Raw genomic sequence first — 72,089 nt, forward strand, 5'->3', positions numbered from 1 at the left:
TGACTCTCCAGCTTCTGGTGATCCAACTCTACTGTCACTAGGTGATACAAGAGCTTGTAACCCTTCAAGCTGACTTGGTGTGTACTCAGGAGGTTTCCCCTGAAGTCTTCGATATTGTCTCGGTAATTCAGCGACGATTAAATATTCAATTAATCACATGCAAACAAAGAAAATTTCAATAAAACCACCTAAAGTCTCCAAAGAAACAAACAACTGAATCACATGCCTAAAAATTCTAAGAGTTCAAACCACACACAAACAGTAACTTCCTGTACTAAAAAAACTAGTTGGTGATGAAATCCAACATCGTAGAATTTCAATACAGAAAGGGCGGTTGGAACAGTTACCCCGACAACCTGCTTAATGAATCAGACTGGCACAAGTTTCTTCACAAAACCATCTCGAGTGAAGAGAACCCCCTAGAGAGTCCAAGTGAGTCTAGTCGATGTCTGCTCCAAGTACAGTGAGACCCATCCTTCACCGTCACCTTAGGAAATAATCTTAAGTTTATGGACACTAAGGTTACCAACAACAACTAATACAACTGGGGGAATAGTCAACGATCCGATCTGCATGCAAGGGCAGAGTAACAAAGCTCAATCCCCTTGAAGGCTCCTCGACATGATCAATCTGAGGTTTACCAACAAGTGACCCCAGGCTCCTCAACAATGGTTAATCCAAGGTTTACCATTTATAATACGCGCAAATCTTCTATCTTTCCCAATGAAACAGACTTGATTGTCTCAAAGGTTCGGACATGATCTCGTGATTGACTCCTTTAAGAGAAGCTTCCCAGAATGTATCAATTACAATTGGATTTATTTCCTACCGCAAGATATAGCTACTTGTTTGTTTTAACTATCTTGGAGAGTTAATTACTCCCTACTCCAAGATACTAGCCTAAGCTATATTGGTGATAAGAGCCCTAGAAATAAAAAAGATTACTAGATCAATTTTAATTAATCATTTCTTTTATGGGTTTTTCTTTAAGTCAATAGGTATGGAAATGAAACTTTGATGGTGTGAAGACTTGACTCCAGAACACTAAAAAATGCACCTAAAATGATAAGCAATTCGTTTTACTTTTAATGAAATTCTAGCTAAAGAAAGAGTTCGAGAATGCAATTCTTTAAGAAACAATTCTTTCATTCAACATGGAAATGGAAAGAAAATAATTTTTTCTTTTTCAATAAGAACTCAAAATGAGACTACTAATTAATGCTCACAATAAATCCCTTTCCTTTTTCAAAACTCGAAACTACAAAAAACAATTTCTTCAAAAGAGATCTACAAGTTCTAGAAAACACTCAAAACTACAAAAACTAATCTTGAGATCTAAAAACTTCTAAAAACCTAATTGAATAAAAGCTTCAATTATTTTTGAGGACGTTTTACTTAGTTGTTCAGTAAACTAAGGATTCATTCATTCAGAATAAAAAATCAATCAAAAAACATCCAGATATGTTTTCTTTTATAAAAATGAAATTCAAAACTTATGACAAAGCTTGTTCAAAGATTTGCAAGGAGAAAAATGAATCTATTTCTCACAAAGGATAGATTTCACAAGCAAGTCAGACTCATCAAGAAGACGAAAAGACACCAGGGTAATCTAAGGTTTCTCAAGCTTCTGATCTTTGAGTCACTACAGAGACCAAGTGAAAACCACTCCAGGCATGCAAAACTTCTAGAAAATCATCTAAAACAAAAATACCATCGGAACTCACTCACAAGAGATTTTTGACAGGAAGAATGCAGATCTAGGTAGACACTAAAAACCTTAAATGAAACCTAAACTTAACTGGAAGAAAATATTTTAGGTTTTTCAAAAAAAATTATAGGGTCTGCAGGCTTCCAGAAGAACTAGGTGCGGTACTGCTCTATTTGCTAAAGGAAAAGTGTGGACATGCCTGCACTGTCTGTAAAGAGAAAGTGCGGTCCCCTGAAAAATTCGAAAAAAAAAAAAAAAAAAAAAAAAAAAAAAAAAAAAAAAATCCAGATTCTAAAAACTACCCAAGCTAACATACATCAATCAAAAACTAGAAACGAAAACAAGTTTCTCAAGTCAAAGACAAAGGAAAACCAAAACCCAAATGTAGATCCCTAGCGAAGTTACCAATTTGTTGGCTGGATAAATCGATCTTACAGACAAGACTGATCTCCCTAGTATTAGAAGATAGTCTAGCAACAAACAGACAAACAAATCTATCTTTCTCTAGACATATGCGATTTATAAATAAATACTATAGAGGTGTTAAGACCCTACCTTAGATCCAATGCTTGTTCGTAGTAGCCATCCTTCAATCCTTTGAAAAAGTTACCTTTGAGAACTTGCAATCACAAACAAGCAAACATTAAATAGCACCTGCATAGCAAATATCATAAATCATGTCTATTATGGTGATCAAGGAATCCATAAAATAAACCATAAATCAACAGCTTATTGAGAAAAACAAACTTATTTGTATTAACTTTGAAGTAGAAGAACCTTACAACCTTTTCAGCCTTGATGTTGAACAAGCTCTTCCTGGGGTCCGAAACAGGAATTTCCTTTACTTTGACAAGCCTTGCACTCTTCCAAATGAGATCATAGAGGTATGTAATCTCTCCTCATAAAAACTCAACTAAAGAAGACTAAGTTCCAGCAACATTTCACCTCAAAAATATTCAGCTTTCAACCTCCCCAGTAACCAGCCCAATGCTTCATTTTATAGTGCAGAAGAGGAGGATACAGGTCCACCTATGAAGGGATAGAATCCTCCTCCAAAGGGATAAGCTCCTCACATCAAGGGTTTAGCTCCTTTTAGTATGGGATGCATGAACCTTAAGAGAGTGAACTTGCCACCTAAAGATTCCTTCCAGAAGCTTCTAGAAATGACTAAAAGTGAGTTTTTTAGAATATATTCGTGCCTTTTTAAATTTTACAGGGGTCCACACACATAACACAGAGACGGAGTGGTCAGGTGCGCAGGAGACATGACCATTAGGTGCGGGACCACAGGGAATGTAAAGAGAAAGTGCAAAACTAGAGTTTTAGAGACTTTTGAGGGCTTTCTCTTATTTTCAAGGCTTGATATGAGGAACTGAGGCTTAAGACTTACAAAGGAGGAAAGTATGAGTGGTAATGGACTCACACAGGTTGCAGAATGTCAAGGTGACAATTTTTAGTGCAAAACTCACTCTGGTGGAAAGTTTCAATGAACTTAAAGGAAAAGGCATATGAAGAGAAAAGGTATTAGAATGGCACCTAATGAATCTTGGAGCAAATTTGTAAGCTTAGAATTCCTAAAATCACCAAAAAAAATTGTCATGTCATTATTAAATCTGATTTCAAAAAGAGACACCATATGCAAAAGGAAGTGACAAATGAATAATAGTGAAACTCTTTTGAACCCTTCAGATAGTTGCAATGCAACAAACCTATAGGGTATGTGGTTATTTTTGGTTTCTAACGTAGATATAACATCACCAAGAGCAAAAAGAGATTTGTTGATAGATTGAGCTTCCTTAAGGCACTCCCATTGAACATTTGTTTTTGCTATTCTCTCACTTTTTTCTAGATCAACAAGCCACAACTTGCTCCTGGTACATTCCCTACTGATTAATTTTTCTCCCTTTACCATCACACAAAGTACATTGTGCATGGTAACATTGAAATCACAAACTTTCAATAACTCGTTACTAGAGCAAACAACACAAACAAATCAAAACTGCCTCACTGGTTGATATTGTCATATAAATCAAGTAATTCTCACATGCAAAAATAAAATACTGTAATTTTCTTCGAGTGGGTCTTAAACTATTCAAATAAGTACTTTCTATGACATAAACTATAAGATAAATTTTGATAATTGCTTCAAGTGGGTTATCAACTATTTTACAAATTGGTACTGTTCGACTCAATTTAGTCAATATTTTTTATCCAACAAAACTGCCCAATAAGATGTAGCATAGGGGCAAGTTTATTATATGTTCTTCGCTGAATTTATCCTGATTTATCATTTTATGTAATAGTATGAAGTGAGCCTTGATGAAAGAATGCACACCAGTGAGAACGACTACTATGTTCATTAGAATTGGTAGAGCCAATGGCCCTTGCACTGCTTCCAGTTTGTAAAACTTCCCAAACCTCATTCATAGTGTGTACTTGTGCTTCAACAAGGCCTGGAACATGATGGACACCTTTTGCTACCTTGCTTTACTTCAAGCCTAATGACAGACCACAGAGTCATTCTCAATTCAATATACTAAAATTGTTTCATAGAATAGAACAATATATGTATCAAATGTATCTCATCTTTGTTCAGGAAACTAGAAATGAACTTAAACACCAAGAAAGGCAGAAGTTACTTTTTAACAGTATGCCCTGGTTGAGTTGGGGATGCAAGTAGATCATGAATATTCTCATTGTAAACTTCCAATACACTTACTGAGATATCGTATTTAAATAATCCATTTCTCTCATTAGCTACATGAAAAGATCTCCTCCAATGTTCGATAGTTTACTCCCATATCATCATGTGTTCCCTCCATGGTAAATGTCTTCCCAATTCCAAAACTGACATGAAAACTAGTGCAGTATCGACAAAAACAACCACTGCCCATGGAAATAGCTCTAATCAATGAATTTGTGTACTTATTAATAATAAATTTCAGATCCAAAAGATATTATTTTGTACATCTTACCTTGATTTTCTTGATTAGTAAATACTAAAAACATGATCAAATTTGAACACCTTCTTTGAAGAACCATTAACATGATGCTCAATTCATTGTCTCTATTTGTATCAAATTCTGCCACTGGAGAAGCTCCCACTGATATTTCTCCATCACTCAATGGACAACATCTACAAAATGCTTTGATGTTTCCTAAAAAAGACCAGAAAATCATGTTATCTAACCTGCTAATCCTTGTGTAATGCATAAAAAGAATGCAATCAACAAGTTTCCTATAAGCTCCAACACTTTATTGTAAATCTTTTTCCTTTACATTGTCTCTTTGTTGAACTTCTTCTTGAGATCTTCACACTGCAGAACTTAACAACTTCATAAAAATTAATAAAACGTTAGCAATGATTTTCTCAGAAACAAAATATTTATCACACTTACCTAGAGATTGCACAACAGATGTCATCCCAGCAATGTCAGGGATAGCATTGGCACATTTATGTGCCTCTTCCGAAAGGTTATCATAATCTCTCTTTAGTATTTTCTACCAAGTATTCGACAAGATTATTCATAGAATATCTGACGAGGTGCAGTATAGGAAGAAGACTCAACTTAAATTTGTATGCTAATATTATTCAATACCAAAGTTATTTGAATTTTAGCCTTCAAGTCTTGAACTGATGAAGCCCAAAAAAAATTATGCCTTTGGTATGTGTCTTGAAGCTCCCTTAATTGAGAAGTTTGGCCTTCTATAGCTTGATCTGTAACAAGGAAATTTTTGCATCAGATAATTCCAATTCGTTGGCTTATCAGTAATAAGAAAAAAAAGATCAATTTGTTCCACCTAGACATTCAACATGAAATGACATGTTATCGAGTTCAGTCCTCAGGTTTTCATTTTGACGATTAGAGTCATTAAGGGACATCAAGGCCTCGTGGCATTCATTTTTCTTCAATTCATACTCCCTAGTAAGCTCTTCAATCTTCCTTTCATACTCCGCTATACATTTGGGAGTTTTCCTTCTAATCTACAAACTAATCAATAGAACTAATGTTAATCCATCTCAAGAGTATTTAAAATAAGTACAAGGATGGTTCTGCCAACATCTCTCAATACGTTGTGTTCCCAGTTTTCGTCAATCCTAGCTATCTGGAATTGAGCATTCAATTGTGCATTGCTTGTAGCCACATGAAGACTACTTTTGAGATAGTCAAGACTTCCTACCATCTGCGATTTGATTTTTGGACCGCATCATCAAATTACAATAACTGAGCATATCAGATCAATTTACCCAAATGATAAAATCTATAATGGTAGTAAGGTTCAGTTGGATCTCCCCAAGAGAAGGAAATCATTGCAATGTTGTTTTAGTTTTTCAAGAACTAAGAAATCAAGTTCTTTTAAAAAATTCTAGCCAATTGGAGATATCTTATAAATAGATTCTGATTTCAATAGTGCAAATCCAAAATATAACGTGAACAGTTGCAATAAGGATATTTGGTTCTTGTTGTTATCACCAAAAAATTGAACATCTAGCCTAATTTACTAGATGGATTGAAGTATACAAGGTAAAGCCAATTTTACCATAGTAAAATTGCTTTCACTACGAGAAATTACCTAATAAACCACCTTTATTAAGTAATTTATAGTTAAACCCATGAAGAATAATTAAATAAATCACTATTTATTTGATTTTCTTCTAGGAATAATTAACTAAACCATTGTTTTATTATTATTCCTTGTCAGATTTGACGCAGTCATGAAAGATAAATTGATAAATCATTATTTATCTTATTTTTTTCTAAGAATAATTAATTAATCACTAATTAATTATTATTATTTGTTAAATTTGACTAAATCCCTTAGGAATAAGTAAATAAATATTTATTTGTTTATTATTCCTTAACTAATTCATTGAGATAGTAAATAAATTATTTATTTATTTATTATTTCTAAATAGAAGTTTAAATACTTTTTCCCTCCTCAACAAATATAATAAAATATTCCAAGTAATAATTCCAAGAATGGGATCAATAATATTTTATTATTGTTCATTATTCGAGGATAACTCAATATTTTATTATAAATAGGAGGGTTTTCCATTCATTATTCACTTTTGAATAATTTCATTGTTGCACTCACTGTTGTAACTCTGATTATTTTCATTGTCACACACCATATTTTTGTTGGGTTTATGTATTATAGAGGAGAGAGACTCTATAGAAGATGAAAGCGTTTGAGGATAGCCAAGAACCCATCCATAGAGGGGGACTGGTAATGTATATTTGTTCCCTTCATATGTGTTATAATAAAATCATTCTTTACATATTTGGTTTCCATTGGATGTTTTGGGGTTATTACTCTTTATTTCACTGTTTAACTATGATTGTAGCATAGATCAGAATTTTGGCAGGTTTGGTTTCTATAAATAGTTGCATATCTACAATGTTTAGCAGTCATTTCTATTGTTGAGATTGTTTATCATCCACAATCTTAAGTGGGTTCTTTTTGTACATCATTGAGAAGAAAACACTACAACAAATTGGCGACTCCACTGGGTTTTATACTTCAGATCCTGAAACCTGGGTGACCTTTGGTTTTCATCTTAGAGTTTCTTATTTTTTCAACTCTATTAATGTTTCCTAGTGTTTTAACCCTAGATTTGATAAATTTCCGACTTCCGTAAGCTTTCTGGTTGTTTCTGCAGGTCACAGGAACCAGTCGCGGCAAAGGTGACACTTTTTTTTCTAAATTTGCAGATCGGAAGTCTCGAAGCAGAAATAAGAGTTTTTAGCCCAAAAGGTGTGATCTAGGCTCCAGGATGCAACTTTTTACCCAAAAAGTGTGATTTCACCAAAAAACTGGTCAGAACCTGCGATTTCTGGGTTTTAGGGTTTTTCTCAGATCTGTTTCTCGGTTTTGCTGAAAGATGTCTACAGGGTATCTGACTTCTGTCTCATCCTGCTTAGGCCTTGATCCATTCTATTTTACTCGTCGAAGTCGAATTTAGCCTTCCTTAGGGCTTTTAGTACACTTCCGCCTTTCTAGGAGGAGTTTAGCTTAGTGATAAGTCTGAGTTTCTGCAACACTTTCAACGACATTTTTCATATATGTAATCTTTTGTTTCAGATCTGATAAGATAGGCTACTACCATCCATAGTTTTACGTTCAAACTTGTTTGGTCATTCCCTTAGGGTCCCATCGATTTCCCTAGGTGTTTCACCCATTTCCCTATCTTTTTGTAGCGATCTTCCCCTCTTGTTTTTTATTGTTGCTGCACCACTTTCCAATAGCTTAGAGTCATTTGATCCTAGTCACACCGACATTCAGATCTCTTGACCATTTTAGTGTATTTTCGATCGGTTTAGCCACATGGCAGTACAGTGTTTGCAAACCCAGTTTGGGTGGGGTGTAGTTAATCATTTCGTTGTTTATTTTCTGTTATTTATTTTAGTTTATTTGTAGCAAGTTTTTTTCTTTCTTTTACGAACACGATCCAGGCTTAATAGATTAATACACTTGCACACACAAGCACACCTTAAGCAAAGGGCGCTTGGTCTACACTACCAAGCCAAGACTTAACATAATAAATTTATCTCACCGCATCAAAGACAAAAGATATATTGTTGATCTCCCTTCACCATTTATGTGTTCTGTCTATCCTACCATCATTGCGTGACCAAGGTGTGTGTCACGGAGACTATTATGCCTTCACCCCTAGTTTCCACTTGAGCTTATTACTCCTCCTCGTCGGGTTTGAGTTCATAGCCCTCCGAGTCCCAATCCTGACTCTTCTCCTGGTCCTTCTAATTCCTCATCTGATTCCAAACCTCCTTCACCACATATTGTCACCATGTCTAGACGCATAGCTGGTGCAGGAACCCAACTTGGTGGTGGCTCCCATTCTACACCGGTGGTCACATTAGGCGGAATACTCTTAGGAACCATTTCAGTAGCCCCCATGCTCCCCTTTATGGTTGGGTTAAGTCTACTGGATCTTAACCGATTGATAAATGACCCCCTACACCATGATGTTGGTTGGCCCTCCATGCCAACTAAGCTTCCCTCAAACATCCCAAAGTTCGAGGGTATTTCTGGAGAGGATCCTACCAGCCATGTTTGATCCTTCCACATGTGGTGTTCATCTAACTCCATAACTGATGAATCCATTCATCTTTAGCTCTTCTAATGCACGCTCACTAGAGACGCTAAAAAATGGTATGTAGACCAGTCCGCCGCCTCTCATTCCATTTTTGAGACTCTTACTAAAGCGTTATTATCATATTTCCAGTTACCTCTCTGGTATGACACTCGTATTGAGATTTTGACCATATTCCGCTAATCCTCTGATCATGTTCAAGAGTGGCATCGAAGGAGGAGCATATGTCATGCCCCGCCTTTCGAAGACCGTGTTTATCTAGATTGGTTTCTCAAGAGCCTTTTATCCCCCATTGAGAAAGATTTCACATCCCATTTTCCTCAGATCAAGGAAGAATCTCTCTAGGCCACTTTGAGATATGATCTGATTTATGCTCAATCAGGTTATGTCTATATCGTTATTCTAGACCTCCTTCATCCTGGCAGTGCTAATGCATCGGGGGCATCTCACGACACCGATGGTATTGTTGGATCCATTTCACACTCTTCGCCATATTCTCAGCAGAGTTATGGCTACCCACAGGGGGGCACTAATTCCTCCAACATTTATGCCCCTCCTACTAACAACATGTTTCTAGGGCCCCAAACAGTCTACCAAACTATTTCTCCTTCTTATGCACAGCTTGGAGCTCCAACCCCTCAAGCATTAGCGCCACAACCTCCCATGCATCCTCAGCCCTAGTAGCCACCACCCCCTCAGGGTTAGATGTTTGCACATCAAAGTGATACCAATCCCCAGAATTCGAAGAAAAAGAACAAGGGGAAGGGTAACAAGGGTAACCAGGGTAACCAAGGTAACCAGCCTAGTGAAACCTAGGGTAACCATCATAACACCAACAACCAGCAATAGGGTGGCCAACCCAAGCAAAACAAGGTTATATATATGAATAAGCCTCGTGCATGTTGTGGTGTAGATGGCCACTACACACATGAGTGTCCCCTTTTACCCCAGATGCACCAACTACGGGAAGCTCAATCAGCCTCTTGAGGTCAACAATTGCCTCAGAATCCCACACCACCTCAACCGGTCATGCTCACAAATCCTTTCCACCAGCAAGGATTTGTTGCTTCTCAACCCCATCCAGGTCAAGTAGCCCACCTCCACCAACATTTTGGTCCTGATGACTACTAGATCTTGATGATGAAATCTCATGAGCTTAACCCCTCCAATATCAACCTACAAACTCGGTCGTGTCAATATGACAAGCCCTCCACTTCATCAGTTGTCGACTCCAAAACCAAAGTGTCTGCTGAGCCTCTTACGACACCAAATAGTCCTTTACAGATCCCTCAACCCAAATTTGAGGCCATTCCCAAGATCCCAAAGGGACCATTACACCGTAATGCGACTTCTAATAGAGCTACCCATACATACAATGTAGTAGACGACTTGTCACAATCACCTGCCACCATGTTGATACTGGAAGTCCTCTAGTCATGCCCTTCCCAAAAGAAGGCTCTACTAACTACCTTGGGTGCAGTGGATCTTTCTTATGGTCGTTTGATTGTCTTCCTAGTTGATACATCAGAGAAGCCCCCATTACCTTCATTTGTTGCTTTCCAGATACCAGTTAGAGTCCGTAACGCCATCATCTCTAGATGCATTATTGACGAAGTTGCATCCACTTGTGTGATGTCTGTTGTTATTTGGAAACAACTCAAGTCACCCGAGTTGTCCCCCTCCACCATCACCTTGCGTGCGTGGGATGGACACTCCTCCCAGCTCCTTGGCATGTACCACAACTATCCTGTGACCCTTTCGGGCAAGACTTTCCATGTTGATATCGAATTCATCGATGCCCCTTTATATTACAACATCCTCTTAGGTCGTAGTTACGCATATGCCATGTCAACTGTCACGTCTGCGGTGTTCTGCAAGATGTGCTTCCTCCATGAAGGGAAGATCATTAACATTGATCAGTTGACTTACCATGAGCTGGCATCTGTGACCTCCACCAAATCCATCATCTCGTCAGTGTCCGATAAACACTCATTAACTCATTGCACCAGTGTCTCACCCGGAATCTATAAAGACTCCTCATTGTTGGGTGCCTTCCCTAGTCCTCCTCCTCCCATTTCTGAACCTACTTCCATGAATGTTTGCATGTTACAAGCGTCACGGGCTGCCCTTAAGCAATTCGGTACACCTGATCAACAACCATCTCCTCAGCATCCCGTTGTTTCTCTTGTAGCTGAACCCTCTAGACCCACTCCCTTGGGACCTCCTCCATTTGTGGGTGCCTCCCCCATGTTACCCCCAGGAATTGTTCCTCCAAGAGCTATTCCGCCAGGGCATTAACCTGCTAGCTAAATACCTTTCTTATTCCCCCCTTTGGGAATTTTTTCTGTACCAGTCATGACTTTGATGGTCCTTCCTAACATGACTCTCGGGATCCCAGTATGGTACATCAACCCCCCTGTAAACGTTCCACTTGGTAAGCCAAGACTGTATCACGTTTTGACCCTGGTTCAACCGGTCCCCATGACCCCTTCCGCTGCTTTAGTACCATCACCACCTCAACAAGAACCAACTCCTGTTGTTAAAGCATCTAACTAGGGGAACAAAGCCAAAAAGAAAGATTCGGAAGACAAGGCTCCCCCAGCCCTTAAGGCTCCAATGTCATGCGCTTTGTGTCAAGCTATTTGGCATGCCACCAACGATTGTCCCAAACTTCATCAACTTAAACCTTTGGTTCATGAGGCGTTCCCTCAGTCAAATATTCTGGAAGTCCATGTTAACTTACTAGTCCCACCTAAGAAACTCAAAATGCTTTGCACAAACCATCTGTGTGCCCTGTGTGATCTTCATGGTCACTATTCCCATTGTTGCCCTCATCTCGATGAATTTCACGATTTACTTAGGGCGATTCATGAATATGAGGCCACTCGTAGTGGAGCCTCTACTCCTCTACCTGTGGATTGTGGTACCACCAGTCAATCAGAACAGGGAAGCCGTGGATCACATCATCTCACCCTTTGTATTTTACACCTTTTAGATGGATCCATCATCCACACCGTATATCGGCCATGCCGATGGTGCGAGTCGCTTCTCCCCAAATCTAGGCTTGGCAGCCTAGGCCACTTTTACCCCCTGGCATACATTAGTCCTGTCAAACGGCGTGTCCATTGGATCTTCCACCAATAATCAGGCCGAATATGATGCAGTGATAGGTTTGTTAGTCGATGCCCTCGCTCATCACACCGTACATCTTCATGTTCGTTTAGATTCCTTGCTACTTGTCATGCAATTGAATGGTGTGTATCATGTGCATAACCAAGTCCTATTTAGAAAATATCTATGAGTGAAGCTAATGGTAAGTGAATTTGAAACCATTACTTTCAGTCATGTGCCTAGAGCCAAAAATCACTATGTAGATACCATTACAAACAACATTCTAGATTGGCATTTATCACATGTATGGCACAGAAGACAACCATAAACAAAACAAATTGTGAACCATCATCATCATATAAAATGCATAATCATATTATGTATCATAAAATTGCTTGGAGCCCATAACTCTACACACATCCAGTATGCCTATAGCACACTGGGGGTCACATAGGCCCCTACATCTCCTTTGGAGGATCTCGTGCCAAGTTAGGCTGAGATACTTGAATCCCTTTTTCGAGCGCTCGGAACACAATGGCACTCCACAAACTCCTCCTACTAAGGGGGCATCATTCCCACCTTTGCATACCAGATCAGCATCCCATGCTTGGGGGTATGATGGTTTTTCCCTGACCATCTTCTCAATTAAGTCTCAGCCTAGATCCCAGTATATCTATGTATGGTCAATTATCCTCCCATTCCTTGGATAGTTTGTCCTACCGGACTCTTCGGCGAGACATATGCACATCGCATATTGTAGATATTTGATACCATAACTTCAAATATTCTACTCTATGTCCACATAGTCCCCATGTTTGACTTCGTGGGTGAGGGTGATTATAGACGTCCTCTAGTATTTCGTTCTCACTTTCCTCTTCCATTAATTATTCATCAAGAACCATTGTTCAAAGAAGCATTAAAGCCATATTTAGACAAGCAAGGCCACTTGCCTGAAAGTCATAGATCCTGATTCTAATGGTGGGTTTATCTGCTATGATCTTCGTAGCTCAGTTTGACGATGAGTCAGTATCATTGGAAAGCTCTCACCAAGCTCTATAATGGGTCTTCCTCAATTTTTGATGATTTGACACTTCACCAGGAAACCATTTTTCCATGAAAGGTCACTTCGTCGCCTCTCAAAATCGAATTTTGTCATAAAGTGACACTTGTACTTTGAGGTCCACCTCCTCTTAATACTTGCGTGCCATATGTCAATTTTTTTCATGAGTGACCATCATCTACTCATGTTTTCCTGGTCCCCACCGGGCCTTGTCTGTGTGGCAGTGTCATCGAGTCACCCTTGTTCAGAGCATACGATGAGTCACCCTTGCATTCTTGGAGTCTATTTCTTGTCCCCTCATCTCATGTCACAATATTCCATCCATCTTTTCGTATCGTTCATCCTGTGTTTCCCATTTTTGCCTCCAGTCATATTGTCCCTATCCCCTCCGGAGTTGAGTTAGTTGCTGCCAGGTCAACCATGCACTTTATGCTCTGACAAGGGTAGTTGTCTGTTTGTCCCTCAGTCCCATTTCCCCATTATCCCCGGTGTCATTCCATCAGTCACATTACTATTTTCCCTCTTGCTTTAGTTGAGGATCCTCATTGCCTCACCTACCGCGGGCCCTATTCTTTCGACATCAACTCATTTATTCCAGAAGAACAGCCTAGAGGGCGATGTATCTTGGTTCCAGATTCCATTATTTTTCAGCACCTTGGATTGAGCAGAGGGTCTTATTATTGCCCTTTGACTTGGTTGTTTCATGTTTGTGATCCATACACTTGATGGTCCAGTGATGCAAAAAATTGTACCAGTGATTCTCGGGTATGTGTGAGATGTTTCAGACCTCATGAGGGGGTGGCCCTTTAGGTAGCCCCCCACATGGCTAGATGCATACCTACTATGCTACAGCCTCAAATGAAGTTCCGCAGAGTTGATGGGTTCGATCCTACCGATCGCAATGTTCATAGCATGCACATGATCCATGCAGTTTTGCAGAGCCCTTCCTTGTTTAGTAGGGCTTCTTTGGTTGTTCTACCCTCCCTCCATTAATTTTTTGTGGGAAGGGACTTTGTATCTCATGTACTCAAATATTATTGTATCCAATCCTAGCTCATGTTTTTACCAGGTGCATTATGTATATGGGACACATTGTATTATTTTTTGGCTCTATTATGCTAGCGTGTCATGTACCATTCAGAATGTACTTTATTTCTCAATTTCATATTTCAAGGCGAACCATTATTTTTGTACTAAGTTACACTACAAGAAAAAAGGACATTGGTGAGGGGCAAAAAATGTCACCATAAGCTCATTGGTGACAGTCAAAAGAGCATTCGTCACCAAAAGTATAGGTGTTGTAGTAACATACAAAGTCTGTCACCAATAATGATTTATAATGACGGATAGCGACCGTCACCATTTGATATGAGCAATGGTGATGGACCATAGCCTCCGTCACCAAAAACTGAACGTTACCAGAAGTGGCGTCGCCAAAAGTATAGGTGTTGTAGTGACATACAAAGTCTGTCACCAATAATGATTTATAATGACGGATAGCGACTGTCACCATTTCATATGAGCAATGGTGATGGACCATAGCCTTCGTCACCAAAAACTGAACGTCACCAAAGGTGGCGTCGCCAAAAGTATAGGTGTTGTAGTGACATTCAAAGTTTGTCACCAATAATGATTTATAATGACGGATAGTGACTGTCACCATTGCATAAGAGCAATGGTGATGAACCATAAGCCTCTGTCACCAAAAATTGAACGTCACCAAAGGTGTTATGGTGACATTCAAGGTCTGTCATGAATATTGATTATAATGATGGATAGTGATCGTCACCATTTCATATGAACAAAAATGATTTATTAAGATGGATCTTTAATGGCCGTCACTATTGGTGCATATATATGGTGACGGTCGTTGACCATCACCAAAAGCTGCATTTTCAAAAGTATAGGTGTTGTGGTGACATTCAAGGTCCATCATGAATAATGACTATAATGACAGACGACGACAATCACCATTTCATATCAACAACAATAATTTATGGTTACGAACCTTGAGGGTTGTCACTATTGATGCGTATATATGGCGCCGTTCATTGGCCGTCACCATTTCATATTTTTGGTGAGGGTTGAAAAATGTCACCAAAGCTCATTGGTGATGGTCAAAAGAGCCTCCGTCACCAAAAATTAATTGTCGCCATTCCATATGGATGTTAGGGCATGATGGAATCGAACCACCAACCTCCTGCTTGTAAAGCAGGTGCTCTTCCATTGAGTTAGCACCCTTTAAAAAATTATACTTTTAAAAATTAGACCTTGAAACTTCATAAATTGTAAATTCTACAACTTTCAATAAATTAAAGTCTCGGTAATATTTTACTAAACAAGCAAAGCAACATCGAAGCTGCAGGTCCCTACCTAATGGTTATTGAAGTTATGAAAAGTGGGTGGAGGGAAAAATAGTTATGTATAAGAGAATCAATATGTTCAGTTGAATACTCAATTAGAAGTGAAACTCTAAAGACATTTATAACCTATATTAAATGACCTTTAACTAGCAAATGCACCAAATATTGCAAAGGAAATGTCATAAGTGGATAGCATATGGAAGAAGATGAGGCAGGGACTTGGAACCCTTGTACATCTTGGCATGCCTTAGCACTTGGCACATCTTAGCTTGTTTGACATGTCTTCGTACTATCTGGCACATGTTAGCATGCCCTAGCATTCCCTAACACACCTTGGAAGTCATGACCTCACAACTAGCATTACATTTTTCCATGACTTGGGAACCTTACATTCACTAGAACACCTTGACACTCCCTAGTTGTCATGCCCTCTATTATCTTCCACAATGTCCTAAGCTGATCAGGAGATGGACGGAGGTAACCACAGACCAAGCTTTTAGTTTGGTAGTTAGCCCTACCAAACTAGAGAGGGTCTCTCTTTGAAATCACAGCCAAGAGATGACTAGAATGTAAAGGATTTTAGGCTAGATATCTAGGCTCAGGTGAGTTTTTGAAAAATTTAGGGACTTGGAACTCTATCCACCGGTGTCTTGTCTGGTAGGGACTTTTTCAAGGAGGTAGGGACTTGGAACTTTGTCTAGGATAGAGCACCTAACATGCATGACAGAAGCTCCCTAGAATAGAGTACCTCCTACCTAGAAGAGTGTCCCCTGTTAACAATATAGAACCCTTCTCTACTGTGAACTTTCCTTAAAGATAAATCTTTGCATAAAATAGTACTAAGAAAAACACCTAAATTAAGAAAAGTGAGCATCTAAGTCAAACTACAAAAGTATACTAAATATGGCTCTATATAAGTTTGGGAAACACTAGACAAGCATGCTTACATACAACAACCATAAGATGCCTAAAATCAATGCGCTTCTTTCATCGTTGCTATACCCTCACAGCAAAACTAGAATTTGTAGCATGTACCCCAAGGTTGTATGCATCTTTTCAAAGTGTAGATTGAAAGGATCTACTGAGATGAAGTACTATTGAAGGAGAAACACCTTCAAAACAATAGATAAAGTCTACTGTGAATTCAACCCATTTTCACACAGACCAAGGTTGCTACTGGGTACACTTCTCCGCTAAATGGAAACTGCAATGTATTGTAGTGTTGCTAAAGAAAAAACACCTTTAGTCCAACACGGATAAACTCTAACAGATATTGTCAGTGTGGCCTCGGTTGTAGATGATCTCATCAATATAGGTAACAACTTCGATAATTGAAAAGCCAAAAGGTGAGCTGCATAGATCATTTGAAATGACATATTTGGGCATACTTTATTATTGTTTAGGAGTGTTAGTATAGAAAATGCAAGGTATCATGTTGCGTCTTTATGTCACAAGCCAAGGATGCGAAGAAATACATAAAATATTAAATAGCATGGTATAAGTCGATTGCAGGTTTTTTTGAAACGGGAATGGAATTCTCCTTGTGTGGGTTCTAATCTAGTGGGTATAACTTTAAATAAGAAACTGATAGTCATGGGGTTGGAATTGTCTCACAATTGATGAAAAGTCCCAAATTTGTTCACTAGAAAGAAGCAGAGCGAGTCATCAGGTTTATGGAAGGGAACACCCTATTTGCAAGAAGATAACTTGAAATTAGTCAGGCATATTATTTCTCGTCTTCTTATATGTGTGTGCTTTGAAAAGATAACCACATCCAAAGACTCAATAACAACTTTGGTAAAGTTTATAGATGTGAAGCACTTCAATGCACTTTATTACATTGTTCAATGAATGAATTTCTTTTGAGGTTGTTGAATTCTGCAATAAGACATGGAAGTGTTCAAAGAATATGCCTAATGACAAGTTAATATTTTTATAGTTTATACTGACAAGGGAGCATGAACCACACCAATAAGAATAAACATACCAGTGACCCAACATGATCTCTTCCTTTTTTTGTTATTTCCTTTGATGCTCGAGATATGCCTTCAACAAAGGCACAAGTGGAAATTTTTCTACAAGTCCAAATGCAAAGAAAAACTGTAAAGCATCCATTTGCCTTTGACTAGGCAATTTTTCCACAACATCTACAAGAAACAAGACCAAACATGTCATGCAGGACCACAATCAACCAATTAGAAGCCCATAAAGCCTTGAAACAACTTGTATAAACCACAACTTTGTAAGAAATTTCAAAATAATTTAGAGCACAAGAGTCAGCAAGTTCAAGAAACCTTTCTGTTGAAGGCATATTAAGCATAATAATCATCTACGTCTGAAGAATTAAATCATCAACCAACTAGTAAACAAACCTTTTTGCATAGTTTGTTTTGCAACCCACAGCTGCATAGTTTGTTTTGCAACCCACACCTGCATAGTTTGTTTTGCAACCAACAGTCATAGTAGAAGGCTAAACAAATGGCATGTGCCCAAGAAATTTTTATTTTCTGGGTTCTTTTAAATGAGTAAATTTTAGGGCTTTGGTCCAATAATAATATAGAAAATTCTCATTTCAATCTTAAAAAATATAAAAATATAAAAGTTACAGAAACTTCGCACATATCAAATTTTTATGTGTTCAATTTGACAAGATTAATGGTGCAAGACGAAAACAATAGTCTCTATCATAGCCAAGGACTAAAAACAAATCTACTAAATGGGTCTAAAACATTTTATAGATAAGACACAAAGGAATCTCTCTTCATAACCAAATATCAATTTTGGAGTTCTTGAAACAAAATAGCAAAATCGATATCTTTTATTTCTTAATATTCAACCATATTCCTTCACAATCTGAATGGACATAATCCACGTTCATGTCAACATTGACATCGAGATCATCGATATGTTCTTCACTTACAGATTTTCTTTCTTGAAAGTCTACAACCTATGAAAAATCTGCATACTCAGGTTCATATGATGTATTACTTCTCAATCCTTTTGGAGGACATGTTAACACTACATACTAGTCAGTCTCAACTGGATCTTGTACATAGAATACTTGTTTAGCTTGCGATGCTAGAATAAATGGATCATCTTGCCAATGATTTTGACTTAAGCATTTCTTTATATTCACCATTGTAAAACCCAAATCATCAGTTTTGATCCCTCTCTTATTGTATACATCAATCCAATTACATTTGAACAATGTGTACTCCATACAAAAATAGTCCAATGTAATTATTTCTTCTACCACTCCATAAAATGTTTTCTTTTGAAGTACAGGGTTTGCATCTTTGGAACTTGACCTCATCATTGTTTGAGCTTCCATACACACGCCACTATTTTGGGTGGTTCTCTCATTCTCTATGCTTTTTGTATGGAATCTATAACCATTGATTAGGAATCCCTTGTACTTATTCACGAATTTCCTGGGGCCACACGCTAGCCATTTAAGTGTATCAGACACCTTTCCATCTCCTTCCACCTGTATAGTTTTAGATTTTTAAATGTAGTTAGAATTCATACATTCAACCTCTGAAAAAATATTTAATTTCCTACATGACAATATTCCCATATACTAATTTTTAAGTACACTTATAATATAAATAATATTGTTACTTGTTGTTTAAACCAACTAGTAAAATTATGGGTGTGGAGTTTCTGCAATAGAGCTTCATCTTTTTTCGTTTGGGTAATTGAGTTGGCAATCTCCATTTTGTGCATCCTAATTCAACAATTATGGACAATAGATATGGTGGTTAATGTGTTTTGATAAAATATGAATAAAATATTTTTAAAGGTCAAATATGTTAATCTATCCATGGATCTATGTTTTGTTAAACCATAAATAAACAAACAAAAAATTACAGGCCAAATATGTTACTCTATCCATGGATCAACTTCATTTGTGTGAAATAGAACCCACCTATGGGCTTGTTCCCAACTAATGTCATCTAGTTCTGAAGGAATTGGAGCAGATAATGGCTTTCCATCAAGGATAACTTCTTCAACTTCCTCATCCCACACTTCATTTTGACCATGTGTGGATCCAATAGCTTCCATACCTTTCAAGTATCCTCCACAAAACTTTATTGATTCCTCCACAGTATAACTTTCAGCAATGCATCCTTCAGGCCTATTTTTGTTCTTAACATAACTCTTATATACTTTCATGTTCCTACAAAATGAACAAAAGAGAATTAAGTAATGTCAAAAGCTTTAAAAAAAATTCATCTTGTTGTTTTGCTTGATAAAAAGTAAAGTTTCACGTACCTCTCAAAGGGGTACATCCATCTATATGCAACCAGGCCACAATATCGAAGCTCATGTACCAAATGTACATTCAAATGCAACATTATATCGAAGAATGAAGGAGTAAAGTACTTTTCAAGAAAGCACAATGTCTCCACAATATCATTTTCCAACTTGTCAAGACACTCTACTGAAACTGATTTTGCACAGATTTGCCTATAAAAGTAACAAAGCTTACAAAGCGTCTTTCGGACAACAATTGGCAACACATGACGCAAAGCCACTAGGAGGAGTTGTTGCATTAGAACATGGAAATCATGTGCTTTCATACCATGGAACTTAAGATCTTCCATAGATATATGATTTTTTGGATTAGAGCTGTAACCATCTGGCACCTTTAACATGAAAAGAACATGACATAGGGTCTATTTCTCTTTCTTTGAAAGAGTATGTGGTGTAGGTGGAAGGAATATTTTTTGTCCTTTAACTTCTGGCCATAGTGATTTCCTCAAACCCATTTTTTGCAAGTCATCACATGATTTTTTCCATCTTTGGACTTCCCTTTTATATCCAAAAGAGTTCCAAAAATGCTTTCACACACATTCTTCTCCACATGCATTACATCTAAATTGTGGCGTATTAGGAGTTTCTGCATTCCAACACATCAAGAATATCATAACAATATTTAATATGGACAAATAGATAAACAATAAATTCAACCAAGAAATCTAATCACAATGAGGTCAACTAAGCAAGTTGCGTCCAATAATTAGGCATGGTTGATGGGTCTACTAACCTCCCAATATGGTAGATTGAATAGAATTGATTGTTTCTACCACATCACACCATCAGTATTTTCACATGTTTTGTTGTTTATTTTCCTTTTATTTGATTCAATCTTCCCCCTGATTGCTTCCTTTCCTTTTGTTTCCTTCAAAATATCTGATACTTTTACAATTGGAGGGGCATAACGATGCTCCTCCTTCCCATTAAACAGTGCCTTTTGTGAGCAAAAGTTATGATGTTGAGGAAGAAATCTCCTATGTCCCATGTACACACATTTCCTGCTACAACTGAGGTACTCTGATTCTGTGTTCCTCCCACATATGGGACATATTATAGCCTTTTTTGTGCAACCGGTTGTTAGGTTGTGTTATATTCTTTCCATGACTAGCCCACGTAGTTAACCGGGGGTTAGAGGGGAGGAGGTAACCTGGGGTTTGAGGGGCACCCGTAACCCCACTTTATGGGGTCCGAGGTAGCGCCCCGGAAAATTTTGGTTTTGGACCCTATCTTAGGTTGGGCAGACCCACCTATGGTTTTGTGCATGATTTTTGCACGTGTTTTTGGATGCGATGGTTTTTAGTCCATGGTTTTGGACACGATGGTTTTTCGGTCCATGGTATTGGATGCTTCGGCATGTATAAATATGTATTGTAACACTGAAAGGAACATAATGAAAAAATCAAGCTGCTAGTCCCAGTTTTGGGATCCAGGGGAAAATCTATGTGTATATGTGTTTTACGTGTTATGTTCTCGCATTGTTTATTTTATGTGTTTTAGAATTCGTATGCAGGTAATTTCTGTATGGGGTTAAAACCTACATTTGGTATCAGAGCTTTTTTGGCTTCAAGGGGATGCCTTTGTTGCTGATGGGTTTCGCTCGAACCTGTGGCAGACGATGTTCAATGGGAGATCTGCGAGATCGATTCTGGTGGTGAAAGAAGATGGCGAGCAGTGGAAAGATAGAGATCGAGAAATTTAATGGTCATAGTTTTTAGTTGTGGAAACTCAAGATGGAGGATCTATTGGTGGATAAAGATCACTGGATTGCGGTAGATCCACGTACTAAACCAACAGGAGTGTCTGATGAAGAATGGAAGAAGTTGGATCGGAAGGCAAAGAGAACAATACGATTATGTGTCTTAGATTCAGTATTGTTGAATGTATCAGAGGAAGCTACGATGAAGGCTTTGTGGGATAAGTTAGGGACTTTGTACCAATCTAAGTCTCTGGTGAATAAACTATTCCTGCGGAAAAAGCTGTATAACCTGAGGATGAAAGATCGAGACTCGGTGACAGAGCATCTGAATGAATTTAATACTGTGGTAAGTCAGTTAGCATCTGTTGATATTAAAATTTTAGATGAAGATAAGTGCATTAGTTTGTTGTGTTCTCTACCAGATTCGTGGGATAGTTTGGTTATTGCAATAGGTAGCAATGCAACTGCCTTACAGTTTGATGAAATATTCTCATCCTTGCTAACGAAGGAGATGAGATGGAAAAATATGGAAAGCCAGAATGGTGATGCCTTGTCTGTACGAGGACGGTCCCAGAACACAAACAAAAATAAGTCATCGAGTGGGAGATCTAAATCTAGAGGGAGATCTAAATCTCCAGGAAAACCTGTAAAGGTGGTGTGCTGGAAATGCGGAAAGTAAGGGCACTAAAAAAGGGATTGTAAATCTAAAGCTCCTGATAAAGGAAAGGGATCTGATGATGCTCCTTCTGTATAGGTGAAAACCACCTCAGATGAAGGTGGGGATGTGTACTTGGCTTCTTCAAGTACACATGTAGATCATGAGGCATGGTTGATTGACTCAGGTGCATCCTTTCACTTCACTCCCCATAGAGAGTGGTTCTGCGAGTATGAGAAATATGATGGTGGTGATGTCTTCTTGGGGGATGACAGGAAGGCTAGAATTGTTGGTCGTTGAAAAGTAAAGTTGAAGTTGCAAGGTGGAAGGGTTAGAACACTTCTGGGTGTTCTGCATATTCTTGCATTAGCCAGAAATCTCATTTCTGTAAGCAAGTTGGATGATGCAGGTGTAAAAACAATGTTCGAGAATGATATTTGCAAAATGGTTTAGGGAGCACTGGTATTGATGCAGGGAGTTCGGATTGGAACTCTGTACAAGCTGCAAGGTAGCACTATTATTGATGGGTGCAACAGTTCTGTGGTTCCTGAAAGTGGAGCAAAAAATCTAGTGGTTTATGGAGAAAAGACCATACTGTGGCATCAAAGGCTTGGACATATTGGAGAGAAGGGCCTTTGAATACTTCATGGTAAAGGTATGGTAGAAGGTATGAGTAATAGCTCTCTAGATTTTGATTTCTGTGAAAATTATGTATATGGGAAGCAGAATTAGGTGAGTTTCCCCTCTGGTAGTAAGAGGGCGAAACAAATATTAGAGCTTGTGCACAGTGATGTGTTTGGACCTGTGAAGGTTCCATCACTGGGTAAGTCTATGTACTATGTATCATTTATAGATTACTTCTCAAGGAATACTTGGATATATTTCCTTAAGAAGAAATCTAAAGTCTTTGACAGGTTTAAATAATTTAAGGCTCTCGTGGAAAATCAGACAGAGAAGAAGATAAAGGTGTTGAGGATAGATAATGGTGGAGAGTTTTGCAGCAAGGAATTTGAAGAATTCTGTAAGAAGTGTGGTATAGTGCGACAGAAGACTACTCCATATACAACTCGGCAAAATGGAGTTGTAGAAAGAATGAAAAAGACGTTGATGGAAAGGGCAAGAAGCATGCTCAGTGGTGCCGGGTTAGGACAGGAATTCTGGGCAGATGCGATGGATATTGCATGTTACCTGGTCAACAGGTCACCTTCATCAATGTTGGAGGATAAGACTCTACAAGAGGTATGGATTGGTAAGAAACACTCTCTTTCACATCTAAGGGTATTTAGATCTGATGCATATGTACATGTTCCAAAGGAGAAACAAACCAAGTTGGATAGTAAATCTGAAAAGTGCATCTTTATTGGGTATAAGGATGGTTTAAAGGGTTATAAGATTTGGTACCCAGTAACAAGGAAGGTTGTGTACAGCCGAGATGTGTTGTTCAGAGAGGTGAAAGATGTTATTAAACATGAAGTCCAACCAAAGGAACCTGAGAAGATAGAGTTTGAGCTAAAGGAGGAAGAATCAGACTCTACAACAGAGGAGGATTCAGAAGATGAAGAGCCACAAACTCCGGCTGTGAGAAGATCAGTTCGAGAAAGAAGGCAGCCAGAGAGGTATAGTCCATCTGCTTTCTATTCAAATGTTGCTTTGTCTGTTACTGATGATCCCAGAGCCGTGAAGGAAGCAGTGGATTAAGAGGATGGAAAACTCTGGAAAGAGGCCATGGTTGATGAAATGGCATCTTTGCACAACAATGAGGCTTGGGATTTGGTGGAGTTGCCAGCTAGAAGGAAACCCATTGGCAGCAAATGGGTTTTCAAAAAGAAGACAAATGAAGAAGGAAAAGTGGAGAAATACGAAGCTCGGTTGGTAGCAAAAGGTTATTCCCAGGTGCTGGGAATTGATTTTGGTGATATTTTTCTCTTGTTGCCAAGGTAACTTCTATTAGATTACTTTTATTTGTTGTTGCTGCTTTTGATTTTGAGGTAGAAAAAATGGATGTGAAGATAACATTTCTTCATGGGGATCTGCAAGAGGAGATCTACATGAAGCAACCTGAAGGCTTTGCGGTGAAGGGTAAGAAAGAACTGGTATGCAAGTTAAAGAAGTCCCTGTATGGGTTAAAAAAGTCACCAAGGATATGGTATCAGAAATTTTACACATTTATACGGGGACTTGGCTTCACCAGAAGCAAAGCATATCACTGTGTGTATTTTAAATTAATTGGTGACCATGTTATTTATCTGGTCTTGTATGTGGATGATATGTTGTTGGTTGAAAATGACAAAGAAGTTATCCAGGATTTGAAGACCCAATTGTCCTCCAAATTTGACATGAAATATCTTGGTGCTACAAACTATATCTTGGGCATGGAAATTAAAAGAGATCAGGCAAAGAGGAAGCTTTGGTTAAACCAGAGGAAGTATGTCGAGACAATATTGCAGAGGTTTATTATGCAGGATATTAAACTGGTGAAGGTTCCTATTCTTATAGGTGTGAGGTTATCTGCTGAACAGTGTCCCAAGACACAAGAAGAGGAAGAGGACATGTCCCATGTTCCATATGTAAGTGTAGTCAATACCCTAATGTATGCAATGGTCTGTACTAGACCAGACATTGCACATGTAGTGGGAGTATTGAGCAGGTTTATGTCAAAACCAGGAAAGGAGCATTGGACAACAGTGAAGCAGGTTTTCAGGTATTTGCGTGGCACTAGTGATTATGGTTTGTGCTACCAAGGAAGACCAAGATTGGACAGAGTGTTGGATATTCATAGCTTTGTTGATGCAGACTGGGCTGGAGATCTAGATCAGAGAAGTTCTACAAGTGGTTATGTGTTTAACCTATTTGCAGGTGCAGTCAGTTGGATGAGTAAGAAACAATCTATATGGCACTATCAACTACAGAAGTAGAATACATGGCAGCCACTCATGCAAGAAAGGAAGCAGTTTGGTTGCAGGGATTGTGTTCAAGTATGGGGTTAGTACAGGAAGCTATAAGGATAGACTGTGACAGCCGAAGTGCAATTTTCTTGGCAAAGAACCCTACATATCATTCAAAGACAAAGAATATTGATGTTCAGTATCACTTTGTGAGGGATATGATAGAAGACAAAAAGGTGTTACTGGTAAAGGTGGACACTTTGAAGAATACTGCAAATGCATTGAAAAAATCTGTGAGCTCTGAGAAGTTCTCTTGGTGTAGAGAAACAATGGGCGTTGTAGGGCTGGATAAATGACTAAGCTCTCTTGTGGCGCTCTGTGGAAAGAAAATAACAAGTGGAAGAATGTTGGGTTGTGTTATATTCTTTCCACGACTAGCCCACGTAGTTAACCAGGGGTTGGGGGGGGGGGAGGTCACAAGGGGTTTGAGGGGCACCTATAAGCCCACTTTATGGGGTCTAGGGCAGCACCCCAGAAAATTTTGGTTTTGGACCCTATGTTAGGTTGGGCGGACCCACCTATGGTTTTGTGCATGATTTTCGCACATGTTTTTGGACGCGATAGTTTTCGGTCCATGGTTTTGGACGCGATGGTTTTTCTGTCCATGGTATTAGATGCTTCGGCATGTATAAATATGTATTGTAACACTGAAAGGAACATAATGAAAAAATGAAGCTGGTAGTCCCAGTTTTGGGATCCATGGGAAAATCTCTGTGTATATGTGTTTTATGTGTTATGCTCTCACATTGTTTATTTTATGTGTTTTAGAATTCGTATGCAGGTAATTTTTGTACGAGGTTAAAACCTACACCAGCCATATTCCCATAAGCAAGAAAATCATGGATCACCCACATAAGAATTGCCTTCATGTTAAAGCATGTCTTACTATAAGCATCATATGTCCATACCCCTTGGTCCCATAATTCCTTTAGTTCATCTACCAAGGGTTCCAAATACACATCAATGTCATTTCTTGGTTGCTTGGGACCAGGTATTAACAATGTTAGCATACAAAAATTCCTTTTTGTGCACAACCATGGTGGAAGATTGTATGTAACTAACACTATAGGCCAAACACTGTATGTGTTGCTCAAGTCTCCAAAAGGATTAAATCCATCTACTGCCATTGCAAGTCATACATTGTGAGGTTCGCTAGAAAAACTAGGCCATTTGTCATCAATAGTTTTCCATGCTGGGCTATCAACAGGGTGGCACATTTGACCATCATTGCTTGCATTCTCATGATGCCACCTCATTTTTTGTGACATGTCTGCAGAGCTATAATGAAAAATATTTTTATCATTTATATAATATATTATCATATAATAACACTACGACAAATGGTAAAGATAATACAAGAAGGGGAAAACTTGAATAAAATTATAGTGTTCAAGATCATACCTATACATTCTTTTTAGCCTTGGTGCTATGGGAAAATATCTTAACACCTTGGCTGGAACACCTTTCTGCACCTTTTGAGATTGAGCATCCACCTTCCATCGAGATTTTCCACATGTTGGGCATTGATATTTACTTTCATAACTTCCTCGATATAAAATGCAATCATTTGGACATGCGTGTATCATATCATAGTTTAATCCCAATGATTTTATCAACTTTTTTGCAACATATGCAAAATTTGGAAGTGTGTTATCTTTAGGAAGCACATCTTTTTGCAATTTTAACATTTGGTCAAAACTTGTATCAGACCATCCACTCTTCACTTTCAGATTGTAGAATTCTACAGTGGATGATAGTTTTGTGAAGTCAACACAACCTGGGTACAATGGCCTCTTGGCATCTTCAATAAGCTTCTTATATTCATTAAGTTCATTTAGTACATTTGTTGATGCCAACCCCTCATTATCACAACCCTCATTGATGTTTTGATTAAGACATCGATTGACATCATTCACCATTTCAAGCATTTGATCACTGACAATGGTTGCATCATCATCATCATCACTTAGAGTTTCACTATCTTTCTTAAACAATGTTTCATGCTCATCAACCTAATTATCATAATCATGTTCCACAACATGTTCATAGCCCTATTAATAAGAAAATTAAAATTTATGTTAATAATTTTATGGTTTTTATGAAAATTAAAATCAATAGCATTTGGTCAACCTAGTCAAATAGGGCCCTTGACTAATATGAAATGGCTTACCAGTTGAGATGAAATATGCTCGAGAACTTCATGTGGCTCATTTTCAGAATGTTGCCTGTCCTTATCAATAATAGATGGAATCTAAAGGAGACAAAGAAAAAAAATTGGAGTTTGCACATATAAAAATAAGTGATATCTTTACTGTAAAACATATAAGGTTGAAACTAGATCAATTCAAATTTTTTCAAGATACCTGACTAGGAATGCTCTCTCCATGCAAATACCAAATGTTATATTGTTCTATTATACCATCACAAATCAAGTGCTCTCATACTTTATCAAATGTTTGTACTTTCACTATGCCACATTTGTTACATGGACATTTTGTGGACATCTTATTCCTTGAATGCTCCTCGGAAAACTTTAAGAATTCCTCAACCCCATCTCTATATTCTTTTAGTGTCCTACACATAACCAGTTTCAAGTCATATAAATTTTATTGAGCACAAGTTACCACTGATACATTTTTTGCATATCACAATGAATAATCAAATACACAAACTATACCTATTTTTCAATTTCATCCAATTTCTTTTGTCCATTTGATAATATGGACCAAGCTCCTTTGAAATTGTGTCTACAAAGAACTATATAAGTTAGTTGATACTAAAGATAGATCACAAGTAAACTAAAGATAGATGTTGCTGAAAATAAGCCTAGATTTGTAACAAAAAATTAGCAGCCCTATATAATGACACATCAGATGTAATAGAACCTTCTAATGGTGTATTTATGTTGGTGCAATCCACTGTTTTGCTGGTATATGACTGCAAGGGCCACATTTATTCTAGACCTACTCAAGGTTATAGTGTATTTTTTATCAGTCCTTTGGTACGATGTTGACCACTTATTAGAGGAACCTGAAAATCTAGAGACAATCTAGCAAAGCCTGAAGTTAAATTGCTTTTGTTTCCACACAAGTGAATGGATAGCTCCCCGAATGTGTGGTTTTGAGGGAAAAGTATATAAGAATTTGATTGAAGGTGAACATTAAAAAGGCATTGTTGAATTGCGGTAATGGACTTGAAAGAGGAATTGGCATTCACACTTAACCTTGGAAATTATGGGTTCACTTCAGGCAGCATTTTATTTCCTCAAAAGAAAGCTACAGGCATCGCTATATTTGGCATCACTGTATTAGCAATGCCTTGTTATACCTCTATCCACAATACCTTCAGCATATTCATTATTCTATGGTCTATGGCTCATCAAAATGGATCTATAATGGTGTGGTAGTAACTCACTATGACTACATATCGCCTCTATATGCACCTTCTCAAGAAGTCTGTTCAAACCCAAATGTGATTCTTTAAGGCTCGTATTTTTCTAAGGTATGGCTTATCTAAGTCTTGTATGTATCCTCCAGACCTGCACTCTAGACTCTGTTAATGGAAATTCTTGGTCATCCTATATTAGCCATGACACAATGAATAAGGTATTAGCGATGTATATGTCATATGGATAGTAACACTCAACAAAACTCATAATAGTGACTTAAATTCTGGACAATAATCTATTTTAACCTCATAAATTCTAATGTTAGTGGCTTTCCTAGATGAGGGTAGTAAGATATATGGAGACTAATGCAGTGATAAGAATATGTGCTGATATTATGAATCTTGCACTTCCTACAGTGACCTGATCAACACACACACACACACACACACACACACACACACATATTCACAATTCAAACTGCTTATATCAGGTGAGTCAACCTATGGAGATGTTGATTTACAGTAGGTTCATTGTGATCCCAGAAATAGACCTCAATAAATTTTTGGTCACAAGCAGTGGAAGCATTTCATTTTTGCAAAGACAATCCTTTCTCAGTTTGAGGAGAATTAGTCTCCCTGAAATCTTCTATACCCAGCATCAAGTAGCAGAATAGGAATTCTACTGAAGTCATCTCTCAAGAAGAAGTGGTCCTCCTGGAAGTTTGCAAGATCTGAAGCTATCATAAAAGTAAAAAAAAAAATAGAATCCTGAGCAGTGATCTTTCTTGGTTCCCTCACAGTTATATGTACGTGGTACTGTTCTATGTATGTCACCTCAAGCTCACCACTATTTATGGTCCAGCATTATGTATGACATCGGTACTACTTAGTAGCAATGGTGATACGTTACTATACCTATAAATTGATGACAACGTTACAGTCTTGTTCACAATCGAAGTTGTGAACAAGATAGATATGAACTCTGGAAAGCTTGATTGTCATCCTTTCAAAGGTTATCTTCTTTAAAGAAGTTATAGGGATCTCTCAGCTAATGAGTTAATAATTGGGCTAATGAGATATTGAAGCTTCTGTCTTCAGCAAAGAACATGTGATCCTAAATTTAACATGGTATCAGAGCCAAGTCGAGGACAAGCCCAAGCAGGAGTGAACGTAATTATGACAAGTCTCTACGGCCAAGTAATCATCCTAGAGATCGAGCTATTGGCCCCCCTGAAAGACTACACTACACGTGAAGCAGCTCTATCAAGTATTCAATCTCTGTGGCCTTGTTGACATAGATATTCACTAGTTCTAAAGTGGATAGGCTGAAGTGTTAATGACTATTTTGGGTTTATTTTTTTTCTTTGGTTCGATCTGGTTTACTCGATGGACTATTTCAGACTTCTGGACACACACTTCTATGGTCTCTGTGGTATGGCTCAACCCCTTATCCAGGGAAGTCTACTGTGCAAAGACAACTTAATTTTTGGAAGTTGGCCTGTATATAATGTCGCACTAATTTACAGACCTGTATGCTAATACTGCTACCTCCAACAATTGTTTGGCATACGCACTAATTTGTAGACCTGAGTGCTAACATCCGTATTCAATCTCTGTTCCAGAACTCATATACTTTTGAACGATCTCGGGCACACTAGTTCCATTCTTGTGAAGTCCTCTGTCATGACAATGTTTCGCTCAAGTGTTTTGATGCTTAACTTCTGATCTAAATTTCTGAGGCCAGCACTATCTGATTTTTTTTTTTGGAATTCGCATACTTGACAAAGTGTTGAAAAGTGTTATGTTGAAAATAGATCTTGAGGATCTAGACACAAGCTTAGCTCTGTGGCATCAAATGCAAGAAATAGTTCGGTCCAGTCTATGTATTGTGTACAAAACTGTGGTGTATTCTTGAATTAATACAACAGGCCGGATCCCTTATATAGAGACCTATAACACAAGTTTGGTTGACCTGAGCATATAACTTGCTTCCTATGCAATACATTTCAATGTAGAACTTGGAGAACGTGTGGCAGAACATGTTATAAATCTGGACTCCACAAATGCTACTTATTATGTGCTTCTATCCAACATCTACACAGAGGCTGGTAGGTGGGATGACATACAAAAGGTCAGGAAAATGATTAAATATAGGAACAACAAAAAGATGACAGAGTGCAGCTCGATTGAGCTAAAAAGAAAGACCTATAATTTCCTCACTGGAGACAAATCACACCCACAAACACCAAAAATATCTTCAGAGTGGGAGAAAAACATTTGATTAAGTCTCTTGTCCAACACCATTCAGAGGAATTTGTAAAGAAATTCCCTACAAAAAGGATAGTTGACAAGAGTGTTAAGAAATAGCAATGGAGCTAGCAAAGGAAGCCATGTAATAGATAAAAAGGATGGAAGCAAATGTTGTGAAAAGGCTTATCTGGACAACTCATTGGATTCTATAGCTAAGAAAATTAATAATATGGTTACATATACACAGAAAGAAGATTCCTATCATATGCATGAGCATCATCAATAGGATAAAGAATTAGCAACCCTCAGTGCTAAAATAGGTGACCTGACCTTTGACAAGGAAAGCAAATACCTTGGGAACTACCCAACTGATAGACATATTGTCATAAACAATTTATTTTCCTATAAGAGAACCATTTACATTTGTAACAGACAGAAGGTTGCTTTTTAAACAGATGCTTCGAATTCTATGGCAAAAATCATGTATGTAAGAGCAGGACAAAATTACAAGCTCAAAGCAGATGTTGTCCGAGTATATGCGACATTGTCATAAGATCTTTGGATATTCAACATGGCATAAACATCTTTGGTTGTAACGAGTATGGGAATGTTCTTCCTAATCCCCTCATCAAGTGGTTTGCTGGCTGAGAGTATTCAGAGGAATCAAGTGACTCAAACTATCAAAATGTTGCATAAGGATGATGTGGTTTTTTTAGCAAGTTGTTTACATTTAAGAATGGTGACAAAGGTATATTTGGAGGTAGAGATGAAAAGGCTAAATTGTTTTATGCTCTAGAGCCAAATGGAAATGAGACTTTGTTGTGGCAATACTGGGAAAGAATTGTATGAGAGCTACCCAGTTTCAACAAGCCTTGAAGGAAGAGGATTCCAAACTTTCAAAAAGACAAGTTCATCTATTTAGCAGATTTATATGGTAAATTAAAGGACTATAACTTATAAGTATTCTGTGGGCCAGCCAAAGAACCTTTGGATCATATGCTTAGAATGGGTTTGTCTCCAAATTGTGCCACATACATTATATAATATATTGACTCATGGATATATAAAAGGGACTAATTGCAGCAAGTTTACAAGCTTCATGATCCACTGTTTGACAGGGGTGAAATTTTTAATGATGCTAGAATCATTGTAGAGATGGAGTCAAAGGATTATCAAGCAATATTAAGGTGCAAATGCATGTTGTTCCAGTACACATGCAAGATAGAAATAGAAAAATCATAATATCACTTAGCCTTTGGCTGCGGTATAAAATAACATTGGATTTTGATGGTTCTTGTCCATGGCATTCTTATCTTAAAAAATGAATTATAGGTTAGGGTGTGCCTCAAGAAATGCATTGTTCTATATTAAAAATATATATATACCAAAACTTGGTTGGAAAATTTCCATATGGTGGGTTGAAAATATGTTACAATATTGATGGAGGTTGAGTTGAAATCGCCAACCTATATTGTTTTAAAGCTGACAAATGAGACGATATACAAACAATTGGTTCGTAATCTAATTTATCTCACATCAACTAACCCAGGTATTTGTTATGCCATCAATTATGTCTATTGTTTCATGGCAGAGCCCAAAACTGATCACTGAAAGCCACAAATAGAAATATGAACCTGTTCCAACTATAGCAAAGATGGTCACCTTTAAAGTTCTTATTATTATGAAACTTGGCCTACTGCAAACAAAAGATATTTACAGTGGTTGCATCAGAAAGAGTTTTTCCTCCTACAAAATTTCTAGCTAAAGATTTGAAGGGAATTACCCTTGGGAAAATAGTAGGTATTTCTGGAGTTCATGTTCATACCATTGCAAGGACAACAACTACACTAGAAAAACTTTGAGTAGAAATTCACGGCGTTATAGCAGCCACTGAATGGTTGAGCTTGTTGGCTATGGGAATAGCCTTTTATTGCATCGTGGATAAAATATATGGAAATAAACAAGAGGTACTCCTTGGGTAACCTTGGGTGGCAACATTCTGGCTTATATAGGGCTTTTAGTTTCCAGATATGGAGTAGAGTGTGTTGTTGAATCTGCTCATGCAATGCCTACAATAGTAACTATATTTGATCACATATCATGTGCAAGAATTAACAATCATCTTGATATTCAAGATGGGTATTTGGAGAGCTTTAGATTGAGACTAACTCAATACTTTGAGAAGCAGGATATTTCAGGTTGTTAGCAAGTTACTGCATGATGATATATCCCTCCTTCTCTCCTCCTGGGGTAGTGGATACGAGATCCTTGCCATATTCCTTTGAGAAAATCAGGGATTTATATCTTATGTTCATGAGTCAGAGACAAAGCTTTGTTGTAGTATCAGGAACATAAATGAGGCATTCCTATAGTCAGATCATTAGCCTCTCCATTGCCCCCACTAATGAGGAATGCAGGCTCAATATTGCAAGGGATTACTTTTCCTAGAAAAGAAAATGCAACCTCTATGAGTATTTGAGGGGAGATAAGAGTGGTTCTGCTAAGAGTCAAGAGGTCCTCTATGCATATCTTTCCAGTATTTGTACTAAGGAGGAGATCCAACCGCTTTATGCTCAACTTCTACATGAGTTAGACAACTGCATTCTTAGCTACTTTGCATTTCATTGGGAGCCTTCTAAATATATTATTGACCAGGTTCTACATGGTAACTGCAATTCACAGAAGCTCTGGTCTGTCATGTTTTCTGCCACTGGGTAAAATCCTTTATGAAAATATGCATTATTTCTATTAAGCTTTTATGGTCAACGAGATTTTAGAATGTTAAGCAGCGTTCCAAATAATCAAGATTGGGGGATTATGGTTATCAAGCATTCTAAAAGCTACTTTCTTGAACTAGTTCAATATTGTTAAAAAAAAACAACGTTTTAAATTGGCTATAAAGACTCAACATATATATGTGATTTTCTACTCTATTGGACATAATGAAATCCATTGTGAATCATTAAAGGATTACTATTAATATGAATGTAGCAGTGTTGGTGGATGCCCATAGTGAGAAGATTTGTGCTTCTTCTCACTAGGGGTAGAATGGGTTTTGGAAAAAGTATTGTAGTCAAAGATATTCTTAAAGGCTATTCTGGTAAAGAAATGCAATGGTAATAGAGGCAGATGCATTCAAGAAGAAATATGTTGTCTATCAAGCTTTGAATTCTTATGGGCATGATGATTTGTTGGAAACTTCTAAACTAGCACATAAGTGTTCATTGGTGCAACAACATCTCTTTTGGTCACCACCTTAAAAAGGTCATGATGTAATACTTGATGGAACTATGTCCTGGGAACCAATTTTACTGCAGACAATTTCAATGGCCCGAGATGTTCAATGGTATGAATATCGCATGAGTCAAAGGTTTCAAGTAAAGAGATCTAACCCTAAATAGCAAGACGGTGCACTTTTTAGGACATATGTTAGCATTTTCAACAGTTGTTGGAGGATGCTGCCATGAAAGACACTACAGAAAAGATACCAACAAAAGGGCATTGTGAAGAGGTGGTTTTCAGTAGCAAAGAGGTGCTTCATTGACGAGATGAAACCAACATCTTGAGTGCTTTTCCTAATGCTATTATGCGCATTAGTTACAACAGTATGACGACACTATATCTTGTCTAAACATAGCAACATCTAAGGCACTGAGAACCATTATATTATGATATGACAACATCCTATTTTGAAACTTGCCCAACATTAGAACCCTGACATGATAGAAAGTGGATATATGGTGGATTATCTATTCCAGAAGGAATAATGACAGGGCACTTATACGCAGAATGTTCCTTGCTCATTAACTAAAATTTTACCTTGAGCATTACATGGTTGTTTTGCTCTTTTGAAGCAGAATATGTTTGTGAGTTAATTATTCCAATAATTAATCCTATTTTATTTGATGTTTTATTAGGTACGTTGGCAATTGTGTTGGATTGCACACCCGTCAATGCGGGGCATGATGAAGACCTCTGGATCCTGTTAGTGCACAAGGAATTGAGGATGCCCTGAAATAAAGACATCACTGTAGGATATGAATAGTGGTCTTGCAATGAACGAGATTCATCATCCTCCAGACTAGCAATAGTCAGAATCCAGCAACGAGATGCATCATACTGAACATAGTTAGTTCAATATTTGGGATTCTTTTCCATTTTTGATGCAGTAGCAGCAGCAGTTGGAGAAGGATGCAGTGCAGATGTAGTGTTGGCAGTGGCAGGGCCAATAGCAGCACGGATGCAGAATTTCAGAGGGAGTTGCAGTACGGATGCAATGTTGGTAGTGGCAGGGTCAACAACAGTACAGATGTAGCATTTGCACAGTAGTTGGTGGACAGGATGTTAGACATCAGCAGCTCAGAAGGAGATGTTACGGAACAGGGTGATGCTCCAACAGGGTGCATTGCTAGAGCACATTCCTCGCTAAGAGGGAGTGTTGATTTCTGGTAGCATCGGATGTGCTCTAAGTCTCAAAATTTGTAGTGAGGGCTTAGACACATGCATTCTCCAATAAACAGAAATCATTTTGGGAAATTCCACCCAGATACTGTTTTATTAAAATAACTAATTTTTTTAATGGGTCCCTAAGTATAAACTTAAGAAATTAAAATAATTAATGGGTATTAATCTAAACTATGGGTGAAGCTTCTAGAAGAAGGCAGAGATCAAGTCAATATGATCCTAGCCATTGATTAGAATCTAATCAAGGACGTTGATTGATCAACGAGAGGATTATAAGAGGAGGCTTGATGGGCACTTGGAGAACACATTGAGTAGAGTTCAAAAGATCGAATTTATGAAGGGAAGCAGTTGTTGAAGAGAAATTCGAAGTGAGATTTTTGCAGTGAGGGGCAGTGATATTATACGAATGGAAATATTTCCTAGTCGGAGAATACTCGGCAGAGAAGGCAGAGAAATATACAACAGAGGTAGCGCTGAGCCAGTGAGGTTGATGCAGGGCCAAGAAGGACCACACAGAGGCAATGCAAAAGCCTAGAGGGAATCCATAAATTTGTTGGAGAGTTCAATTTTAGAAACTAGAAGCCGAGGTGTGAGTCCGGGAGAGAAAAAGTTTGAATCTCATAGGAAAATCGATTAGCCGGGGAGAGTGACGTAGTCCCTAGATAATGTGATGTTGGGCTAACGCAGAGGAAACCAGGGTTTTTTCATTTAAGGGTTGAATCAGCCAGTATTTCCAGTATAGTGTGAGGTAATCTCACAATTCTCTCTCTCAGTGATATTCTCTATAACTGGATTGTCGGGAAGGCATCCAGAGATTGTATTCAAAAATTACTACTGCTTGATAATAAAAACCTTCAGTGTTGCTGCACCGGTTTTCCTGCATTGGGTTTTTCCAGGGACATTTGTCCAAAAATAACGATGTCATTGTGTTGTATTTTCTTTCTTGCTCAGTGTCTTGTTTCCGCATATAATTTAATTAAGGGAAGGCTGCAGTGTATTAGTTTCGATATTTGTTGTAGGAAGTAGTGAATAATTTGTTCAGTAATTAACAAATAGGAGAAGCTTAATCAGTTGTTGTAGTAGGGATTCCGAGTTTAGGAATTTTCACATTGCACCCATCATTGTTTGGGCCAAAACCATGGACACATTTTGACATGTGATGGATGAGGATGATAGTACTCATTGAGACAAATTTGACGCATCAAAAAACATCTGATTCTGAGTTGTAGAAATGGAGTTATGAATTTTTGAAAGTTATGTGTGGGCATGGTGGCACAAGGTCAAGGTTGACTTGATGTTAATAAGCCTTATGATAGCTTGTCAAGCCCTATGATGAAGTTTTGTTGGAGCCCTCATATTGGATATAAATATTAGGTGATTAGAGTGTCATTTCACTCATCCAAAGTGAGCAACACAACACAAGAAGAGCTCATTGAAGGAAGGAGACCTATTTTGTATTGGCCACAGGAAAAGGAGGGAAACCAGTGAGGATTTGAGGGCCTGTTAGGGTTGTTTTGGTGACCGAATTGCAATCCAGGAGTGCCAAGGAGCAGGTGTCAAGGTCTGGAGTGATTTGGGCTTGTTTATGGGTGGACTTTCCTCAAACAAGGTTGTCACAGGCCTATGGAGCCATTCTAAAAGGGTGTAGGGAATGTTACACCCTATCTCGTAAAGGGTGTAGGGAATGTTACCCTTCAATTGAATCAGGGGAACACAATTCATTTACACAAAGTTCTATATGTACCTGATCTCAAGAAGAACCTGGTGTCCATTTCGGCAATGGAAGACAAAGGTTACAAGGTGGCATTCATCGATGGAAAGGTATGTGTTTGGAAAAGGAATTTTAAAAATGCTTTTACTCTTGGGTTCAGGGTTGGCACTTTGTATCAAGTTGTAGTAAGTCCATTGGGGACCATGTTGTGTGCCACATCTCTTCAATGTCATCGGAGGTCTGCCCATCTTCATTGTAAGGCCCTACCCGATATGAGACAGATGGTGACAGGGATGCTTGAATTCAAAGTAGAGCATGAAGGTACATGTCTGAGATGTACCGAAGGAAATCTTACAAGGGGACCATTCCCCTCATGTAATAGCAAGACCATGGATGTGGAAAAATTCGAGGGTTCGAGAATCATGATTGGGAATCTTGTGTATGTAGGTTGAAGAAAGCTCTCTATAGTTTGAAGAAAGCACCCCGGGCTTGGAATGAGAGGATTGATAGCTATCTGATGAAGCTGAGATTCACTAGGAGTGAAGTCGATCCAAACTATTGCTTTAAGGTTGTGGATGATAGATCTCTCATTCTGGTACTTTATGTGGAGTACCTCTTTCTGATAGGTATAGGCCCTCTCATTTACAAAAGTAAGAGGGAGTTGGATTTCAAATTTCGAATGGTGTACTGCAAGCCTATGACTACCCCGATGGAGCCCAAATTTAAGAAGTTATTCGGTAGTGTTGCCGGACCTAATTTGGGAAATGCCTCTGAGTTTCATCAACTCATAGTAGCATTGATGTTCTTGGCAAACTCCTGTCTGAATATATGTTTTGCAGTTAGCATGTTGAGCCAACATATGGATAAAACTCATCACTCTCATTGGATTGGTGCCAAGAATCTTCTGAGATATCTTCGGGGCACAATCACTCATGGACTGAGATACACTACTAGAGTTGTCAGGCTGCATTTTTATTCTGATGTTGATTGGGCAAGCAGTGTGGAGGATCACAAAAGCACTTCTGAGTGTTGTTTCTCTTTGGGTTCTGCTTCGATATCCTAGATGAGAAGGAAGCAGAAGTCGGTTGTTTTGAGCACCACTGAGGCCAGATTCTATTAAGTTTTGGGTATGTTCTATGCTTAGAGCAATTTATTTCAATTTTCACAGTTAGCTCAATATATTTTCCAAATTAGCAATCACATCAGCATAATAGTAAATTGAAGATAGAACATAAACATAAATCGCAGAAGACAAGCCAAGACAAGAGGACACAAGATGTGGCGCTAGCCAGGGACAAACCCCAATGTCGGCAAACCCTTGATCAATTCTTCTTATATGTTCTTCAATAGCTCATTAGATAGAGAGAGAGATAGTACATATATAACAGAAGTCAACATTTTGACTTTTCTAAATAAGAGCATAAATCATATCTAAGAAGATGATACATGAGGTAGCTGAACTCAGTTGAAGACATGCTACTTCAACTAATTCTCCAAGGTGACTCCATCACCTATCATTGTGTTGCACCTCATCATCATGTTGAACCATGATGCACCCATCATCACTATGCTGCATCTCATCATGCTTCATTAATCATGACTGTACCCATCACTATACTGCTGCACTATGTTGAGCTCTTCGTTGCACTATGTTGCACCCAAATGCATGTTGCAATACCTCATCATCCTTTTGTTGCAATACCTCATCATCCAAGTGCTACAATACATTCTTGTTGCTGCTATATGTCCATCATTACCATGTTGTCCCATTGTTGCACCAATGTCCAGCAATACTAATCTACACCATGTTGCACTATCACTACTATTGTGTGCACTATGCTACATTGTACATCATGCTATGTATTGTTGCTCCTATGTGCACTATGTTGCACTGTACAACATGTACTCATTGTTGCTTCCATTGTTGTACCAATGCTGCACCAAGTACCATTGCTGCTCCTATGTACCATTGCTGCACCAATGTACCACTGTTGCACCAAGTACCACTGTTGTTATGACTGTGTTCTAGTTAGGGCACCACTGTGGCCCAAGTCAGCCCTAAAACATACCCACACAGTCCCTTAAACAACTGTGGCTTCCTCCACAAGTATCCTCTGCCTCCACGTTGCTGATCTAAGCACTTTAATACCCTTGGACAGTCCTACGCATGCCCTGATTTGGTGTTAAGGCCTGCGGCCTACCCAAGGAGAAGTGGTGGCTCCCTTCACTGTTGTTTTGGGCATAGACAGCCCTCAATACACCCTATGTTGCCCTCCAAATAGCTCGTAGGGCTTGCGGCCTACCCACAGTAGCCTACACTACCCTTCACCAATGAGTTTAGCACCCAAGAACACCTCTACACAGGCTGAAACAACCTTCCCTTGTCTCGGCCCTTTAGGGAGCTACCTCAGCCTCCCTTACAGCAAACTCAGCCCTCCAAAAGACCAATGAAATAGACCTCTATTACCACGTTGTTCAATTCTCCTTTGTTGCGGCTAAGACAGAGCTTCCCTTGCCTCCAACGAGTTCCTTTTCTTCTTGTGCATTGCCTGCTAGGGCATCTTCTAGGACTGCGTTTAGACTTCAAGCTTAGGCTCCTTCCCTACTGCGTCTAGGGCTTCCTCCTCTTAGACTTCTCTTCCACTAAAACCCAAAACAAGTGGAGAGAAATCAAGAGTGAAGTGTGTTCTAATGACTATCAAGTCACCTCCTTTTATATTAAAACGTTGAGCACACATGGGGGTTATTTGGTTGTTGGCCGACCTTGACGAATTGTCCCATAACACAAATAAATTCATATCTTCATGAATACTTATCGGAATCGGATGATCTTTAGATCAATCCTACACCTCTCGATGAGAGGGATCCAATAAAAATATCAACTGCCATAAATAAGATGACCCACATGGAGTTTGGCCCTAGTTTCCAATTTTAACAAATTCATAGTTGCGAGTATGGTCTCGGGTGAAGCTGTCTGGTTAGGGAAGCTCTTCAGTGAGCTATTTGGACACGTGTTGGATACCACCGTGATCCTCTATGACAACTAGAGTGGGATTTGATTATCAGAGAATCCCGTGTTTCATGATTGCTCCCAGCACACAGACATTAGGTACCACTTTATCTGGGATATGGTACAACAAGGAGCAATAAGGCTCCATCACATTGGGACTGATGTGCAGGTCGTCGATATTCAGACAAAGCCCTTGGAAAAGGTCAAATTCTTGACTTTCCGAGAACGACTAGGAATTGTGGGGAGACCCTTTCTTGAGGGTCCTGTATGATATGGATATTGAGCTCTGGGAGTTCCGGGGGGCTTGGGGTACTTCTTGGAGCGATTAACAACCATAGGATGAGTGGTTCAACCTTCCCCTAGTGGTTTGCTATGTAGGCAGGATGAGTGGTTCATCCTTCTCTTGCTGAGACACAATCATAGGTTGAGTGGTTCAGCCTTCCCCTAGTGATTTGTTGTGTACAGGGTGAGTGGTTCAGCCTTCCCCTGGGATACCCCTAGCGACATGTAGGTAGGATGAGTGGTTCAGCCTTCCCCTGGGATACTCCTAGCGACATGTAGGTAGTGTTAGTGTCAGTCTTTCCAGCCTTCCTCCAGTGATCAAACGTGCTCTTACAAAGTGATTTTGAAGTGTCAAGGTCAAATTTTGTCATTTCAGTAAGTCTTCAAGCAAAATTTGGTCACTAGGCATTAGGTCTAGGGTTTGCTTTCACACTTTTCAAAGTTGTCCAAATGTCAGTCCATGTCATCATTCAGCTGAGCCTATCATCATTTAGAGGGTTTTCATCATCATATCAGGTTCCATTGGGTCATTTTACACCTTGATCATGCTTCAGTTGCGCCTAGGCAAGGTCATTTCCCTCTCCTAGGGTTTTGAAGCCAATTTCTCTTGGACGGTCAAATCATCGGAAAAACTTGCATCCTGATGTTCATACACCTTCCCCTATCCTTAAAATACCCTATCAAATGCTTCCCATCCCTTAGATCCCCCAAATTCCTCATTTTTGCACAAACCCTAGTTTCTAGCTACAACTTGGCAATTTTCTAGGTTGGGCCTGTGTTTTTCCCTTTTCGACCCCTTCCCCTCACTCAATCTCTGAGATTCCACTTTCCCCTGCTTCCTAACATCCCTCCCCACTCCAAAAAATTTCCCCAAGAATTTAGAAGCCCCCTATCCCCTTCATTTCGCTCCATTTCGACAAAATCCCTTGTTTCACACATCGGGACAAGTTGCACTCAAATGATGTTTCAGAGCAATAAAAGATGAATTTTGGAAAACTGAGAGAGGTTTTTGTCCATAACATGCCAAAGAAGAAAAAAATCCTTCACATTTTGCACAGGTGTCATGGTTTTAGAGAAATGCCAAAATTACAATCGCCGGATCCAAGGAGTTTGACCAAGGCACAAAAAAGGAGAAAGAGGTCAAATCCACTCCGTATCTTGGCTGAGGCTTCACTCAACAATCATGGCACTCAATAGCCTAGCCACAGCTCAAATCCCTAAAAATTTTGAGAATTTTGGCATTTTTTGGTAATTTACAGGTTTTGGCTCTTTAACGGGTCTCACCCCCGGTGAGACCCTTTGTCATGGCAACTCCTTTTCACAAAAACTCAGCATTTCCTGATTTTTTATGCAAAGTTACATATGCCCATGGATGGACTTGAGTTTTTATGGAGTTTTGGGCCTCCAGAAGGTCAAAATACATGCAAAATTTGACTTTCTGCCCCTTTTTTGAGTTGCAGAAACCAGTCTTGGGAGAATTAAGTTTTGATAGGGCAAATGACCTCCAAATTCAAAAATTCCAGTTGGGTTAGAAAGTAGACTCCTAGACCTTTCCAACGCGCTATCCTGCACCCAATTCTGACACCTACAAGTGCCTCAAATAGAGCTCCCAATGTGCGCGACCCGTTGAGCAGGGGGGGCGCGACCCGTTGAGCAGATTTTGCCAGAATTGACTTGTTCAGCGCAGAAAACGCAGATTTGACTCTTTTTGACTTTTTGAGGTTAATGATGGTCCTCTTTGATGTAATTGTGACACTTTTTAGACACTTTTACCCTTTTGTAACTCTTCTAGAAGATTTATTCATGTAAAGGGTAAAAATTGAATGTATGAATTGGTTTCCAAGTTTATAGAGGCAAGTTGTTTTGACTGCCTAGTTTGTAGTGCTTAGTTTAGAAGTGGTTGAAACAGCTCCTAGGATAGTGAGCTCGACCCATGGAGGCAGGGAAAGAGGTTAGATCATCTATATTATGTACTTTCTTACTCATTTTCATGGTTGGACTCTTGAGGGAGAAGCTATCATTGTATTATTTCACTGTATCTCTGCAATTTTTGGCTAAGGAAGACCAGGGTTTTGCAGTCCTCTTTGGGATTCTTGTGGACTCATGTGTTGATGGTGTGTTTCTCAATGTTCTTGTAAGTGTGTTTATGTGAATCATTTCCTTTCCTTTACTGCTGCACATTAAACAAATGAAGTGTTAAAGTATGAATTCATGCTAGCCATGCTCTGCTTTTAAATTTGTTTAATTTCAATGTTTTCTACTGTCTAAAGGGAATTCAAAGTCATTGTTTGCTCTCTTTAGCTCCTCATCTTTCATTCCTAATCATCCGTCTCAATTTAAGGCATCAATACTGTTTCCTACCTCGCCCCAAGGAACCCCCTGCAGAAACTGTGTCCAATCCCCGCACCCAAAATTGCCCTCTCCTTAAATTGCCACCAAAAACCCAAAAAACCCTAAATCAACCTTTTTAATCAGTTTACTAGCCTAATATCAGTGTTACCTTGTTGGTCATCTCATCCCATTGAAGATCTGCCGAGATTGACCGGAGAGAGCCTTCTCCTGCCCCGTAGGGCTAGCTACGAGGCTAAATGGTTTGATGTAGCCTTGAGGTTTACCTTTCTCAACCTGAGGTGAAATTTCAAGCGCTAACATACTGGCGACCATACTGGGGAGAACAAACTTGTTTGTGGGTTGATGTGTTTGTTTCATAAGTCTTAGACGGAGCCTGAATTTATGCCAGGTAGCCTTCGAAAACGCTCTTGTTTTACATCAGCGTTAGTAGATAAACGCTGCTTCAGTCAATCTCCGGGTGAGCTTGTGTATACATCACTTCATTTGCATTTTACCCCAATACATATATCAAGTTCAGATCTGATTGTTGATAGTGGACAACGATCAGACACTGACAAGGCTGAAATCATTCACTTGGCGACTCCTTTCACTGAAGAATCCAGCAACCTATGCTTCATGGTGACTTCATTGGGAGAGATCAGTAGCTTTGAGCTTTTCAAGATGGATCAGATTGCAAGAAGATACGCTCCCTTGAGCCGAGATCACGTTCCAGGTTTTCCGAATAAAATTCCGAAGGTAGATTGGTCAAGGAATCTGCCTACATTTAATGATGATGGTAAGAAGGATGCTGCTCTACATCTAGTTAGATTTCACATGCATATTCGCAAATTCAAGGTCGATTTTCCTAAAGATTGCGTGATGAAGATATTCTTGGCCACTCTGGAAGGTAAAGCCCAATCATGGTATGAAGGTTTGCCGCCTGCTTGTATTTATTGTTTAAAGGATTTTCATGCTATGTTCATTGAAAGATATAAGGACTCTTATCCATCATTGAATTTAGTTCAAGACTGTTGCAAGCATGCCTATAGTTTTATTGAAATCCTTGAGAAGTTTTATGAAGATGATAATTTCATGGATGAAGAGATCATGGAAGCCCTGTATGAAAAGCCGTTTCAGAAGCACATAGAAATCTTAGAAGATACTTGTCAAGATCAGCAGGTTGAAGATGGCCATATAGCTGTAATTGATGAAAGAGAAGAGCTTGCTTCAGATTTGCCCACAGAAGAAGACAGCGTGCAAGATAGCCAAGTTTCAATTTTAGAATGTAATGCAATCAACTCAGCTATTTCTGATCAAAATTCAGATCATGGTGACCAAGAATACCTTGTGTCGAATCCTGAAAAGGAGAGTTTTGTTGTTGAGATCATGGACAAAGTTCTTGATCCAAATGTCCTTATGCCATCAGAACAGAGCCTGCATGAGGAGGTAATTCAGCCAGCTCATGAACATCAAGATGAGATCTTTGTTCAAGTAAGTGAAAACTCTTCTTTCAATCATAATTTGGATAGTTTGATTTCCATGTCATATGAAGATGATCAACAATGTTTCCAAGTTTCAGAAGATCAGGACTGTCATTCAGATTTTTCATGTTTTGAAATGTTATTTCAAGAAGACAAGACTTGTTTGAGAAAAGGGAAACAAAAAGTCTTATCTCCTTTGTCTGAAGAGGAGATAGATCAGCTTTTGAAAGGTCATGCTACAACCCGAGCTAAAGCAAATCGGCAGTGTGCACATGGTCACGAAAGTGTTGGTGAAACTTCTTCCTCTTTTGAAAATGATGACAGTCTTGTAATTAGTTTTATAGATCAGCAAACAGATAATATTTTCTTTCATGAAGATGATGAGGCTGTCATGCTTGATGATCTTGAGGATTGTTTTCTGTTTAAGAATGACCTAGACCATGAAATTGAGGAAAATAAGCTTGAGAGAGACAATATGTCAAAATTTCTCACGGTCAAGGAATTTACAGCCAACACTCATATGGCAAAAGCTTATACCTCTCTGTGCCTTCCTATCAATCAGCAACCCACTGTTCTTTCAGATCAGAATGAAGCAAGTACTTATATTTTTGCAGCTGGATCTCCAAACAAGGTAGTGCTTCAAGATTATCAAGATCCCTTTGGCATTCTTCTGCAAGCATTAGAAAAGATAAATGTTGCATGGTTCATTATCATAAGCTTTGGTTTCAGTGGTTATTTTGAGTTGCCTACAGGTTCATCGTTTCGCCTGCTCGAGATAAGCGAGAGCAGAAATTTGGTATGTAGCCATCTGCTGGATTGGTTACATTGGAAAGCTCATTATACATGATTGTACATATTTCATTAGTATGCGGGTGGTTGTCATCATGATTCTAAATCTTGATGGATTGCTGCCGTTTTTCCAAAAGCTTTGTAAAGTTCTGTTTTAAGTCGGTCATGAGTCATTTGTGTTTGGTCTATTGAGTGAGCTTTTTCAAGTTATTTCAGTTTGCCATCGAGTCGGTTTGAGTCAAGTTCCAGTTAAGTTTCAGTCAGTTTTTAGTCAAGTTTTCATTCAATAAATGAGTCAAAGTCTTGTGTCATTTGCCGAAATAATGACTCCATTGCCCAATGATTGAAAGGCACTGTTCTGCTCTCCCAGAGGTCTAAGGTTCTTGGCACCTCCAAGGAGCTACTATCCCCATTGGAGCCAATGTTAGTGTCAGTCTTTCCAGCCTTCCTCCAGTGATCAAACGTGCTCTTACAAAGTGATTTTAAAGTGTCAAGGTCAAATTTTGTCATTTCAGTAAGTCTTCAAGCAAAATTTGGTCACTAGGCATTAGGTCTAGGGTTTGCTTTCACACTTTTCAAAGTTGTCCAAATGTCAGTCCATGTCATCATTCAGCTGAGCCTATCATCATTTAGAGGGTTGTCATCGTCATATCAGGTTCCAATGGGTCATTTTACACCTTGATCATGCTTCAGTTGCGCCTAGGCAAGGTCATTTCCCTCTCCTAGGGTTTTGAAGCCAATTTCTCTTGGACGGTCAAATCATCGGCAAAACTTGTATCCTGATGTTCATACACCTTCCCCTATCCTTACAATACCCTATAAAATGCTTCCCATCCCTTAGATCCCCCAAATTCCTCATTTTTGCACAAACCCTAGTTTCTAGCTACAACTTGGCAATTTTCTAGGTTGGGCCTGTGTTTTGCCCTTTCGACCCCTTCCCCTCACTCAATCTCTGAGATTCCACTTTCCCCTGCTTCCTAACATCCCTCCCCACTCCCAAAAATTTCCCCAAGAATTTAGAAGCCCCCTATCCCCTTCATTTCGCTCCATTTCGACAAAATCCCTTGTTTCACACATCGGGACAAGTTGCACTCAAATGATGTTTCAGAGCAATAAAAGATGAATTTTGGAAAACTGAGAGAGGTTTTTGTCCATAACATGCCAAAGAAGAAAAACCTCCTTCACTTTTTGCACAGGTGTCATGGTTTTAGAGAAATGCCAAAATTACAATCGCCGGATCCAAGGAGTTTGGCCAAGGCACAAAAAAGGAGAAAGAGGCCAAATCCACTCCGTATCTTGGCTGAGGCTTCACTCAACGATCATGGCACTCAATATCCTAGCCACAGCTCAAATCCCAAAAAAAATTGATAATTTTGGGTAATTTTGGCATTTTTTGGTAATTTACAGGTTTTGGCTCTTTAACGGGTCTCACCCCCGGTGAGACCCTTTGTCATGGCAACTCCTTTTCACAAAAACTCAGCATTTCCTGATTTTTTATGCAAAGTTACATATGCCCATGGATGGACTTGAGTTTTTATGGAGTTTTGGGCCTCCATAAGGTCAAAATACATGCAAAATTTGACTTTCTGCCCCTTTTTTTAGTTGCAGAAACCAGCCTTGGGAGAATTAAGTTTTGACAGGGCAAATGACCTCCAAATTCAAAAATTCCAGTTGGGTTGGAAAGTAGACTCACAGACCTTTCAAACGAGTTATCCTGCACCCAATTCTAACACCTGAAAGTGCCTCAAATAGAGCTCCCAATGTGCGCGACCCGTTGAGCAGATTTTGCCAGAATTGACTTGTTCAGCCCAGAAAACGCAGATTTGACTCTTTTTTACTTTTTGAGGTTAATGATGGTCCTCTTTGATGTAATTGTGACACTTTTTAGACACTTTTACCCTTTTGTAACTCTTCTAGAAGATTTATTCATGTAAAGGGTAAAAATTGAATGTATGAATTGGTTTCCAAGTTTATAGAGGCAAGTTGTTTTGACTGCCTAGTTTGTTGTGCTTAGTTTAGAAGTGGTTGAAACAGCTCCTAGGATAGTGAGCTCGACCCATGGAGGCAGGGAAAGAGGTTAGATCATCTATATTATGTACTTTCTTGCTTATTTTCATGGTTGGACTCTTGAGGGAGAAGCTATCATTGTATTATTTCACTGTATCTCTGCAATTTTTGGCTAAGGAAGACCAGGGTTTTGCAGTCCTCTTTGGGATTCTTGTGGACTCATGTGTTGATGGTGTGTTTCTCAATGTTCTTGTAAGTGTGTTTATGTGAATCATTTCCTTTCCTTTACTGCTGCACATTAAACAAATGAAGTGTTAAAGTATGAATTCATGCTAGCCATGCTCTGCTTTTAAATTTGTTTAATTTCAATGTTTTCTACTGTCTAAAGGGAATTCAAAGTCATTGTTTGCTCTCTTTAGCTCCTCATCTTTCATTACTAATCATCCGTTTCAATTTAAGGCATCAATACTATTTCCTACCTCACCCCAAGGAACCCCCTGCAGAAATTGTGTCCAATCCCCGCACCCAAAATTGCCCTCTCCTTAAATTGCCACCAAAAACCCAAAAAACCCCAAATCAACCTTTTTAGTCAGTTTACTAGCCTAATATCAGTGTTACCTTGTTGGTCATCTCATCCCATTGAAGATCTGCCGAGATTGACCGGAGAGAGCCTTCTCCTGCCCCGTAGGGCTAGCTACGAGGCTAAATGGTTTGATGTAGCTTTGAGGTTTACCTTTCTCAGCCTGAGGTGAAATTTCAAGAGCTAACAGGTAGGATGAGTGGTTCATCATTCTCCTGCTGGAACATCCTACCCATGCAGTTTGGGACTCATGGGAAGTACCTCTCATCTGGCCAATGAGCAGGGAAATGAGGATAGGGACCATAGTACTACCGATGGACGCATTGTGTACTACTGTACTCCCTATGCTAGGATGATATTGATCTGGGATCAATTGGAACTGATTTCGGATCAGTAAGAGTGGTATGAGACACTCTTTTATGGGACTGACTTTGGGCTAGTAGAGAATGGTATGATACATTCTCGATCACTTCTTCTTCTTCATAGTTCAATAGAGCATAGTAGTGCAGGGCATTGCATTAATGGCAGAGATTACAGACTGACAGATGGATTAGCAGATGGAGTTCTCCCTAGTTGAGAGGGAGTGTTAAAATTGGCAACTAGGGCCAAACTCCATGTGGGTCTTCTTATCTATGGCAGCTGATAATTTTTCTTGGATTCCTCTCGTCGAGAAGTGTAGGATTGATCTAAATATCATCTGATTCCAACATGTATTCATGGAGATATGAATTTATTTATGTTATTTGACAATTTGTCAAGGTCAGCCAGCAACCAAATTACCCCAACTTATCCTCAACGATTTATTATAAATAGAAGAGGACTTCAAGTCATTTTGTACACACACTTCTCCTAAGATCTCTCTCCACTCATTTGGGTTTGGTGGCTAGAGAGATCAAGAGGGAGAATCCCTAGATGCAGTGAAGAAAGGGTCTTCTAAGAGAGCCCTAGACGCAGAACTAAAGAGCCCTAGCCACAATCTTATGAGGAGATCTTTTTGCAGGTAAGAAGAGATCAATACGTTGTCAAGAGGGAGTTATATTCACAGCTCAAGGAGGAAGTCTAGTCGTTGTAATAAGATGCCCTAGCAGCAGTCCAAACAAGAAGTTCAAGTTGTTGTTCAGTTGTGCCCTAATCTGCTGTCAAGGAAGGACTAATGCTGCCCTAGCCGCAGTCCTAAAGGAGGTGATCTTAGCCGCAATTGAAGAGGCCCTAACCAGTAGCATGTGAAGGCCTAAATCCATAGTTAGAGGAGCCCTTATCACAACATGAAAGGGACCCTTAGATGCAGCAAGAAAAGTGAACCTAGCCGCAACAAAAAGGAAATATCTCATCAGCGTGAAGGGTCACATTGTTGTAGGTCACAACGTGGACTGTTTTGGGCATGATCAAGCTATTCTTGAACTCGGTATGCTGGGTAGGAGAATCTACACAAAGGAGGAGCTAGGGGCTACTGTGTAAGAACTGTTTGAATCACTTGTTTGAAGGGACCTAAGCTTCAGTCCACTGTTGGGCTAGGCCGCAGGCCATAGCCAGCAGTTGGAGGTCTTTAAGTGTTGCGTTCAGAAAGATAGTAGCCTTATAAGGCAGCGTGTGGTTGGATGGATTGTATGAAAGCTAGCCGCAGTCAATAAGTGGACTATGGGGTGTGTTTAGGGTGTTGTAGCACACTAATTTTGTGCCCTAACCAGTGACCAAGTCTGCCATGAAATACACGAGTCCTTGTTGCATATGAAAGGTGCCATATTAGCAACCTTGTCATGATTAGTGAAGCAGCGAATGAAGGAGAATCTTATTGAAGGAAAGCCTTAGTATTTTTGGGTAATTGGTTCATTTTTTCTAATCCTATCATCTACTGCATATCTTCAGTCCTTGGTATCAGATTTGCAACCTCATTGTGTCATCGTTACAGAGAAGATCTTTGATCTCATATTTAGCAAGTCAAGTATTGACTTCAAATCATTGTACTTTATCTCTCTCTCTACTGAACTATTGAAGAATATAAGAAGAATTGATCAAGGGTTTCCCCACATTGGGGTTTTTCCCTGGCTGGTGCCACATCTTCTGTCCTCTTGTCTTGGCTTGTCTTCTACTATTTATGTATATGTTCTATCAACACTTTACTGTCATGCTGATGTGATTGCTAATCTGAATATTGTCATTGAGCTAATATGAAAAATCGAAGTAAATTTCTCTAAGCATAGAACATACCTAAATTTAACATGGGCTAAGTTTGTCATCTAAGTGAAGGATCAAATTTTGTTCTAAGACAATGGCAGCTACAATTAAGGGCTATATCATGCGTTGAATGGTCATAGAAGAAGACTGAAGACAGAGAGGCTATCTTGGACCAAAAGAAGAGATCAATGAAGGTTGAGGACTGTGTCTAGGGTTGCAAAAGAAAAAAAAAGGAGACCAAGACTCTCCTAGTGACAGTGTAATAACAGTGCAAAGAAGGACTGAAGTGATATAGTGCGAAGGAGGAAGACTATGAAGGTTGAAGAGTGCAAGAGATAGTGACAAGTGTCTTGAAGAATAATTGAGTCAAGTATTTTGTCAAGGGTCTTGGTATTCGTCAATAAAAGAATCTATAAGAAGAGATTAAAGGGTTTTCCTCTCAAGAGGAGAGGTTTTGGCCCTGGTAGAAAACCAACATCGTGTGTTCTTGTCTCTTTGTTTTGGTAGCTATTTGATGAAGTAAGAAATACACACACTAACAATATCAAGAAAAGATTGTGCTAATAAGCTAAAGATAGAATACCTCACAAATAGTTATCATGCTAAGAAGAATCACATTAACTACATTTGCCTAGATTCTTCAACAGCCTAACCAGGCCAAAGTTGGCAGCAGAGAAACAGATACTTAAATAGTCAACAAAGGTATGTACTTTGGTACATTATTATAGGTGTTGGATCCTTGTTATTGGATTGGTTTTGGATCAGTTTGACTAGAACCCTATGGAAGCCATTTGGAGGACTTTTCTTGATGGTTGAAAGTCCTTCCTAGGAGCAGATCTTGCAGTTATTGGATTGGTTGACATTGGACTAATGGAGGGCAGTTTGTTGGCTACCCATAGTAGTCCATGACTAGTAGTCATAAAAAGAGTTTTACCACTGAAGTTTGGGGAGCCTATGTGTAACTCTTTGACGGACAAAAAAGGCTACTAGAAGGAAGATTGAAGCTCAGGGATTGGCCAAATTAGAAGAGAAGATTGGATCATCCCATGTTCATTGAAGCAGAAGCAACTTGCAATAGTGATAGGTGTTAGCCCTCATGGAGATTCTAAGATTCTATCCTAGACCCAAGATCATGGAAACTCAACAGTATTCCTAGTTAAATAGGAGCAGCCTATGTGCATGGATTGAGGGAAGTAGATGAAATCTCTTGCAGGTGTTTCAAGCTTAGGAAAAACAAAGAAAACTAGATTGGTTTCTAGTGAAACAAATTTGTATAATAAGAAATCCATTGCTCATTCTCTATCAATAAAATTCTCAATCAAGGAGAGGGTTTTCCTAGTTGAGTTCTCTAGAAAAATTGTGTTTTGCAATTGTGTGACTATTATTTAATTATGTTTTATTTTGCTGCAATTAGAAATTATGTGTCTTGGTGTTACAATTTAGTTTCATAATTGTTCACTATAGCAGTGCAGCATTTTCAAAGATTTTTTAAATGGTAGCAGAGCAAGGAACATAGTAAAGACTAGCATAAGTAGATACATATATCACAAGAAGTAACACAATCATAGGAGAACTTCTGAGGTAACTATAGCCTCTTGATCAATCCACATCACCATTGAATTTCCCAAAAAATTTTAAGATCATAATTCCACAGGAGTGCCCAGTCTTGCTAATCACGAAAAAAATATTATTGAATTTATAAACCCTTGCCGATCCTAACCTTGCCTTCTTCTCCATAATTCGGTATACAAGTTTAAATCCTTTGAAATTTTAACAATAAAAATCATAGAAATGAGATCAGAAAAATACCTTTCAAAGGTATCCATACACCTCGGGGTTCTCGGATTTATCTTCATATGCGAACGACATGTTTTCTGCTCCGAATTGCAGCGAAACCTCCAAATCCAAATCAGCAACCCAGATCTGATATAATAAATACACTTTAAAAATCTAGTCTAATCTAGGGCAGCGAATAATTGAATATCATAGCAGGGTATCTGCTGCGAAATCATAAAGATTATGAGCAGAGAAAGAGTGAACTCAGTCCCAAACCTGGCAAAGAAGAATAGCCGCGTCTCAAACCTGGCAAAAGAGAATAGCGGCGGGAAAATAAATTTTAATAGGTCCATTTAGATTTTAGATTAGCGGCCAAATTAAATTTTAATTGGTTTTAAAATCTTCTAAAGCAATTGCTACAGTCCCTTAGTTTTTCATTAAGTTTTATTTTTATTTGAGCAAAAGGAGGTAAGGAGGTCATCTCACGTAGAAGTTTGAAGATAAGTGATAATGTTAGTTTAATAAAGGCATCAATAAAAATTATATGAGGCTTAGAAATAAAAATTATATGAGGAATAAGTATGTTTAAATAAGGAGGGAAAATGGACTAGTTTTATACATAAGGGAAATATTTATCAATTTTTAAAGAGGTGAAAAATATGTTTAAATTTGTAAATAATGTTATTAATAAAATTAAATAGCTATAGATAGATCATTATTTTTGAGGAAGTTTACTTAGAGTTTAAAAATACCTTATTAGAAGTTAGCTATAGCTTAGAAGGCCTTCACATGTGTTGTGAAGAGATACATAGGATAAATTTTGACTAAAGGAAATAAGGGGTACAATAAGATCAATGTATAGCACCTACTCAAATCACCAAGAATATACCCAAACCATCAAGATGACACACTTCTATGAGAAAAATTATGAAACACCATGGAACAACTCATATTAAAACTTACAGCCAAAGCATCAAGAGTTAGAACAAAGTGTTTAAGTGAACACAATAAAAATAGTACACATTGGACATAATATCATATACACATGGATCATACATATCCAGCTAAATGTGGTAGCTAAAGGAACCTCTTCCTACACCTAGTGTCATAGATGGTTAAGGCAAGATGTGATCAAACCAATGATACATACATGAATTACATATAGATTTGTATACCTTAGATGGAAAATGATCAATGTGACAGGAATCGTAGGGGTTGTGATGACAATCTGTTAATTTTAGTTAACAATGGTATGTTTTATGCTTAGCACAATTACTCCAATGTTCCTTAAGCAGCCCAATAACAATTTCAATTTAGATTTTCAGTAGCAATCACATTAACCATTAATCACATTAACAGTAAAAATAGATAGAACATAAAAAAATATGCAGAAGACAAGCCAAGACAAGAGGACACCAGATTTGGCAGATGCCAGGGAAAAACTCCAATGTTGGGAAAACCCTTTGATCAATTCTTCTTATTATTATATCAAAAGTTCAGTAGAGAGAGAGTACAAAAATCAAATTGACTTGCCCAATTCAAAGTCAAAACAACCCTATCAATTTATGCAGCCAAACTTCAGCCCTTACCAAAAATTCAATGTTGGTCAAATCAGAAATAAATCATCCTCAAAATAGCTCGGTATTCACCAGTCAAACTCGGTGAAAGGAGAGAGAAAAATTGTTATAAGTTTTTGTGGTCAAATTGCAGTCAACCATGATAACGACCCATCCAAATGTTGATAAAGGCAATAGAACATCCCTTGAATCTCATAATAAATGGGGGCATCTACACATGAGGTGATCCTTTAATTTTATCTCGTGTATATGGAAAAGCTATCAGATGTTTTTTCCCCTTAGAAAAGTCGTAATTTTATTAATGAAAACAAAATTACATTTTGTATATGCTGAGTTGCATTTCATCTGCAAGTCAAATGACCTCAGATCAGAGGTTCGATAAAAAGTTTAATGTACATATGGGGAGAAAATCATGTTTTCCTCCCCTTTTTCTTCTTGACCTTGCGCCACTCCCCTTGAGACGGCATCGTGGATACAAGTTGAAGTGGATTTTCAGCACCTGGTCGGGGATTTTCCTTGTCAGAATCAGAGGTGTCTGATGTGTGTAGTCTTTTGGTTCCACTATTTTCCATTGTATCTGGCATCTTTTCCGGTTGTGATTCCATAGGTCCTTGTGGAGATGTCTCCTGGATTTCTGCTTCTTTGTCTATTTGATTGTTCTCATTTGGTATGGGCTCTTCCACATCAAACTCCTCCTCCTCTTCAGGATATGGTGGGGGAAATTGCCAACCCTTGTGTTGTTTCCCTGTTTTCTTCTTTCTTCAGATGTCCTTTTTGTCTTCAGGACATGTATTTTGTAGATGTCCTATTTTCTGACATATTCTACACCTAAATGTTGTGTTTTCATAGTCTAGTGTCTGTGTCCAACTTCGTTGTTTATGCTTCAACTGTATGCGGTCAGTAAGCCTTTACTGAGATCTACTTCCACACATATTATGTAAAAATTCTTTCCTCCACTCTTTGTGTGTCCATTTTAATATATCTGCCAATGGTGTTGCATATACCAGCAAGGACTTGATGGTCCCAGAAGTGCAATGGGAGGTTGTGCAGACGGACCCAAACTAGCATCCTGGAAACAACCATAGTATTGGCATCGAATTCCGGAAACCATGGTGTGATGAAGAGGCCCATAGATCCCCAAAACCATGGTCCCTCCTGTAGCACAATGTCTCTTATCTCTGTTGAATGGAATTTGACAATGAAAAACCCCTTGGAACAGAGGTGGATCTCACAGTGTAGAGTCTAGTTTGTGAATATCCAATGGAAAAGTTCAAAAGGTTTTGGCCAAAAATAGTTGAATCGACAAATGATGGCGTGTGATTCAAAATTATTACATGACTCATCGGTTTCTGGTATATCTATATTTAGTTCTGGGATATAATTCAACTGCTCCACAATGTATGGACTGGGTTCTATTCCAGCTTGCTTTGGGACCACTGTAGGAGTTTTTCCCCCTTGTAAGATGTTCTTGAAGGATATTCCTCCATTTTTGTGCTTTTGTTGTGGATCTGTGTTGTTTTTTGTTTTTGTGCTTGTCCCACTGCCTCCTTCTATTTTTTTTGTTGAACTGAAAGTTGTTGCACCACCTCATAGCCTCAGGTTGAGTGTTATAGTAGATTCTGACATAATGTTGTAATCCAAAATGGATCTGAGATCCTGTAGGGTTCTGCCCCCATATAATAGATGTTGTAGTCCAACCGGGTAGCCAATTTGTTTGGCGATGATATTCTTCAGGTTCATAACACAGTCTGTTGCAAGGACCCAAATCAAGGAAGACTTCCCCAAAGGGGTTTTAATAAAAATTTGAAAGCGATTAGAAGTTACCAAGGAAGGGGGTTTTGTTGTCCTCTGGGTCGTGCAAGACCGTGCAGCTTCAATGTCTCCATTAAGCATTGTAGTCTGTGGGTACTCCTCTAGCGTCTTGATGGCCTTGACAGAATTTCTGAGAGTTTTGGTCGACCCTCACGAGGAGGTGAATACATCTTTGATTCTAGCAAACTACAGAACCTTCTTAGGCATGCGGTGATCCGAATGGAAAATGGCATCAACCCACGGTATTCATCCACCCATGTTATTCATCCACCCATGGTATTTATCCACCCATGGTATTCATTCACCCATGGTATTTGCCCATGGTATTATGACATCCACCCATGGTATTCATTCACCCATGGAATTGACCCATGGTATTGTGACATCCATCCATGGTATTCATTCACCCATGGAATTGACCCATGGTATTGTAACTGAAGAATACTATAAGTAACAAGTCGCATTTTGTAAAAGGACAGTTTGTCTGCCACAATATAGCTCTTACAATTATTCTTCATTTCAATAAACAAAACCATTTTTTTAATTAAAATGAAGAATAATTGTAAGAGCTACATTATGGCGAACAAACTGTCCTTTTACAAAATGCGACTTGTTACTTATAGTATTTTTCAGTTACAATACCATGGGTGAATGAATACCATGGGTGGATGTCACAATACCACGGTTAATTCCATGGGTGAATGAATACCATGGGTGGATGTCACAATACCATGGGAAAGTACCATGGGTGAATGAATACCATGGGTGGATGTCACTTACAATACCATGGGTGGATAAATACCATGGGTAAATTCCATGGGTGGATGAATAACATGGGTGGATGAATACCATGGGTTGATGACATTTTCCATTCGGATCACGTGGGCAGCCACGATCCTAACATCTCTGGGGGTGGGCACCATTCTGACTGTTTCGGAGCCACATTTACCTATGACCTTGATAGGTACGATGTGGGGTTTCCCGATCTTGTTACCCCAATAACCCCTCCTCACGGGATTAACCGAATACTTGGCCAAAAAAATGGCTCCGCGGCTGGCCATGGCCACCTCTTTGCTGCACTTAACACCAAGCCCGATGCCTCTACCACCTCCTCGGCCTCCACCGCCGCCTCCTCCACTGTTACCCTGGACAAAGGCTCCATCAGGCCCTGTAACATCTAGGGCCTTGGTTCTTCCACCATTCTCATGCTCAACAGCCTCTCCCTTGGCCAACAATCGAAACCCATTGGAGTGAATCGAAGTCTGATGCACAAACAGGTCCTCGCTACCATCATTAGGGGTTATGAAACCATAACCCTTAGTTGAATCGAACCACTTAACCTTTCCAGATCCCTTCCCCTCAGACATGGTTTGAATCCCTCAAAGCTTCTATGAATCCAACAACAAATGAAGATATACCTCTAAAAAAAGCTATCAAATGTTATTAAGAAGAGGAAGGTCATTATGATTAGTTTCAACTCGACGCAAATGTAAACCCACTTTGAACGCACCAAGGGGGATCTGAAGGAAAACATCCGGTGCTCTTGTGTGTATGTGGTTAAACAGAAAGCCCCCCTTTCATTTGCATGAAGTGTTCCTGGTACAAGTCCATGTTAGAGTTGAGACCCTGAAAAGATGAAGTCTAAGTACATTGAATGTATTGTCTATAAATAACCTCTATAATAACCTGACACAAACATATAATGATGTCATTTACTTTCGAGCTGGTGTAAATCACTTGAATTGTATTACAACTTTAATCGCTCCACCACAAAAGTGTGTCATACTTCCTTGTTAATGATGCTTCAACCTTATTGGAGAAAAACCTCACAATGTAAAAGGAATTTAAAGATGATGTAACTTTAATAGTGCCCCACATTCACCCCCTAGCTCACCATTCATGGCTAATTTAAGGCTATTTCAAGCATTGATGTGGATAATATCATTTTATTTTCTCTTATGTATATTATTCTACATTAACACAATTGAGTTTAGTGGTTAAGGACTTAAGATTTAGGGGATTTCGGTGTCAGTGGTTAAGGGGTTAGCAGTTAAGGTGTTTAGGTGGTGAAGGGTTAGGGGTTAAGGGTCACAGGTTAAGATGATAAGGAGTTATGGCTTAGGAGTTGGTTCATGGATTATAGGTTAGGGGTTACTAGTGTCTTAAGATTTAATGAGTCAAGGGGTTTATGGGTTATGAGTTGTGAGTGTAGGGGTTAAGGGATTATGGATTGGGGTTAAGGGGATAGGGAATTTAGTGGTTATGGGTTAAGGGCTTATGGTTTGTGATAATTGGACTCCTAATCCCGTTATCACCACTTTTGGGGGTTCCCTTATCAATTTCTCTTGCTACCTTCCCTCTAGGTCCCCTAGACCCTATGAAATTAAGTCCTAAGCCCCTTTCTCATTCTCTAATGCTAGGATTATAGATCTTAGTAAACCATGCTTTTACCTCCGATCGACTTCTACCATCCATGATACCCTTGTGTCCCCTTGCCCCGTTCAATACACCATAACATACCCCCCCCCCACACAACCCTTTTGGTCATGCCATTCCGCTTTTCCTAATGTTATGAACCCCCAAATTTGGTCCCAATGCCCCTACAACTACACCCTTGGGCCCCCTTGGCTAAGGGATTAAACACATTAGGGGTTATGGGATGTGATAAGGGAGCCCCTAATCCCATTATCACAACTAGAAATAGGTTCATGAACACCATAGCCAAGAATAAGAAAATTGGCATTTGTATCACATGGTGTAAAGGAGAAGGACATAGGTGAAGAGTACTCCATTTAGAAACATTAAAAAGCTTGTTTATGTCCTCTTTCCAGAGAAGAGGAGATATCTTGTGACAAAAAGCCCAAATTGCCAACAAAGGAAGACTCGGGTAAGGGTTTACTTCTTTCACATGTTGAGAGACATTCATGTATTTTAAGGTTTGTTTTATTGTTGAGTTCACATATTTGGAAGCACAGTTGCACAAGTGAAAATATGATGGTATTAAGAAGAGGAAGGTCATTATTATTAGTTTCAACTTGACACGAATGTAAACTCACTTTGAACGCACCAAGGGGGGTCTGAAGGGCAACATCCGATGCTCTAGTTGTGTGTATGTGGTTAAACAAAAAGTCCCCCTTTCATTTGCATGAAGTGTTCCTGGTACAAATCCATGTTAGAGTCGAGACCCTAAAAAGATGAAGTCTAAGTACATTGAATGTATTGTCTATAAATAACCTCTCTAACAACCTGACACAAACATACATTGATGTCATTTACATTGGAGTTGGTGTAAATCACTTGAATTGTGTTACAACTTTAATTGTTCCCCCACAAAAATGTGTCATGCTTCCTTGTGATGATGCTTCAACCCTATTGGAGAACAACCTCACAATGTAAAAGGAATTTAAACATGATGTAACTTTAATAATAACCCACATTCACCCCCTGGCTCATCACTCATGACTAATTTAAGGCTATTTCAAGCATTGACGTGGATAATATCATTTTATTTTCTCTTATGTATATTATTCTACATTGACATAATTGAGTTTAGCGGTTAAGGACTTAAGATTTAGGGGATTTAGGTGTTAGTGGTTAAGGGGTTAGTAGTTAAGGTGTTTAGGTGGTGAAGGGTTAGGGGTTAAGGGTCACAGGTTAAGAGGATAAGGAGTTATGTCTTAGGAGTTGGTTCATGGATTATAGGTTAGGGGTTAGTGTCTTAAGATTTAATGAGTCAAGGGAGTTATGGGTTATGAGTTGTGAGTGTAGGGGTTAAGGGATTATGGATTGGGGGTTAAGGGGATAGGGAATTTAGTGGTTATGGGTTAAGGGCTTATGGTTTGTGATAATTGGACTCCTAATCCCCTTATCACCACTTTTGGGGTTCCCCTATCAATTGCTCTTGCTACCTTCCCTCTAGGTCCCCTAGACCCTATGAAATTAAGTCTTAAACCCATTCTCATTCTCTAATGCTAGGATTATAGATCTTAGTAAACCATGATTTTACCTCCGACTTCTACCCTCCATGCTACCCTTGTGTCCCCTTTCCCCATTCAATACACCATAACATACCCCCCCACAACCTTTTTGGTCATGCCATTCCACTTTTCCTAATGTTATGAACCCCCAAATTTTGTCCCATTGCCCCTACAACTACACCCTTGGCCCCCCTTGGCTAAGGGATTAAACACATTAGGGGTTATGGGATGTGATAAGGGAGCCCTTAATCCCCTTATCACAACTAGAAATAGGCTCATGAGTCATGAACACCATCAATATCTACTAGAGGTGTTGCGATGAAAGCAATAATGAATACAAAAGTTGTGGTCAATAGGACAGGGATCATCAAAATGTTAAACCATCCAATGTTAAGAATAAAACTCATTCCTATTCAATGAAATTAGGATTTAGATTTCCCACCAATATTTTTATGGGTTTCTTGCCATTTTGTTAGGACTATTTTGTTTAAATTGAGAATAGAACTCATTCCTATTAAATGAAATCAAGATTTAGATTTCCCACCATTTTTATTAGGATTTAGATTTCCCACCAATATTTTTAGGGTTTCTTGCCAAAATATTTTAGGACTATTTTGTTTAAATTGAGAATATAACTCCTTCCTATTCAATGTCAAAATTAAGATTTAGATTTCCCACCATTTTTATTAGGATGTAAATTTCCCACCAATATTTTTAGGGTTTCTTACATTTTTTCTAAGCACTATTTTATTTAAATTGAGAATAGAACTCCTTCCTATTCAATGAAATTTTCTTTGAAAATACTTTGGAGTGTTTTTGTTGAAGTTGTTTGAAGACATGTTGGAGTTGCTTTTCTATAGAAAAAGTAAAGTTACTATCCATAAGAGTTGAAGTTGTTTGAAGACGTGTTGGAATCTCTTTGTTGGAGTTGCTTTTCCATCAATTAAAAAGCCATGCATACGAGGAGAGGAAATCAAAAGAGGTAAATTTATATTTTATAATACTGAATTATTTGAAGTTTTTTTTTTGTGATTTTAGATCGATTTTAACGTAAAGATTATTAAAAAAATAAATCTATATTTGATAACAGTGAATTGTTTGTAGTTAATTTATATGATTTTAAATAGATCTCAACTTTACGCTGTTAAATTGTCAAAATTTTCCTATTTAATTAATTTGGAGAAAAACTAGATTTAAAAAATTCAGAAATTGAAGAGCCCGATCTTTTTTTCAGAACAAAAAAGCTTTTTATATATATTATATTGGAAATAGATGTACATTATAAACATATTTGTCAGTTGCCACTATAGGCAATATTACAAAAAAATAAAGAGTTCGTAAACTCAACAGCTAAAACTGTGATCCTGAGCTAAATCAAGAGTCAAAACTCTTCAGGACAATATTGATGACATAGTGTGCATGTTACAGATCAGTAGCAAGAAACATAAATTGCATATATCAACAGCAAAAGTCTGTGGAGTAGACCATCGACATCAGTTGTAGCTGTATTGTTGGAAAATATTCCTGTTTGGAATAGAAAGTCCTCCCATTGAAGAGAATCTTGTAGCAACAAAAGGACATGTTTCATATGATACTTAATCAGAGGTGAGAAGATTGTATCAAAATTAAAATACAGCCAGATCAAAATAAGAGTTTTGCTTTGTAATGGCACCATCTAACGAGGAGGCACAAGCCTGTCCTCGTAGAGGACACTGTTTTTGCCCAGTGGCCAGGCAGATGACTTCAGAAAAATTGAAAGAAAAAGCATATATAGAACCATACAAAAACTAACACAACAGTTCATTTTTTTAGGAGATTGCTGAGAGTTCATTTCCCCTTAAGAGTGGTCCTGAATAGATTGTTCATTATAAACTTATGTAACAAAAATTTACACAAAAAAAAATGACTTTAGCGATGCAAGTTCATTTCATATATATCTGCTTTGAAACAGGCGTCTTTAGCCATGCAAGTTCATTTATCTGCTCTGAAACAGGTGTTCATTTATCTACTATGAATTAACAGGAAATAGGTGGTTTAATTTCCCAATACGACAGATAATATGCCAAATCGAGTCTTCAATTGTTCATGTGATTTTTTTGTCCATAGGAGATGTCCACAAGAACTCACATTTTTCAACCGAGAAGAGTTACTAGATTTGGACGTCTTCAGTAATGTCATCATAGATGCCTTGCCTTTTAGAAGTATGTTGTCATAGTGAATTTGTACATTATAGGGAGATGTAACCTTCGGATGCCTTAGAGAAAGTGATTGAATTGATATTTGCCTCAAAGATACAGGGATCAAAGATCGTTGGTTTGGATGTCTTCCACAGCATGTTTGGGTTTGTTATATGTTCAGATCTGTCATATACATTGTTCTAACATGTAGATCTGGGTAAGGGATATGAAATTAATTGGTTGTTATATATCTTCATGGAGTTAATGGTCCTCCAAAGTTGATTCAAAGTTGAGTCAATTTGAAGAAATGAACCTTACAAACCCCTTAACATCATAAAATATTGTTGAAGCTAGAACAACCTTCACTAGAATAAGCAACTTTCTCTAATGCCAAGGACCTATTTTGAATACGCAAAGTGCCTTTAGATTTTCCTTTACATCCAGAGGTTGCTAACGACGTTCAAGATAATTACATGCTTTGTGTTTCCTATAATGTGGAAAAACATGCTCTATGTTTCCTAGCTCTAATTAGTAATACCACTACAACTTTTCTCTACAATCCTAAAACACAAGCATCAAGAAGAGAAAGTGATGGTTATAGGATTATTGTGCATGCATGCTTTCTCAAGCAACAATGGGTGTGAGATGCCAAATTCTAGAATTGTTTGGATGATTTCCAATTAGAAGTTCTCATGCCCAAAGGGAAAGTTTTATGGCTAGTCACACCTCCCATGGAATCCTTTCTCCAATGGTTCACGCCACATGGGCCATTCTTCTCCAAATTGTATGAGGGAAATAACTTGCATTGAGTTCAACTCTTTTTCAGATAGATATGGGTACAAGATGTCTAACCACAATTCCTTGGAGCTCCTTACCCTAAATGGTAAGAAAATTTACAGAGATGCTAATAGGAATGACTCCTCCCTCACCCTACTTGGAAGTTCCATCCTCGAAAAAAATACTACTGTAACCAGGTGGCTGAGATACCCTTGACGAAAAAAAAGTTGTACTCAATCAACAATGCAAGCAATTTTTTAACCTAATTTTCAATCCGTCTTCTTGAATTTTTTGGTATCTAAATCTGGCTCGACCATATTGAGATTGAAACTGTATGTTACATTAGAAATATGTTTAACTATTTAGCAGAAATTGCAAAGCTATTCTAGTCATGGTTGTGTTTGATGATTCTTTGATATTGCAACCAGAAAATAAGATAAATTTACTTCTGGCTTCAAAATATAAGTGGTTTCAGATAACTTTCATTTGATATCATCAGTATATTTTTTAAATGCTTGCTACCATCCACCACCATTTATCAAGAGGTGATGCATTGTTTAGGATTGTTTTATAAATACTTAATATTGAATGACCAACATCCATCATCACCAAAAATATGGGTTGCTACCTAGCATCCATATCCCATCATCACCAAAAAGTTGGGCTGCTACCTAGCATCCATATCCCACCTAACAAAATGTAGGACTACTACCTGCAACCTTGAGACAGGTTAAGGTCCCTTGTGGGTAGGTTATGGGCTACTCTTTTTATAAGTATCAAACCCTTATGAACACTGTAACAGAGGCTAGATCTTAGCAATCCAACTATCCTGTGGTGGTTTGCCCATCATTATTCTGCACTATAATATTCAATCTATGCCATGGAGATGAAATGAAGAATCCAGGTTGTATTTTTAATTCAAGTTTTTTTGTAACATACAACGATGGGAAATTTCAGTAATTTTAGTAGTAGGTTTTTTGAATCCTCATTGTGGTACCATTCATATTGTTGTTTCATGGCTCTAATATTCTGCATGAATTGCATACTTCATGTGAAAATATTGCAAAAGGAGTTATTCTCCCTGGTTCTTTTGGAAGTATGCAGAATCAGATTATAACCTACAAGAACCTTAAAAACTTTGCTGGCTCAGGATTTATGAATCCATTTCAGCAGCAGAGTTTCACCCATAAACGTTGGATATGCAGGAGCAAGATGTTTACAGGCAACATGAATTTAGAGCAGAGTTTCACATGCCATAGAATTTAATGTTTATTGATCTTGAAACTGCCACAAATGGTGTGTATGCAGCTGGGTCTAGAAGTAATCTAAACACCAAGCAGGGCTAGGGTAAAATTGTAATTCCATCGAGCTCACCAAACAATAACTTACTCAATGTGCTAAAGGTTATGTTTTGTCTTAGGCTCTAGGTAGTGAACCCAGAGTGCAGCAAAAGTGAATCAAGAGCACATAACCAGGCCCCTTTGTTACTTATTTTATTCCAGAGGATGTGAATAGGAATGACTCCTCCCTCACCCTACTTGGAAGTTCCATCCTCGAAATGTGGACAACAAGAAAACTGAAATCATATCTTAGAATTGTAAAACCCCTAGCCAAGTGCCAAGTTGAACACAGTTAAAAAATTATATATAAAAGCATATAGCTGCAGCCTGTCATTTCAACCAACTAGGTGTCCATGTTGCCAGCATGGACCTCACTGTGATCATCATGTTCACAATGCTTTCTAAATCACTGCATCACCCCAAGGCATAATATCACCATCGCTAATGATAATGGCAATATGCGTGCAATAATCAAGGTTTATTAATGCCTAGACTAGGTTGTGGCTCCATAAGTGCGGGTCCTTACAAATATTAACCAGCAAGCCATATTCCTTTATCCTTTTTTATTAGTTCAGACCACTGTCTTATTTTCCAATCTGTCATCTTCAGAAAATTTGGCTGCCTTGGATGCCTTGGATTCCTTGAATCTGTTAGGATGCCATGTTTATGTAGATCTCCTTGGAAACATTTGTAATTCTCAAAAATATATATGGCAGAGAGTTTTCATTCCACAGTGATATAATACTTCAGATGTGTTATGAACCATAGAGAAGCATCATAGAGCCACATAGATTTTCGGACTTGTTTGTCATAGTGTCATAAAAATTTCCTGTATCATAGTACCATAAAAGAATCGAATGCTACCATATCTTATGTTTCTCTTAATCATGGGTTCATCTCCTCTTCTCCTTATGATATACTTATGGTTCATGCTGATTTAGGGTTTGCTGATGGTTCCATTCAATCCTTCTCATCTCTCGTGTGATCTGAACAGGAGGGCGGCTGGTGACAAGAACACACCCCCTAGTGGCTATCTGACAATTAAAATAAACCTAATTGTAGTGCTAGCTGGTGGTACTCCACAAATTAGCTATTGGACTGATTGCTGGGTTAAATTAATTTCTTGAATGTTTTGTATCCCACATCTTACAACATCATATAAAAGTTGATACTCTGTCTGAGCATAGGAACCCTGTGCATTTGTTGGCATTCCACCTATAGCTATAGGTCTTAGTATATGCTCGTTGTCATCTACTACAGCAACCACATTGGAAAATTCAGATCTAAGTTAGTCATTTCAAATGTATCTTTCAATTGTGACTTTAGACTTAAATTGAATCACCATTATTTCTAGTGATAATCAAATCATCCACATGAATCACAATTAAGAGAACTACATCATTCACATGTAACCATAAATACTGTGATATATGTTAGGATGCCTCAACCAAGCTGTAGAAAAAAATTAGTAATCTTCTGATTTCATATCCTAGGTGCTTGTAATCATTGAGAGGATGCATGTCATGGGGAAACTATGCAATATAATTCCTGAGATAGTTCACCATTTGCTTGAAATATTGTAGGTCAAGGTTGATCTTTCGTGGTGGCCAAATAACAATGGTTGAAAACTTCATTGGATCAATGCTTAGTCCATCGTGGTTCACACAAAAATCCAAGATAATCAAGTTTCTTCTACCCAAATGCACACTTCTTCATGTTCACAAATAACTTGTCATGTGCTGCAAACACTTGGTTTATTCATCCTAGGTCCGGCTGAAAAGTAATATGTCTAAGTACACAATTAGAGTTGAGTAAAGATGTGGTTGTAGAACTTTGTTCATCATCTCATGAATGTTGCAAGGCCATAATTGGTAACACTTAATGACATCAGTGGCCATGCAAGTAGTCCTTGTCACATCTTGAAGGATGTCTTCCACATATCCTTAGGTAAAATTACTAATCAATTACAAATCTTAAGCTGCATTTCACACTTTTTGTGCCTCTTTAGACAATGTATGTGTGATAGGGAGTCAGTGAGTAAGAATGCACCAAAAAATTTGATTAGATTGCATATCTCAACCTTTCTAAGCCACATTTCAAACTTTTTGTGCCTCTTTAGACAACGTGTGTGTGATAGGGAGTCAGTGAGTAAGAATGCACCAAAAACTTTGATTAGATTGCATATCTCAGCCTTTCTAGCAATTTCTTGAGCATAATAAAATTCCCATCAAATGATGGTTTTCCCATTTGGAATTTCATAGTACTAACATCCTTATGTCTATTACGTGGCCATCTAAATGTTGTGTGCTTTCTTTGGTTGGTGAATTTCTGTGTGTAAATTGTATAGTAGAATGCAATTTGTGGGTAACAAACACAGACCCATTTGCTTTTGCAAATCACCCAACTGATATTTAAATGCCAATGCCACATTCCCAATCTGCTTTTGTTTCAACACAACACTAAAATTCATTTGTTGGCTTCTTTATTGGATTGTTTCCAAGGAAGATATGCATGTGCATTGTGTTGGTGTCAGTGAGTAATTACTGTGCTATTGTTAATGTGTTGGATCACTAGTTGGTGGTACTCCACAAATTAGCTATTGGACTGATTGTTGGGTTAAATTAATTTCTTGAATGTTTTGTATCCCACATCTTCCAACATCATATAAAAGCTGATACTTTGTCTGAGCATAGGAACCCTATGCATTGGTTGGCATTCCACCTATAGCTATAGGTCTCAGTATATGCTCATTGTCATCTATTACAACAACCACATTGGCAAATTTAGATATGCATCTACATAGCTGCCCGAGACTAGTTCCCATTATGATTTTTCACTTTAAGGGCAAGTTATATTAGGCTCTCACCTTGTTTGACCATCATAGGCTACCCAAGAGGTACTTTCAAGTACATGTAAGAAACTACTATAATTCAATTTGTTATTGCAGAGTAACCTTTACTAATTGTAATCCTTATTTAATGATGCTTTATGACACAATAGGTCTCTTTACAATTTACTGCTATCAAAAGATAGCAGTGGTGGGGGTTATGCTACAAATTTTGCGTAGAAGGCTAGAAGGTAGTCACATAAAGATGAATATGGACAGATTCCAGAGAAACTGGGGTTTGTTCTTGAAAAGTCTGAGCCTCTATTGTTTAGTTGCCTTTTTTGGAGTCCATAGCATGATAAGCACAATGGATTTGGGGAGTTTTATTGACATGCACGTGGCATCCATTGCTTCAATATATCATTCAAGTGTTTTGCTCAACATGATTACTGTTAGATGCTTTTTTTCTAAATATCTATTTTTCCATTGGACTTCTGTAATGGTTCTTTCAACCTAGCTGTTTACATAGCAATGGTTTTAAACTTTTTTTAGCCTAGTTGTTCACATAACAATAGTGTATTGTTTATCTTTAGGCAAAATAACTCCTCAACTGTTGTTATATGTGAACCCATTCACACCACCCTGCAATTTGTTCCCTGGAAATGGTAATGTCATTGTGGCTTTACACTAAAATTTTACAACTCATACTTCTCAATATTTGAGAACATAAATGAAAGGTTTGTAGTTTGATTCATTGGTGTGATGTTGCATGGTTTTTGGCATTTGGAGGTAACATGTTGTGGAAATGTATCTAATTGTTTTGGTTAATGATTTTAGTCTATAACTTGCACTCTGTTTTGGCACACGTGGAGATGGGTATTGTTTTAAGATAACAAAAATGGACCCTTGAAAATACTAGGATCTGAATTGAACTCTTATGAAATGGCAAGGATGTGCTAATAAAAATGTTTTTTTTTGTTATGCAGTCTATCTGCGGATATCCATACCAAGGTAAGACATTATTTTTTGTTTTGGACGTCAATACTTTTTTAACAATTATTGTGCTTTCTTTTCTACTTTAACATTTGTCTTACTAACTTTGATCAAGTGTCACAATCTATATTTGTAGGTATTCAACAGGATTGAAAGACATCGTAAGAGATCACTTTTAACAGTGAGTAAAACCACAAAGTCAAGCCACATTACGAAAAAAAATGACAACTTTCGAAGTGGCATCATCAAAACACACCCACAAAAGAGAGCACCAGGATACATTGCCCCATTGCAGCATGAATCTAGTTGCTTTAGTGTCAGCAACAATTCTAATGCACATATTTTTGAGAAAAATGTGCATGAACCATTGGAAGGTATGATCATTTCTCAAATTTGTATTTCCTGTATAAATACTTCAAGATTTTCTGTTAAGAGATTCATATTGTTATTGTCTTAAGAGGTGTGATTTGTTTTCCAGTAAATTCTCAACACGAACCATCACAACAACATCATGGTTTGGAGCAAGAACCATCACAACTAGATCATGGTGTGGAGCAAGAACAACCACAACAAGAGCATGGTTTGGAAGGGGCAGATGCAACTACCCAAGCCCATATTACAATAAATGTGCAAAGGAAGGGTAGAGGACCAACAAAATGCCTCTTTGGAAACACTACAGAGGCCTTTGCATTGCCTGAAATTCAATTTAATGAGAGGGGGAAACCTATTGGTCCATAGTCAGAGAAATTCTCCTCTTTTTTAGGTGTTCTTGCGAGAGAGATTATCGACATCAAACACATGGAATGGAAACAAGTGCCTGAAGCACTTAAGAAAGACATATGGAGTGCAATCAATGTGAGTATCAACTAAATTATTATTGGATTTTTTTCTTCTAAATTTCATTGGTGTATGTTGAACATGTGTATGATAAGTTTAACTTCAAATAAGACTTTGTATCTAATAATGTGTTGTTTATCTATTGTAGCGTACCTACCAAATAGATTTGTCAGCGGAACAATGGTGTTATAAAGCAATATCTCAATGCTTGAGAACTTACAGATATAATTTGTATAAAAATTATTATTTGAAATACAAAATAGATGAGGAGAGGATGGAAAATGTTCCTAGTGGAGTAAATGAAACCGATTGGATTGAATTCGTTAGAATACGATCTGACCCTAAATTCAAGGTAAAAATGAAAGACAAATCTAATTGTTATCATCAAATGGGATTTGACTTTGAATCCTTGCACACAATCAACTTCAATCTAAGCATCCATTTTTTGTAGGAGAAGGCAAAAGTAAATAAGGAAAATAGGGCATTAGAGCAAGAGACCCACACTTCTGGTCGTAGAGGTTACTATAGAGTTGAACATGATCTTGTAAGTTGTAACCAAATCTATTTTTTGTTTACAATTACTAACTGCAAATATACTTAACTAGACTGTTGTATTTTTTGTGACTAGAATCAAACTTTCAATCAAAATGATATGCTTGTAACTAGGGCTGATGTGTGGATGAAATGTCATACAAAGAAGGACGACACTCCAATGTCATCATTTAGTGTAGAGAGAATAGTAAGTTCCCCACCTATTCTTGTATCTATTTTTTTATTTTTTTTTTATTTTTTTTTTAATATTAATGATGTTTCTTACATGTATTTGTTGAAATGTTGTCATTTCTAGAAACAAATTGAATCAATACAAAATGTTTTAGTGTCTCCTGCATATGTAATAAAGGAAGATGCCATTGCAATAGTTTTGGGGCCTGAGAGAATGGGTCGTGTACGTGGGGTTGGCTTTGGGGTTACTCCAACTGATTTGTTTGGAAAAGAGCGTGCTTACAAGAAGAAGTTACATAATACAAAAGAAAAATTGAGAGAAAAAGATAAGGAACTTGGAAGATTGAAGGCAGTTGTTGAAGAATTAATGGAATGGAAAGCTTCCACGAAGGCGGGAAAAGAAAATGGCTGAGTTGATTCAGAACCAACCAACAATGTAAGAATTACATGTGTAGAATATTTAATTTTTATGTATGCCATCTTTGAAGATTGTGATTTTAAAAGCACAATGTCAATATGAACATGATTATATTGTTGTAGGATGCATAATTAATGAAACATTGGTTTTGAAGCTTAATCCTTCATTTTCTGATTTCATGGTATCTCATGCAAACTATTTATTTTTTAGCAGAGTTCCTTAAGTCATAGTCAGGCTTCGCCAGAACAAACTCCATTGACTTTAGGACAACATATTCATGACCCAATTGGTGACTCAATAACACAAGTAAGTTCTATACTTGTTTATTTTCTTGTTTAATATTATTTTCTTATTCTATGGAATCTCACAAGAATTTGTCTATTTGCAGGGTCAAATGCAATTACTACCTTCAAATACAAGATTGAATGGAAAAAAATGTTTACTTACATATTTTAATGGTCAAGTGAAGGTTGCAAAAGGTTACATAAAAAACACTGAACCAAATTTTGTCATGCCCAATGGAGAAGAATTAGGAGAGGGATATTATTTTGTGTGCCCACAATCAATCTTGGTTGATTTTGATTATGAAATCAAGCTTAAGCGTAGAAGTAATCGATGCGAGTATTTAGCAGATGCACTTAACACTTTTATATGTTGGAAGAGTAGTGACATTGAATTGATCTATGATTGAGAGCAATGACTTGGGAAATTACTATCTCGACTATTTGAGGATGTTGAATGCAGAATGTGATAGCCTAATTTTGATTAATATCATGGCTAAGATGTTGGGTACATGATTACTCTTATCCTTCTATAAGATATATGTTCCTTTACATCAGATGTACTACATTGTTCTTGCTACTGTTTGGCTATTGTTTGTATGTTGGATATATAGTCTTATCATGCTACATATATACTGTCTTATCATGTTTTGTAAATGTTGTGTGATTTTTGCTAATAGCTAGAAACCTTTTCAATTATGGCTTAAACAACTATGAAACCATGTAAATTCTCCATTATGCACTTTACTAATGATAGATATTTGCATTTGAGGACAGGGGTAAGTTGCAAATTTCGTTGAAAATGATTTAGTTAAGTTGTTTTCTTATATTTCAAAATTTCCTCTTAGTATTTTGTGTAACATACCACTATTTAACCTTTGTACTAAATGACAAACATGATTGAGGAGATGGTATATTCCTTGCTTTCAGAGTGTCCTTGCAATCCCCACACTGTAGTGTCTGCAAGGCTCCTCTAATTGTTGGAATTTTCGAGAGAACATATATTGGATGTAACCCTTTTATGAGGATAGAGAAATGACCTCAAGTCCAGTTCCTTTAAGGGTTAAAATATAACTTGTTAAAGATTTTAGCAATTGTTATAGCACATTTATCAAGCATCAATTTGTTTTTAAATTTGATATTGAATATTCTGTGTAAGTTCCATCTACATTTGCTGTCTATTTTATCTTGATGACCAACAATCCTTTTTCTCAAGCATTTATGAGCATGTAATCTTTAATTGTAAACCAAAAATGAACAAGGAAAGCACCAATGATGTGATCTATCCAATATCAAACATGTGACAACTATCCAATCTATCCAATATCAAACATGTGACAGCTATCAAATCTGAAAAATCCTTGTAGTAGAATTGTCTAAAATTTAGTTTTCAACATCTTTGTCTTTATGAAAACAAAGTTATGGATCAATGCAACAGGTAGATCCATGTGCATGCAATACTTTTCAATGTAAATGTCTTATCATGTTTTGTAAATGTTGTGTGATTTTTGCTGATAGCCAGAAACCTTTTCAATTATGGCTTAAACAACTATGAAACCATGTAAATTCTCCATTCTGCACTTTACTAATGATAGATATTTGCATTTGAGGACATGGGTAAGTTGCAAATTTCATTGAAAATGATTTAGTTCAGTTGTTTTCTTATATTTCAAAATTTCCTCTTAGTATTTGGTGTAACATACCACTATTTAACCTTTGTACTAAATGACGAACATGATTGAGGAGCTGGTATATTCCTTGCTTTCAGAGTGTCCTTGCAATCCCCACACTGTAGTGTCTATAAGGCTCCTCTAATTGTTGGAATTTTTGAGAGAACATATATGGATGTAACCCTTTTATGAGGATAGATAAATGACCTCAAGTCCAGTTCCTTTAAGGGTTAAAATATAACTTGTTAAAGATTTTAACAATTGTTATAGCACATTTATCAAGCATCAATTTGTTTTTAAATCTGATATTGAATATTCTTTGTAAGTTCCATCTACATTTGCTGTCTATTTTATCTTGATGACCAACAATCCTTTTTCTCAAGCATTTATGAGCATGTACTCTTTAATTGTAAACCAAAAATGAACAAGGAAAGTTGCAATGATGTGATCTATCCAATATCAAACATGTGACAGCTATCCAATCTGTCCAATATCAAACATGTGATAGCTATCAAATCTGAAAAATCCTTGTAGTAGAACTGTCTAAAATTTAGTTGCCGACATCTTTGTCTTTATGAAAACAAAGTTATGGATCAATGCAACACGTAGATCCATGTGCATGCAATACTTTCTGCTATCATGAAACATATATGAAGACATGTGCTTGACCTCCAGAATTGTTCATTGTAGCTTTTACATGGAAAATAAAATAAATATTCTCTATGTGAATACAAGAAGTAGGAAGAAAAAATCTTAATGAAGCTAGTAAACAAACCTTCTTATAGAATTATCTACAATAGGCATGTTTCACATTTTGGATAATTTCTCAATAACTATTATCTTATATTCTCTTATAGCTGATTATAGACTAGTACAATGGCTTAACTTTATGTATTCTAAGGCAACCAATGTTGCATGTTTATCAGAATTTGAATCATGGTCTGTGTTTTGACCTTCTTTCCCCCTTTTCTCACTATTTTTGAGAAATTCCACTTCTAGTATTTTCCTAACACCCATACCTATCCCCTATATTTTTCCCATAATTTTTCCTACCTCCCTTCCCTCTCATTCCCTTCCCCTAAGTTGCTACTCTTTTGCATTGTGCTTTTACCTAGTCACCATGTTCTCGTCATATCTCTTAAACCTCACATCCGTTTGCCATGAAATTTTTACAGGAGATGAATGGGGATGAAATGAAAACACCCACTCAATTTCAGCTCAAAATGATGCACGGTTTTTGAGAAATGAGGCATCATCATCTACAACCATTTTGGGATTTTCTCGAGATATGTGACTCCAATTGGCCTGAAATTTTTTGTGGAGGTGAATTATGATGATATTAACTTTCTGTAAAAATTTCAGCCCATTTGGATTTACTATTTGGGAGATACGCTCAAAATACAATTGCTATAGGAGAGTTGTTGCGCCTTTCACTATGTTTCTATCATCATTTTCAAAAGAT

The 72,089-nt window shown here is 38.0% G+C and overlaps 1 long non-coding RNA gene across 1 annotated transcript; it reads right to left on the bottom strand.

Moving 5' to 3' along the window:
• Positions 1-27,270: 27,270 nt before the first annotated feature.
• Positions 27,271-51,512, bottom strand: LOC149223625 (uncharacterized). The gene is made up of 3 exons (XR_016248984.1): positions 51,252-51,512; positions 27,653-27,722; positions 27,271-27,549 (listed from the first exon to the last, which is right to left on the bottom strand). It is a non-coding gene; the product is annotated as an uncharacterized LOC149223625 (long non-coding RNA).
• Between the last annotated feature and the right edge of the window lie 20,577 nt (positions 51,513-72,089).

This window comes from Pinus tabuliformis, chromosome Q, assembly GCF_031772625.1.
Source record: "Pinus tabuliformis cultivar Carrire ecotype Pingquan chromosome Q, CPIR1, whole genome shotgun sequence".
In the NCBI taxonomy this organism is placed as follows: Eukaryota; Viridiplantae; Streptophyta; class Pinopsida; order Pinales; family Pinaceae; genus Pinus; species Pinus tabuliformis.